At 48.6% G+C, this 72,089-nt stretch overlaps 3 protein-coding genes and 1 long non-coding RNA gene across 4 annotated transcripts; 1 reads left to right on the top strand and 3 right to left on the bottom strand.

The window, feature by feature from the left end:
* The first annotated feature begins 1,211 nt into the window (after positions 1–1,211).
* On the top strand, positions 1,212–2,318 carry LOC135371474 (uncharacterized). The gene has a single exon (XM_064605523.1). It carries the CDS (start codon positions 1,212–1,214, stop codon positions 2,316–2,318), a length of 1,107 nt encoding a protein of 368 aa, XP_064461593.1.
* A 20,228-nt stretch (positions 2,319–22,546) lies between these two features.
* On the bottom strand, positions 22,547–24,556 carry LOC135371429 (uncharacterized). The gene is made up of 3 exons (XR_010415612.1): positions 24,205–24,556; positions 23,566–23,642; positions 22,547–22,708 (listed from the first exon to the last, which is right to left on the bottom strand). It is a non-coding gene; the product is annotated as an uncharacterized LOC135371429 (long non-coding RNA).
* Positions 24,557–47,377: 22,821 nt separating this feature from the next.
* Positions 47,378–47,998, bottom strand: LOC135371472 (uncharacterized). The gene has a single exon (XM_064605521.1). It carries the CDS (start codon positions 47,996–47,998, stop codon positions 47,378–47,380), a length of 621 nt encoding a protein of 206 aa, XP_064461591.1.
* A 2,524-nt stretch (positions 47,999–50,522) lies between these two features.
* On the bottom strand, positions 50,523–51,149 carry LOC135371471 (uncharacterized). The gene has a single exon (XM_064605520.1). It carries the CDS (start codon positions 51,147–51,149, stop codon positions 50,523–50,525), a length of 627 nt encoding a protein of 208 aa, XP_064461590.1.
* Between the last annotated feature and the right edge of the window lie 20,940 nt (positions 51,150–72,089).

The raw sequence follows: 72,089 nt of genomic DNA, 5'->3' as shown, positions 1-72,089 counted from the left end.
TATGTCGAACTTGCCGATGGGTGTGAAAGTATGACGTGCGCCATGGAACTCTGCAAGTACCGGGTCACCAAAACCTGTGGGCGTGTGGTGAAGAAAGGCAAGCAGCAAAGTAGGAAGCCACAGTTTATTGGGGCAGCGCGATCAGTGGCTGCCAGAGGACTAAACTGACTGGCACAGAACGCCAGGGAAGCGCATGTCGCGCGGCGCGTAGCGGTGGCAACTTAGTCTTCGTCGGCAGCCACAGGGTGTTGAATATGTTATGTAAAAGACGACGAAGTTTTTTTCTAATTTTCGGATTTTCTAAGAACTGCGAGGCTTCAGCTTCATTTCTTCCACAGAGAGGGATCTTCGGATTCCTCAACATTTAATGGTGCCGAAACCCGGGAAGCTGACCTCACTGCAATTTTCATCCGGATTTCTGTTCAACAACAATGGAGCGGGTCAAGTACAAGAGAGCGGCCAGAAGGGCTCAGGTAACGGAGCTCTGCAACGAGGTTGTTGAGCTCCGAGCTGACCGAGCAGTGACGGACGTAACGCTGAAAGCACTCTTGAGCAACCTTCAAACTGCCGACGTAGCACTTCGAGCGTTGAACGACGGAATCGAGCCTCTGTTTGGAGTAGAGGAGCTTGAAGAGGAGTATCAAGGCGCAATCAGCTACGAAGAAAAGACCGTAAAGGTCATAGTGGAGATCCAGTCACGTTTGGATGAGTTGAGACTGGACCCTGTGCAGTCACAGAGCGGAGTCAACCCTGGGCAGACGCAGAGCGGAGTCAAACTCCCGAAGTTGCAACTCCAAACCTTCTCAGGCGAGTTGACAAACTGGATATCGTTTTGGGCGCAGTATCGTACGGCAGTTGATGAGAACGCAAGGTTGACGAACAGTGAGAAATTTCAATACTTGAGGACCTTGGTTGAAAGGAGATGCAGCATCAGCTATTCGAGGTCTACAGGCAACATCGGCATGCTATGACGATGCTATAGACATACTGAAGCAGCGTTTCGGGAATACAACCCGGATATAACGTGAGCACCTGTCAAGGTTGCGAAAACTCCCACCAGTGAAGTCGACGGAAGATGTCGTGGGGCTTCGAACACTTTACGATCATGTCCAGGCTCACATGAGAGGACTTCGAGCGTTAGGCGATACCAGTCGGGACAATATTCGAAAGTGCAAAGTTGTCGAAGTTCGGCTAAGAAGTCAGTTCGCACCATGGAATATGTGGTTCGCGCAACCACCATTGACTTCATTTGTAAGGACCTCGAAGAAACTCCTGCCAGTAACGAATGCGTGTCTTCTGTGCGTGTCCACGGCAACTTCATCGCCGGTGACCTCTTATTCCTTAGTGTACGGAGTGAAGGCGAAATAGGACTACTCATCGGATGCGACGAGCTGTGGAAGTTGGTCTCAGGAGAAGTAAAGAGATGCCAGAGTGACGGAAGACTGGTTGCAGTAGAATCCGTTTTTGGATTGACCTTTCAGGGGCCAACCACGGTGACCAGCTACAGTACTACAGACAGTTCAACTACAGCTGTGTGCATATTGAAGGTTGGTGTGGTCACTTCTGGGGACGACATTCTGAAACGTTTCTGGGAACTGGACAATCTAGGAATATCCCAGGAACCTAACAGTAAACAGGAACACAACGCAGAGGTTCTGGAGGACTTCATACATAACTTGGAAAGGAGGAACGGTCGTTATGAGGTTGCGCTGCAATGGAAGATGGGCCTGAGTGCGCTAGAAGATAACTATGAAGTTGCTAAAGACCGATTGCAGAGGTTAATGAAACGACTGCAGCGAGACAACACCGTAGTGGAGTATGATGAAGTTATCCGAAGTTACATAAAAAATGGTCATGCCGAAGAAGTCAAGGAGGACAACGGATCCAGTTTAGTTTATTACATGCCACACCGAGCTGTCATCCGGAACAACTCGAGTACAACAAGGGTACGAGTTGTATTTGACGCCTCGTCACATGCAGCATGGGCGTTGTCTCTAAATGATCATTTGGAAAAAGGGCCAAAGCTTAACACCGACTTAGTTGGAGTACTGCTATGTTTCCGGCTACACAAAGTGGCATTGACAGCCGATATCGAGAAAGCCTTTCTGCAAGCGCGAGTCCGGAGTCAAGACAGAGACGCGTTGAGGTTCCTGTGGTTTTCGGAGGTTCCGACTGCAGACCATCAGGATCCACAGTTACAGTGCTGGAGAATGAAGAGGGTGCCATTTGGGACGACAGCGAGCCTTTTTCTCTTAACCGCTACCCTGCAGCTTCACTTCAAGTCGTTTCTGGACGTCGATGAAAGGTTGGCTGAGTAGTTGCTCAATTCCGTTTACGTGGACGACCTGCTCACCCGAGCTCCAACCGTGGACGACGCCCTGGATATAGCATACTGAGCGCAAGAAATATTACTTGAGGCTGGTATGAACTTAACAAAATGGGCTTCAAACGCTGCCGGGATACAACAGGCATTGTCACCACAAGATGTCAGCTGTGGTGTGAAGAGCAAATCATTTAACGAGCCCGCCCAGGGCAAGGTGCTCGGTGTTGTCTGGAATCGAGAACTTGACACGTTCGCATTCTCTGGAGAACATCTGTTGAGCATCATTAGAGACACACAAGTAAACAAGCGGTCAGTGCTACAGGCCGCAGCTAGGATATTTGATCCGCTCGGCTTTATTTCACCCTACACGATCCGGGTCAAGATAATTTTCCAAGAACTATGGAAGGCTGGACTACAGAGGGACGCTCCCCTACCGGCAGATTTAGCGACCCTGTGGCGATCCTCGTGTTCAGAGCTACGAGAGCTGTGCAGTATATCCCTGGAGAGATGTTTGTTACCAGTCAACGGGACAGAATACGTCTACGAGCTGCAGGTATTCACAGATGCATCACGACAAGCTTACGGGGCCTGCGCCTTTCTGCGAACGAGAAATGAGTGTGAAGAAAAGAAAGTGCGACTGGTCTTCGCCAAAACACTTGTCGCGCCGATCAAGACGCTCACGCGCCCACGGTTAGAACTAATGGGAGCAGTGATAGGAGTACGAATTGCCAATTTCGTCAGATCATCGCTGGCGGCGGTAGTAAAAAGTGTGACATTCTGGGACAGACCCTACAATTGCTTGGAGTTGGATCAAGGGTGATGCTACGCGGTGGAGACCGTTTGTCCGGAGCAGAGTCGTGGAGATCCAAGTACACAGCGAAGCGAAGCAGTGGAGGCACTGCCCAGGGAGTGAGAACTCGGCCGACGCACTGACAAGAGGACTTACCGTCGAGAAGCTAATCGACGACAGGCAATGGTTCGAAGGTCCCTGCTGGCTAGCACAGAACGAGGAATTCTGGCCAGATCTAACGTCTAAAAGTCCAAGCTGTCTCGACTCCGTTGAAGACCAACGAAGAACAGACACCGTGACCATGACTCACACTGAAGAGAGTCCCATTCCTGCATTATTTGATCTGAGTAGACATAGTAACCACCAGCGCGTGCTGCGCATTACAGATTGGATCACGTGGTTTATTCGGAACTGTCGTTCAACATCAAAAATCGGTGGTTCACTCAGTGCTACTGAAATTGGAGAGGCGGAAGATTTCTGTACCAGACATGTACAGACAGAAGCTTTTCCAGAAGAAGTGACTGCGTTAAAAGAGAAGGGCGCTATCTCCAATACGTCGAAGATAGCACAGTGGCGGCCCTTCTTGGACGACAACGGAGTCCTACGTTTGACAGGACGACTGCAGCACTCCAACCATACGGAAGGGGTAAAGCACCCAATACTACTGCCCAAACAACATGCGTTCGTGGCGCTCCTGGCTGACAGTGCTCATCGGCGAATGCTCCATGGCGGGGTGCAGTCCTCACTAACAGCTTTGAGAGAGCGTTGGCGGATTATCAAAGCGAGACAGTTGGTAAAGTCCATCGTGCACCGATGTGAGGTCTGCGCAAAATTTCGTGTACCGAGAGGAGCAGCACCAACTGCGCCTTTACCGACAGAGTGTTTGACACCCACACACCCCTTTGACACTACCGGCATAGACTTCGCTGGACCCCTGTACATCAAGGAGGCTTCGGGATCGTCTACCAAGTCATATATTACATTGTTTACGTGTGCGACTTCGAGGGCCGTACACTTAGAACTTGTTATGGACTTAACCACGAAGTCATTCATCAGGGCGTTCCGGCGCTTCATTTCAAGGAGGGGTACTCCGTCGACTATTTTTAGCGACAATGCACTGACCTTTAAGAAAGAAGCCAAGGATATAGGGTAGCTTTGGAGCGTCATACGGAGCCAAGAAGCGCAGGATTTCGTCGCCACAAACAGAATCAGTTGGAAGCTTATTGTAGGGAGGGCGGCCTGGTGGGGCGGAATGTGGGAGATGATGGTGCGCACCGTTAAAGCTTCATTGAGGAAGGTGCTCGGACGTCAATGCCTTACGTACGAAGAAATTGTGACGTTGCTGCACGAAGTAGAGGCAGTGGTGAATTCTAGACCACTCACTTTCTTGCATTCCAACCCAGATGAGCCCAGCGCTCTCACTCCCGGCCATCTACTTATAGGGAAAAATCTAACAGCACTTCCAGATACAAAGGTTGCATCATCAGTTCCCTGTACGAAGACTGACACCACCAACAGAGGATGGATGTATAGACAAAGACTTGTGGACCTTTTCTGGAAGAGGTGGAGACAGGAATATCTGCTCGAACTACGATCTGCCCATCAATCCAACCAGGTTCCCAAGTCGCGCACAGTGTCAAGAGGTGACGTTGTCATCGTCCATCAAGATAAAGTTCCAAAACATCTGTGGACACTAGGTCGAGTCACGGAAGTCTATAAGGGAAGAGACGGAAACATCCGGTCGTGCGAGTTAAGGCTTCCAAGCGGCCACACTACGCGCCGACCAGTACAATTGGTGTATCCCCTGGAGTTTCAAGACCGCGAGTGTTGATGACTCACTCTTGCGCGGGGAGCGTGTTGAATATGTTATGTAAAAGACGACGAAGTTTGTGGTTTTTCGGGTGATGCTTCTTCTTTTTTTGGTCTTCGGACCCGTTGCACGTTCTGTATGTTCGATTCGGTAAGGACGAAGTGGACGGATTAAAAGGTTAATGGATTTTCCACGAGCTGTGAGGCTTCAGCTTCATTTCTTCCACAGAGAGGGATCTTCGGATTCCTCAACAAGGTGTTGGCAGCCCACACTCCGGCAGGTGTTGGGTAATTGCTCCATTAGCTCCCACGAAGGGTTGTCAGGCTGCACCACGAGAAGGTTGGAGTTGGCCACTTCCTCATGAGAGGCTGTCTACTGCGCATCATGACGGCTTGTAGTAGCAACCACCGACCACACTGACCCGCGGGTTCGATCTCCCGACCCCCAACTAGGCTAGGTTACAGGCGCGAGCGACGGCGCCCGGTCACAGGGAGATCGTCCCGTTGGCAGCGGCGAGCCGGTGACCGAACTAGTTCCATAGGATCCAGCCCAAAAGCAGATTATGAAAGCAGATTATTGTTACTCCCGCCTATCACTCGTCTTTGAATGGATTGTATTTCAAAAACATGGTGGGTATTCGTCCATTGTGAATATAGCTGGGAACTACTTATTTCACCTCGAAGGGCACGGTGTAACCCAAAAATATAAGAGCGTAAATTGCACAACTCAACAAAAAGGCCCCTAGGGGCGCTGCCTAACTTTCACAAATAGCCGCCAGCATAAGACCCACAAGGGGTGGCTGGGGGCGCTGCCTAGGATTCACAAATAGCCGCCAGCCTACGTACCACAAGGGGCGGCTGGGGGCCCTCGCTGGGTGCTACGGTTGAATACGCGCCATATTTATCTCGACCCTTCCAGGGCTCTTACTGCCATGACTGTGAGGTCCCTCTTCTTAAAGCCCAACCTGAGAAGGCCTTCCGCTGACGACCGGCTCCAGACCCCTCTGCATTTCAGGGTTACAGAACAAAGCAGTGGGGGCGCGGACCGCATACCTTGGGCATAGGCCAGGACCTCTGGCTTGCGGTAGTATGTTAGCTTGTCCTGATGCGCACGCTCTAGGTTACGGACTACGCCCACCACCTGGATGTCGATGATGAGGGACTGGTCCCCTCTGCAGGCTACGATGTCTGCCTTTCGGTTGCCCTCAATTGTCCGGGTGATGGGCTCTCGGACGGCGTCCCAACCACATTGGCGCAGGCGACCGCAGGCGTAGGCCAGGATGTTATCGTGCCTGTTAATCCGCAGGCCAAGAGTCCGGTGACAGCGTTGGAGGACGTGCGGCAGAGATTCCAAAGCCGGGGACCTGGAGTCCTGGAGAAGGCAGCCAGCCCTACACTGCCGCTCACGGTGTTGGCCTCTTGCACAGCGGGATCGGGTTGGCAAGGCATTGACTCGAATCTGGGCGGCATTCACATAGGCCGTACGCCTCATGAGGCGCGATCCGTCGTCTACACATGTATGAGCTGCCGGAACCCCACAGGCCTCTCTCAAGGCGCCCCCATCGTATGATGCGTGCAGTGCCTCAGCCCAGTAGCGCCGGGAGTACGCCGCAGACTGCATCGTCCTCCCCTGGTGGACCATTATTCTAAGGACCCGGCGTCTCTCCTCCTCCTGGGAAGGCGTGTGAGTCGCCTCGGTGAAGGCCAGGACCCCAAAGGAGCGCATCCTGTCCAGGCGCAGGAACTTAATCTAGGTATAGCGTGCTCCAAGGAGGGGATGCCGAGACCTCCGTCACGGATCGCCGCGTAGAAAAACCACATTGGTACACCATGAGGAAGACGCTGCCAGGCCCTCACTGCCGCGCGATCCCGAGAGTGCAGGTCCGGCAGGATACCACGAGATTGTCGTCCGAAGGTTGCGGGTGCTGAAACCTGGGCAGAAGGTGCTTCTTCAGGAGAAAAAGCCGCTGTTGTGGCTTAAGAGAGCCGCTGCGCCGTCAGGAGGAGCTTCCACCCCAACAGCGCCGAAGCCGACGTCAAGGTGCCGCCACACCCCATCCCAGTCCATGGAAGGGATGCCTCGCTCACCGAGATGGAATCCGATGGCTTCTGGAAGATCTGCTAGGAAGCCGTCCACCACAAGATTGAAGAGGTATGGAGATAGTGGGTCCCCTTGGCAAACCCCTCTGGACGGGACCACGGTCGTTGAACGGCTTCCAGATGACACGATGACCTCCCCCTCGTAGATGTCATGGAGATAGGTACGCATGGGCAGCGGGACTCCCCCAGATTGAAGCGCACATTCCGGGGCCGACAGGGATACTGTGTCGAAGGCCTTGCGTAGGTCTAGAACGGCCATGTGCAGGGGCTTGACCTGTCTCCGTGGCTCCCTAAGCAGGGAGTGAAGCAAGGTGATGTTCTCGGCACATCCATCTGAGGCAATGAAGCCAGGTTGGCTGTGATCTAGTCGTAGAGCTCTCGCCAGGCGCCGTCCCAGGACACGATGGAAGAGCCTCAGTAGCACCGGGGCAATGGCGATTGTTCGATAGTCACCATGAGATTTCGGATGAAGCGTTTTCGGAATGAAGGACACTCGGGCTCGTCGGAGGTACATGGGAGGACGTCCAGTCTTCATGATTAAATTACCTATAACCGCCAAGACCACAGGATTGTAGCGGCGGAGACGAGAAACAGTGTAGTTGTCGGGCCCTGGGGCTCACCTTCCATCGTGCAAAGCTGCCCTGATATCCTCGCCTGTGACCGAGACCCAAGCTCGGGGGGCTCAGAGCCCAGCTCCGGGGACTCAAGTGGCGGTGGGGAAGGAGCAGTCAAGATGGATACCCAGTAGCGCAAGAACGCTGCGTCATCCCTAGGTGGTACCTCCGGTCTCCCATCCAATATCTGATATGCGAAGGCCCTCCTATTCCTATGGTACAGGATCTGCACTCTTGCGTATCCCATACGCCGTCGCGCCCTCCGGCCTCGAACTTGCGGGCAGTGGTGACGTGAACCGCCTCCAGCAGCAGTGCGGCGAGAAGGCACCTCTAAGAACCGTCGCAGGAAATCTTCCAGGAGGTCATCGAAGGATTCCTCGGCAAAGGCAAAGGCCAGGATAGTCCGCAGCACAGGGGTCTTCGCCTCATGGTCTGCCGGCAGTTGGTCAGCCAGTTCGTGCAGGGCAGCAAGAAAGGGGTGGTCGCAGTGGTCACTTCCAGTGCCTCCAGCGCTGTCCGTTCGCTCGGGCTGGGCAGCCTCCGAATCACCCGAGACCGGGTGGTTGTCTTGCTCCAGAGTGGACGCGCCCCCAGCCTTCAAGGTCAAGTAGCGTCGCTCCACCTCGTGGACGAGTTGTCGATGCTCCGGACAGCGTCGTCGCCCCTTTACTGCACCCAGTGTCCTCGATACGCCCCCGGCTCGCAGGACATTCCAGATGGCCTGATTGATTCTTGCCGAAGAAGCCCCATTCCGAAGAAGAGCGACCTCCGTCTCCGCCAGGAGCCTACGTTCCTCGGGAGACCACCTTGCCTTTCGTCTATCCACATCCAATGCCGGATTGTAGGCCTCTGGCCTCTGCGCCCTACGACGGTGCTGGCCCAGGCCCTTGGCCGTTGAGAAGACTCTGAAGCAGCCATCCACTGTACATGGGTGGCCAGAAGCAGCAGCGGCCGGGATCTCTGAAGGAGCGTCCCGGACCGGGACCCCCAAGCTGGTACCAGGAAGGGAACGCAGGCCTCTCACAGGCCAGGAGTAGTTGAAGTAGGAGGAGCATCACCCGAAGTTGAAGGCCCCACACTCTCAGCATCCGCAGACAGGATACCCGTGGCGTTTTAGCTCTGTAGGGTAGCGGGAGGGTCCCAAGATTCCTCCTGGCGTCGAATACGGCACCTACCAGCTCCCGTGGCGTAGTGGTTAGAGTGATCGCTTTCCACGCCGAGACTGGGAGGTGACACGGGTTCGAATCCTGTCACCGGCTGTGCTGTCTGAGGTTTTCCCTGGGTTTTCCGAAGACTTTCTAGACGAATGTCGGCACAGTTCCCCTTGAAGTCGGCCCAGGACGCATACTAACACCCCTGTCCCCCACTCCTTCCTGCTGTCCTCTCTCCATCTGTCCACGTCTATACGCCGCTCATAGCCACAGTTGCTTCGCGGCGCTAACACGGAATTAAAAAAAAAAAAAAGAATACGGCACCAGCGATGATGTTGAGCAAGAGTTCTTCTTGAGGGGAACAGGCGGCCGCAGCCGCACACAACACAGCCCTCACTCGCTCACAACACAGGCCCTGAAAAGGGCCGTGAGCATCCGATCCATCAGCATTAGCCGTATCAGCAGCAGAAGCAGCTAAAGAGCCAGGCAAAAACGCTCGTGGACAGCCGCGACCCCAACAGCAGCGGATGCAGGGTCAACACTCTCATGTTTCTTTGATTTGTCGTGCCAACTGTATGACGGGCGCTGGGGTAGGCTGGCAGCACCCCGGGGTAGGCCAGAGCTCCGTCAGTTCCCTAGGCTGCAAGCAACTGTAGGGGGAACGGGAACGAGAAGGTGGAGTTGACCATTTATGTGCGAGATGCTGTGTATTGCGCATCGCGACAGCTTGCAGCAACGAGAATAGTATGGCTACAAGCCATCGACACCTGCCGCCAGCGCCCGATTAACTGGGTGACAGACCGCCGCAACACGGTCCCGCTAATGGCGACAGGCACCTCCGGCCCTTTCCTCATCCCTACACCCCAGCTTCCAAGCTGCTGGATAACAGGGGAAAGCCACTTACCCCCAGCTTCACGAGGAAGGTCGTCACCTCCCCTCCCCAGGTCCTCAATTTGCTGGGTTACAGGGAAACGCCACTAGCCCCCAGCCTATAGAGGGTGGTTACGGAAAGAGAGTCATAGTTACTCCCGCCGTTTACCCAAGATTTCGCCGAAAGCAGATTATTCTTACTCCCGCCTATCACTCGTCTTTGAATGGATTGTATTTAACAAACATGGTGGGTGTTCGTCCTTTGTGATATATAGCTACCGAAAGCAGATTATTCTTACTGCTGCGTATCACTCGTCTTTGAATGGATTGTATTTCAAAAACATGGTGGGTATTCGTCCTTTGGGACACATAGCTATGATGTACTATACTCCACTCTTATTATAACACTCATACAGGGAAGAGGAACCCCAAAAATCCAGTTAGAGCACCCCTAACTGCATCACCCGGAGCAGTGCTCACACAACATAAGCGCCTGCACAACGGCGCTTACACATCATACAAAACACAGAAGAACAGCATATACTCAGCACCCACTGCGCAGTGGTAAAACATAAGACACAACAACCAAACCAACCATCAAACAACCCGGAACATGTGGAATCAAACACAATACAAATTTCGGTGATCTCTGCGGAAACGGGTCACAGACGTTGTTCTGTTGAAAATCCGAAAACATCGAACACCACCTTGAAGGCACCTTACAGATAACTGTTTAAGATCCTGCTTGGTAACGCCCAGGTCCAAAAGACTCACCGCACGAGTCTTGGACCATATGGCACAAAAGTTCACAGTCAGTGAGGTCACAGTAGGTGTTTCCGCGCGGACACTCTTCACAATCTGAAGCAATTCGGGCACACAGTAGTCGCGCACTTTACTTGCGTGGGCGAGCTCTACGGACAGTCCACAGCCCACCACTTGTGCATCAATCATGACAGTGGCCTGATCTTTGTAGGCCACAATATAGGGGACGTAGACTTGCCCGTTGGGGATCCGAAGATGAGGCTCCACCCTGACGTGCCATTGGAGTTGCAGCAGACGCTGAGAGACGTAACGGACCAAGTTGTTATGCCTCCTCATCCTGACCTGGTGTGTTCGGTGACACTGCTGGAGGACATGTGACAGGGTTTCGTTTTTGTCACACCCTGCCCTACACAAGGTCGACGAGTCCCTTCCCCTTTTGGTTCTCGCAAGAGTGGGAAGAGCGTTGATACGGAGCGTGTTGATGTCCAAGAACTCCCTGCCAGGAAGTAGTTTGGTTCCCTCGGCCATAAAGCGCTGAGCGGCCGGCACCATGGCGGAGTCTTTCAATGGACGTCCATCATTTGATGTATGCAAAGCCACCTCCCAATACGATAGGGCCCTCTTTTTAGTGGTAAGCGCATGGTCCTTGAAGTTAGCGCATCGCAAGGCACGGGACGTTGCGTTGGTTATCAAAGTACAAGAAGCCGCCTTCTTCATGATATCCGACGAAGAGAAGGATAATCGCGCAAGCCTCTCGTGGTGGTGGTGGTGGTGGTGATAGCCTCTCGTGCGTGGGGTAAGGGACAGAGGTTGGCCAATCGCCCTGTGTGGCTGGTGGCCACTGTTCGTAGTGGTGGAAGAAGAAGGTTCTCAAACAAGCCTCCTTCGGCGACGGGGGCATAAAAGTAGCACATAGGTGTATCATGGGGTAGCCTCAGGTATCGTCTTACAGAGGACCTAACAGTGGTGTCAATTCTGCATAACGTGCCGATATTCCAGGGGCCTAAGACCAATCTGTAGTAATGTCGTGGTAGTAGGTAAGGCCGCAGGGCAACGAGACGCTTTTGCGGCTTGAGAGGGGCTTTAAGTACCCGCTCCAGTAGGATACAAACGTCCTGCAACAGGGACAGCGCTTTTTCTCGACCTTCCGGGGCAAAGCGCACGCCAAGGTAACGCCAGACGTCTGCAGATCTAGTCGTCGGCAGGGCCACCTCATTTACGTAAAAGGGGAGATCCACACACTTGACTTTCCCATCCCACTCAGGGGGCACCATTGATAACGTGAACGACTTGGCCGCATTAATTTCCAGTCCCTTCTTAGAGAAGAAGGCATAGGCTTCATCTAAACGGTCCTGCAATCTCGCCGATGTTGAGGCGAAGAGGAGGAGATCATCGGCGAAGGCAAGTGCATCTGTCTCCAGATCGCCACTCCTGAAGGCGATATCCCCTTTTCCGGCGTTGAGTAAACCATCCACCACCAACGTAAAAAGGATGGGGGAAAGGGAATCACCTTGACGCACACCTCTCGCCGGTCTTCCAAGTACTTTCCCCTCCTGCAGGACATGACTGCAGTGCTGTTCAGGTACGGGTATTCAAGGTAGCTTATAACGTCTTCCGTGAGGCCTCGTCTCCGGCCTGCGTCCAAGATGCCTTGAAGGGACACACTATCGAAAGCACGCCTCAAGTCCACACTCGCCATGTATAGTGGACGGCATTTAGTCTTCGTCTCATGGAGTATCGTCGAGAGGAGTAGAACATTCTCCCCACATCCGTCAAGTGTCTGGAAGGCCCTTTGACGAATGTCAAAGTCAATAAGATTGGACAGGCCACGAGACAGTACGTTGTGAAAGAATCTCAGCAAGACGGGTCCCACAGTAATGGGACGGAAGTCTTTGGCCACGGACGCTCGGGAGCACTTCGGTATGAAGATTGTCCTGGCACCCAACAGGCACGGGGGCGGCTTCCCACTTAGCATGAACAGGTCCAGAATAGTCTGCAGTATCACAACTGGAGTCCTCATTAAATCTTGGGACGTCAACCCATCGGGGCCTGGCCCACTCCGTGCCTTGAAACGAGCTAGATGCATTTCTCGCACCGACACAGGACCAAATGGGTCAATGGCTCGGGGAGCCAATCGGCAGTCAACAGAAACCACTCGGGGGACAGTTTCTTCCATAACAGTCTTCCAATTTTCCAGGAGGGCCCGCGGCTCAGACAGATCGGCCTCGTTAGGGCCATCCAGAATACGTCCGATACATTCAGATTGACGGCTTTTGTATAACTCCTGCGCAGCCGCATACTCATGGCGCTTCTGCTTCCTGCGGCTTAGGTGCAGACGCCGATTCTGAGGTGGCGGTCTTACATTTCGTTGTGTGGGGCAGGTGTCCCTAAAGAAGACCTCCCGTATGTAATCATTCAGAGGTGTGTCGAAGGAATGCCCCTCCACCGCCAACCTCGCAATATCCCATAATCTGAAGCCTTGGGAGCTTTCTGGTGGAGATCTTTCAAGTCGTTCCCGCAGGGTCATAACAATTGCCTCACGAGTGGTCACCCTGACATCGGAGCCCTCTACCAAGTGGGTTGGCCGATCAGGATTGGCATCCACAGCTCCGGAGTCTTCAGCTGCACTAATGTCATGTGGAGGGCATGAGTGTCCCTGGGCTGGTTCAACCGAAAGTTCCTGCAGTAGAGCCCTGTAAGCAGCTTGCTTCCTGTGACATTTGATACTCTCTAAGGAGCGTTCCGGGAAAAGCCTGACGCGTTCTCGGTTAATAAATCTCACGCCTTCTTTCCGAACTTGCATTGCCGCAACTCCTGCCTTGCTAAGCGTCTAGACTCCTCCGGGGTACATCTCGTTCTGACACGTTCTGTCCTTATTTCGGCGTTCCACTGCTCGGGATGGGCGGCCCTCTTGTGCAGACCCAATCCGATTACAGAGGTAAAACTTCGCCCACAATGAGGACACATATGAGGCAACACTTCTTCCTCCTGACTTGCTGGAGGTGTGCGACGTTCATCATCACCATCCGGGGCTGGCGTATGACCCGCATAGGTCATATGTATGCTGCGGCCACACTTGGTCGTGAGGTCTCTCCAGGAGTACTTGAACTCCCTCTCAGGAGTACTTGAACATTGTAATTGCGATTGCACCGCAACAGGTGGGTTCAGGTCGAGAGATCCAGCACCTCTGCGGATACACGAGGGGTAGGAATGCGGACAGAACAAACTGACAGCTCGACTAGCCCCAGGGGCGAAAAGGAATTCTTACTCCCGCCTATCACTCGCCTATCACTCACTTAAATATCACACTGCCCCCTTTTCAAGACAACCGAGTTCATTAAAGGTTACCGGTTCATGAAGAATGGTTTCGCAATCGGTTAGGTCTTTAATTCTTCGGTCGAAGTATTCTGTCTGAAAGCAGATTATTCTTACTCCCGCCTATCACTCGTCTTTGAATCGATTGTATTTAAGAAACATGGTGGGCATTCGTCCTTTGTGATGTATAGCTATTATTTATTTATTGCAAACTTAGGTACAATAAATCATTCTCTGTTATATTAGGAAATTGATTAAAAGCTTAATTACAACGGTCAGTTGCACGGAAGAATACACGAAAACACTGTATAGAACCTAAGCACACAAAAAGACTTCATAAGGCAATATTCCGTGCTGTTAGACCAAAGTCTTTTAATGTTGCACTTGCCTGTTTCTCTATGCACCCCCGCTCCGAAAATGTAATAGGTACATGATAGATGCAGGCAGTCTCTGTCATCTGCAGAATACTATTGTTGATGCCAGGAGTGAAGTACTTACGAATTTTGTCTTTAGCAAGGACTGAGAGGGGCTTGTATTCCCCCCGGATCTGGACATCCATTACAGAAGGAACCCCATCCTTGCATACTATGAGGTCGGGTTTGTGTACTTCATCTCCATCGTAAATGCTGTCCTCTCTAAATACCGTTGCACCTTTCTGTTGGAGCCAGGTTTGCAGCTTAAGAACCACATTGTTATGCCGCTTCACCCTGGCCCCATGTGTTTTAGGAAACCCCTGAATAACATGTGCAATGGTTTCCGAGCGGAAGCATCCCGCAGTACAGCGCGTGATCTTAAAACGTCCTCTGGCACATCTCACCCTTGTAGGTAGTGCGTGAATACGGTGTTTTACCAAATCAACCCATTCATTGCAGGAGAGGAATGATGGAGGATCCCTTATCCAGACGGGTGATGGAGCAGCTCTCATTTCCTGTAGTCCCAGACCGTCTGTAGTGGAGTAGAGTCGCTTACTCCAATACTCCAACTGACCAGTCTTGGTTGTGAGGTCATGGCTACCCATTTGGAGCCGATATCTCAGTTTGGAGCGCTCACTCGCATATCTTGGGGACGACGCCAATGCCACCGGGTACTTCAGCCTTGGTGCTCACTGCTTCAAGACGTGCTAGGCGCAGTCGTTGTAGGCTGAATTCTAGACAAGGGATTCCTAGACCGCCGTCGGAGAGCTTGGTATATAAAAAGGCGTTAGGGATGTCATGAGGAAGATGTCAAAATTCCTTAACAATTTTCCGTACCTGCCTGTCGTGCTTTTGCAACCTAGGAAGATGGATGTCCGCCACAGACCATTCGTACGTCAGTCGAGGCAGTAGGTAATAAAGGAAAATTACCCGTTTCTGGTGGGGCTTCAGGGGGCTACAACGCAGAGAGGTCAACTCCGTGGAAGCGTCCTCTGTTGCCGCATGGATACTTCCAAACGAGTCCACCAGCAGACCCAGGTACTTCAATCTGTCGGCGACCCCAAGAGCTGGAATGTGCCTGTTACCTACGAGTTATTGATGCGGAACCACTTTGACAAGCTTCTGCCTCCCAGACGGCACCATGGTGAATGAGGCACACTTGGCCACGTTGATTTCGAGTCCATTACCTCCCATGAATAGGGTGAAATGGTCCAGGAGTTTCTGGAGCCCTTCAGCCGATTCCCCCAGCAAGATGAAGTCATCGGCGAATGCCAGCGCGTTAATGCGCTGGCCGTGGATGTCTGGTCCGATGTATTCTGGAATGGAGCTGATGAACTTATTCATGATCAAGTTGAAAAGTAAGGGGGAGAGGGGGTCCCCCTGCCGCACTCCTCTTGTCGGTTTGAGGGTCTTAGAGATGCCTCCATGCTCAAACGTGACAGTTCAGTTCGTAGAAAGATCTTAGGTATTGTATCAACAAGGGATCGATACCACGTTTTTCAAGGCACCGGAAAACAATTTAGTAGGGCACGGAGTCGAATGCACGACGTAGGTCCATGGACAACACCGCCAATCCGCGGCAACCCTTTCTAGATTCGCGCAGAATGGTTCGAAGCAACAGAATATTCTCGAACGTACCGTCCGTGGGACGAAATGCCCGCTGAATGGGGTGGAGCATGATGGCATGACGAAGCTGGTGGTCCAAAACCTTGTGGAATATCCGGAGGATCACAGGAGCTATGGTAATAGGCCGGAAGTCGCCAGGGGCGCTAGTGATGTCCTTCTTCGGCAGGTAGATGGTTCTGGAATTAGTCAAGGAAGGGGGCAGTCGTCCAAGAAGGAGGAAAATATTACAAATGGCTGCCAGATCCTCTGCCGGGATCCGCCTGGCTTGTCTACAAGTCATTCTATCAGGGCCAGGGGCGGACTTCATACCATCTAACGCTGTCTTGATATCTTCCGGCCTCACTGGTTCGAGTTGTATTAAATGAGGATGGTGGTGGATGTTATCCGATAGAAGAGCCTCTGGTAGGGTGGTGAACACCTTTTCCCAAAAAGCCAAGATTTCTTCGGTTCTCCCCCTGTCCGTCTTACAACCATCGAAGATCCGAGCCGCGAGCTTCCTCTTGTTGACTTGAAAAAGCCTTTGATACTCCGCATAGACCCGACGCCGCAGTGAGCGGGCCGAGGGCTCGCACCGGGGAACACCCTGACGGGGTCGTTTGTTACTTCTTCTGGTCCGCGGCTGGGATCGCTCTTGCCTCTGATTGGTATCCACCGCTGCAGTTAGGAGCTAGCGGTCGAGATCTGCATAGGAAGTGTCACCCCTCATGATCCTAACAATGATCCTCTGCAGACTTGAGTGCCTGTAAGACTCGGGTACAGCGCAGTACTGTAAAAACGCCTCTCGGAGCTTGCTTTCTGTAGACTGTGTTACCGGTGATACAGGCCGCTGTGGCTCCCTTTCCTCCACGTGTGGCTGTATAAGGTCTGTTAGGGCGAGGTCCTCCTCGTCTAGTAGACTTGCAGGATCCGAAGGACAACTCTCCCTACGCAGGGACTCTCCTAGTTCCTTATAATCGCGCTGTTTCCGCCGATTTTTAATCTGCTCAGTGGTGCGGTTGGGTACGTGTTTTGACAACTCGATGTTGATCCATCTAGCATTAGCTAATTCAAAATCTTTAGCCACCATCATAGCTAATCCCTCCCGTGTCCAAACTACATTGCGACGTTCCACGCTAATGCGATTGTTATACCGATCCGAGTCACATACCCTCAAATGAATACCTAGGCCCCTTTTTTTATAATGCCTTCCACATGTGGGACAACTGACCGTCCCCTCGGGGCCCGTCTCCTGACGGGCGGCCATAAGACTACTGACAACAGAGTCCCCGAGGATGGTTATCACTAACAAAAAGACCAAAACCCTTGGCATGCTAAGAAGCCCTAAGGCCCCATGGCCAATTAAACAAAGCCTAAAAATAGTACAGTACTGGCACTTCACTGGTAAAAAAAGAGGTTAAAAAGACCTAGTGAAGGTAGCATAGACGTGGCACAACTATTACTCAGGAAAGCTCTTACTCATAGGAAAACTTTTACTCATAGGAAAGCAGATTACTCTTACTCCCGCTTATCACTTGTCTTCGAATGGATTGTATTTCAAAAATACGGTGGGTATTCGTCCTTTGTGATATATAGCTAGGAACCTTTTTATTGTACAAGTACAGCAAAAATATTAATCTCTTTGAAATGAGAGAGTGAAGATTAGAGGTGGTGGCTAGTCGCTCGTTGGAAAGTCCTGAAGCACCTCAGGAAACCTAAGAATACTAATAAACACAAGTATGATATCTGGCGTTTTACTAATCCTAAAGATCTCAAAAAGTTCGCTGCGTTTGAGTCCATGCACCCACGTTCACTGAATGCTAATGGTTCGTGCATCACCAAATCACAATCTGTGTAGTTCTTGACGCATTGTTCTATTGGCCGATACTTCCTGATCTTGTCTTCAGCAAACGAAGCCAGTGGCCGATAATCAACTCGAATTTGCACATCACTAATCGTGGTGATTCCCTGGCTGTAGATGAGAAGGTCGGGGCGGTAGACATCGCTGTCCACCTGAAGATGTGGTTCCCGCCGGACCTGGAGTCCCACTCGTTGTACAGCTCGTTGGATGTAGGAGACAGCTTGGTCATGGCGATGAACCCTTGCTCCGTGCGTCCGAGGGCAGGACTGTATTACATGGTTGATTGTCTCTGCTGATAGACAGCCTGCCGAACATTGTGTCCTCTTTTGGCAACCCCTGCCGCACCGTACTCTGGTAGGCAGTGCGTGAGCCCGATGACGAATAAGGTCCACCCAGTCAGCGGTGCTGAGGAAGCGGGGTGGACTTTGTATCCAATATGGTGGAGGACTACCCAGGGCCACACGAAGACCCCTGCCGTCAGTCGAGGCCAAGCAACCGATGCCGTCAGTGGCTGGACTGTGCTTCTTTAGTGGTGAGGTCAGATCCTCCATGTTGTAGAGCCCCGGTTTGGCGACGCAGTTCCCTGCCGTAGGATGTAGTGGCTGCCAATGATTTGAGGTAGGCGTCGTCACTCCGGTGCTGAAAGCGCTGTAAGCGCTCCAACATCATGCGTGCTATTGCAAGGGTGAAGGAGGGCACACCGAGGCCCCCTCCTTCACTGCAGTGTAAAAAAAAAAAAGCGTTGGGTACATCATGGGGCGGCGGAGTAATGCTCGTATGCAACTCCTCACTTGCCGGTCGCACCGTTCAAATATTGGAATGTCCAGTTCAGCCAGCGTCCAAGAGTGTACTACTCGGGGTAATAAGTAATAAATCAACATTACAAATTTCTGATGTGGTTTGAGGGGACAACGCCGTAAGACAGTAAACTGATCTGCTACAGACTGTACATTTGCTTTAACTCCGCCAAAGGCATCCAATAACACTTCTAAGTACAGTAAATAGTCACTGATGGATAGGGCAGGCCGGGGGTCATGCCCCACGAAATACTTGCAAGGTACCACTTTTACCAATTTCTGGCGCCCAGACGGCAACCATGTCCACGTATCACATTTAGCTGCATTAATGTGCAATCCGTGAGAACAAGCAAAAATTATTAGACAAAGCAGATTATTCTTACTCCCGCCTATCACTCGTCTTTGAATGGACTGTATTTCAAAAACATAGTGGGTATTGGCCCTTTGTGACATATATCTATGTCTGTCAGGGGCGGAGCGCCCCCACTCGCAGTATAGGACCACCGGGGTACACCCCTTGCCTTCGTTCGCACACTTGATGACTCGGCAGTGCTCGCCGTACATAGCCGAGGCTCCCCAACAGAGATAGACCCTGAGAGAGGCCCCAGCTGGCCGAGATACGTGCCTGGCTCCGGCCAACCACTGCCTTACGCCCTCGCACCACACCACTCGACGGATAGCGCAGGGGGTTGCCAAAGCCCCCCGCACACCTTTGCTTCCAGGCTGGTCTACAGGAGGACGCCACCCCTCCAAACCTCCCTGAGGGCTCCTGTGGAACGGGGAAGGGGACGGAAAGTTTCCCCTCACCACAAAGCGGTCCCGGTGAACTTAAGCCCCGCAAATGTGAATACAGGGTTTTACTCCTACGGCTGCTGCTATAAGAGGCCGCCACTCCTCCCGGCATTCGTGTCTTGCAGGCTAGGTTCCGGCCCTCAGGAAGCTGGGTTACAACCACACGCCACGGGAGTTAGCCACAGGAGCGTTGCCCGAACACCGGGTACCGCCGGGGAGAGCCGCCGCTGGCGACGTGAAAGGACACCCGTGATGAACACCAAAAGAAGCCATCACGTTTCCTGTCTCCATGGAAAGCAGATTACTCTTACTCCCGCCTATCACTCGTCTTTGAATGGATTGTATTTCAAAAACATTGTGGGTATTCGTCCTTTGTGGTATATACATTGTGGTGTGGTAGGGAGAGGGGGTCTCCCTGTCTGACCCCTTTGGCAGGTCTTACAGTCCTACTGCAGTTCGCAACCTCCAGCGTCATCGAACCATCTTGATAAAAGTTTGAAAGTTTGTATGTATAGAACACCTCATCTATTCCGCGCCGATGTAGGGCATCAAATATTGCATGTACAGGTATGCTGTCAAAGGTCATCTTAAGATCTAGAGATGCAAGGGCGAGCCCCTTGCAATGGCGTCTTGCTGATTTGATAAGGTAACGCTACAGATAAATATTTTCGAACGTACCGTCCGTAGGGCGGAAAGCTCGTTCCAGATAATGCAAAGTTAGATTCGTTCTTAAAGGGACGGTGTCGTACCCTCTGCCCCTCTCATAAAGTGTACCATTCGATTGCCCTTTGTTGAAAATGGAATACTGCGAATTTACCCGACAAAACACGTCACAGTTATTAAATAACCGAATTAAATTGATAACGATTGCAGAGCATGCCGTGATCTGTGTTGGCAACAATAAGAACAGCCACATCGCCCTGCGGGAAAGTCCGTGATAGGACACAGAAATCGTCTGCTTTTGCGCGCGCTAGTGCAGCGGCGTGAGCAGACGACTTTCAGATGTTTTACTGGGCACCGCTGCAACTCTCGTACATTTTCTTTCAGTTCTCATGTGACCAATGCATATTCTAAGAAGTGGTAAGCATGGCGGTTTAGAACAACTATGTTAATCCTCAGAGACAAGTTAAAAGTCGCAGAACAACCGCATCCACAATCACATCGCTGGCCATCGGCGCGCGCGGTCGCATTATAGCTCCGACCAAAAATATATTACGCGCGCTTCCATTACACTCCCCGTTGCACACTGATCATGCTTCGAAATGAAGTGTCGCTGACGACGTAAATGGAGACGGAGTACGTGTTTATTTAAAAACCGCACTAAATACTCGTGGAAAGAAAACACGTGACTTAGCTTCCACCTATCCGATTATGCGCCACATTATCCGAGACACCACAGTCAATGCTCGGACTACATTCTCCGCTCGCGGAGGTATATGCCTCAGTGTCCCCATTTCGAGAGCAAAGGGGCGACTCAACCCAAGGTGCTTCTGCAAGTTGCAATTACCATGACAACGACGACGTACCTGCAGGCCGACGTCATACGTGACCTATGCATGAGAGAAGCGCACGTTTCGTCGTCTGCTATTACGGCACGTTTCGACAAATTCCTCGAAAACGACTTGGTTATTCCGAATGGAACTTTGACGGTTGTATGTGTACAGTACTCGTGAAGCTAGCTTTGGCTAAGTTTCAGAATCGCCCCGGCTGTACGAGACCGTCTCTTTAACTGCAGATCAAGGATTTTATGAAAAACCCTGACAATCATAGACGCGATCGTGATTGGTTTATATATATTGGTATATTGGTTTATATTATATCGGAATGGTTTATATTCAGCAGGAGATTTGCTTACTGTTTTTTTTTTCGGGAGGAATATGGTCATAGCCATTAACAGACTTAGAGGTAGCCGTCAAATAAATACCCAGTTGAAAAGAAAAAAAAAGAACACCAGACCGGTCTGGTGTTTCCTGGTGTATACACCAGACCTGTGTGGTGTGTCCTGGTGTATACACCAGACCGGTGTGGTGTGTCCTCGTATATACACCAGACCCTGTATATACACCGTATATGCACCAGGTGTGGTGTGTCCTGGTGTACACACTAGGCCTAGGCTGGTGTGGTGTGTCCTGGTGTATACACCACACCAGGCTGGTGTGGTGTGTCCTGGTGTATACACCAGGCTGGTGTGGTGTGCCCTGGTGTACACACCAGACTGTTCTGATGCTTCCTGGTGTACACACCAGGCTGGAGTGGTGTCTTCTGGGGTACACTCTAGGCTGCTGCTGTGTAAATGCCAGGAAAAATACCTTTAGATATATTCGTTTTCGCACAAGTTCGCCAGTGCATTTCGCAGACAGCAAAGTTTACGTCAGTATATGTATAGCACGTGCACTCAAAGGCTCCCAGCAGAAGTTTCATTCAAGCAGGCCTCTTCGTTGCAGGTGAGGGTACAAAATCCTCACATATTTGTGGTCTCACTAACATTTTTCATACAAGAGAACTGCTGAGAACTCATTGGACAACTAAACAAGTTTAATATAAAAAATAACACAATACATGTATATGCATCATGCAAGGAGCAGGCCCAGCTAGGTAGCAGGAGATGGTACAAAATGCTGGCATATTGTTTGTCTCACTAACCTGTTTTTAACCTTGTAAATAATTTGTAATTTAACCTTGTAAGTGCAAGATTATTGTGGGGAACTCACTGGACAGGTAAACAACCATAATATCCCTATCAAAAATTCCAGCAGGCCAGTAGGCTGCTGGACCAGCAGCCCGTAATTTGGGACCGACTCCAGCAGAAAATCTTGCTGGACTGCTGGACCAGCAGAAAACCTTGCTGGTCTGCTGGACCAGCAGAAAACCTTGCTGGACTGCTGGACCAGCAGAAAACCTTGCTGGACTACTGGACCAGCAGAAACCTTGCACGGCTGCTGGACCAGCAGAAAACCTTGCACGCTGCTGGACCAGCACAGTAGAGTGATGACCAGAGTGATGACCATGCATATTGTGAAAGTCGAAACAAAACATAGGCAGCAAATCACAGACACGAGAATCAAGGTTTAATTCACTTTTTCGACATTCTTCATTTTCTGCAATCTACGCAGATCAGAGATCTTCTGTGAGACATAGTGCCGCACCCTTTTCTCTCTGGCCCTCTTTTCTTTCTCCTCTTTGGGGTCCATGTCCTCACAGACTGCCCCCAGCCTGTGGTTGTAAAGAGCTGCAATGAAGGCCTCATTGAAAAATCGTCCCTATAATGTCATGAATTAATACTCACAATACAAGGCATTTATCTTCTGTGGAGTGAGGGGAGGCTTGACTTCCGTGTTGCCCTCGGATATCGCACGGTTCGACAGCGTACCAGAAACTGTCCTTTCGATGAGGACTGATGCTGGCCATATGGCCAAGGCAGCCTGTTTGATGAACATAGAATCCTCTTTGTAGAGGAAAACTTTGTCCCAGACTGCCTTGGCCAACCTTATGTCGTTTCCGGCATGGAGCTGCAAAAAGAATGATGTTATTACCGAGAACGCTTAAAAACTTCCATTTGTGTGCTTGCAAACAGCATCAAAAAGGAATTCCAGAGAAAGTGAAGTCTACAAGCACAGGCAGGGCTGCAGAGCTGCCACGCCAGAGCGTTGGGCGTGTCTCTAGTACTCTCTGTAAGCAGTTTCTCCTATGCGTGGGCGTCTCTCTCGCACTTTCTGTGAGCAGTTTCCCCTATGTTTTCGTATCATTTCCGTGAAATTTGGGAGGGGAGAAATTTGAAGCAGGTGCATAATCAAAGACGGAAAATAAAAATGGGTTGCCTACAATTCTGCTATTTGTTTTCCCAGAAAAGCCCTGATCGAAAACAGTGCTTCATTGTAATAATCATGCAAATTAGAGTCACGCAATACCTTGCACAAAATGTCTGCCATGCTGTAAAACCTCTTAGTGAAAACCACATCCAGGTAGCTCTTACAGCTTTTCAATAATTAAAAAAACAAAAAACAAAAAAAAACATCCTGTACATTGAACAATGAGAGGGAAGTGAACGCAAAAGGAAGCAGGTTAAGGTTATAATTTCACCCTTCAACAAGAAGCAGTCTGACATGGACAGTGTTCCTCGAAGGAGGAATGTTCCCGGACTGTTTCTTGGTGAGAGGTGAAATTATGGGCCTGTGCTGTTTTGCCTGGTGTTCACTTCCTCCTCCCAACTTTTGTAGCCATCTGCTTAGATACGTTGCTTCAGAAGTATGAGCACAAGCAGCTTGGGGTAATTTTTTTTTTTTTTTTGCTTGTACGTGGCTGTCATTTTGGTTTGAACTGCTCTGGTAAAATATGCCTTCGAAGAAAATGTCGTTCAAGCTCCTACCATTGAATTTCTTTCGACTCCAATGGACGGGAGAGCTTCCTCTGTCTGGTGAGGCTCAATCCCTGCTGAATCATGTTCTGTAATAAGAATGAGAGGGTGTTTTGTGGGAGATATCTGTGGCGAACTTGTAGACGTTACCAAGTACACTGGAATATACATATGTGAATTATGACAGGGAGCACAAAACGAACGGCAGAAAACCTTGTACCGGCCTCCCTGACAAGCACAATGGCAATGTGTAGGTGCAAACAGACTGGGTGGTGTCTTATATTACTGCCAGTCACAATATTTTATGACAAAGCCTGTGCTTGTATCACGTTAATTGTTCTCTATACTCTTCCATCTATGTTAGCATGCACATTTTTTGTTAATTTGCTCCCCTAACACTAGTCGTTGCACCAAATCGTTAAGCCAAGAAAAGATAAACATGACTTCGAAAGCATGCGGTCATGATGAATGCATTTTACGGATTAAGCACAGTCGCTCCTAGCCTTCCAAATGTAGTGCCTAGGGTCCACACTCCACACCCCATTTTCTGATTCGGGGCATGATTGCATAGGTGTTTTTGTCCCCACAACAAGATGACACTGCATTTGGCCTGTACAGTACGCTTCAATGCAATACATAAACAATAATTACCCATGTCACAGAACAGTGGTGGTCACCGAGGAGACAATTCAGCGCTGGCCAGCTGCGACAGGGGAACATCAGTCAGTGCAGTGTGGGTCTGGAACAGATTGCTGCATGGTGGTGCAGTTGCAGTTGGGACCATCTGTGTGTATGGCTTTTCGGAAGGAGTCAGCAGCGTGTCAAATGATGTGTCGCGGTGTGCATCAGAAGGCTGGACAGGGGTTTGATGACACAGATGGTCCGTGCTCCAGGCCAGAATCTCTCGCTAGGAGAAAGTGGTATGATTTCACATCGGAAAGTGCAATCACAGATGGGATAACAAAAGGAATACAGCACACTTTAAATATACACCCATGTTGCAACTACTTACACCACGTTAATCTGAAATTGACAATCGTAGGCGTAGAGTAAACACTAATATCAGTGCACAAGAGCCTGGGATAAATATGTATATGGTAATGCATACATTATAAACATGGCATGAGTGGAGAGAAGGAGTGGCTTACCTTTCTCAAATATTTTGGAGCACAGAGCTGCCTGCAAATCCAAGTTCAGCTGCCTGAGTCGTGCATTTTCTTTTTTCACTTTATCATGCCTTTGCTGCAAGTCCTTAAGGTCTTTCTTCAATATTAATTCCTCGTCATCGGAATCTCCAATGGCCTGCAACATATGTTGCTCCTGCAAATTTTGCACGAGCTTCCTTTTCTTCTTCTGTGAAACATTCCTCTCACTCTCCTGCAGAAAAGAAAAATAAAAAATCCCAAGGCAAGGTTAGCTGCACGACACCATACAAAACTGCTGAAAAGCACAGGGACACTGAGCAGGAAGCATTACAAAATTTAGGGTGAAGGCATTGTGACTGCACGTGCCTCATAACAACCTAAGAGACATCTTACGTATACTGGGTGAGTAATGCCGGCACAAAAAAAGTACTGTGCTCTTAAATACTACTATTGAGTACATTTCTGGGTACTTGGACCTTACTTGAAGTACATTTCATGTCATGCACTTTGTACTGTACTTGGAGTACAACTCATCACAGGTTGTTGGTACTTTACTGCTAGTACAATTTGGTGGTACTTTGCTCATCATTGGCTGCACAGACTTCTCTCTGGAGGCATAAAAAGGCTAACTTAACTAGGAAATGCCGGAGGCTGTTGCGTCGTAACAACCGTGCAGCAAACCCACAAAATATTTCTTGAAATAAAGCGAAAAGAAACTAACGCAGACAGCCTCGTTATTTTAAGGAATCAGTCAAAAACCACTGTACCTTCTTTCACATCAAAAATGTGCGAGTCAGCTACAAAACGTACTGCGTGGCTTCCTTACCTTTTTCTTCTTTTGAGGTTTGCTGCGCCGTGTCGCAAAAACGCTGTGACGCCTCTCCATATAGGCATCCATATCGCACTTCGTTTCTGCAAAGTCGAATATTCGTGGAATTTAGTAAAAAAGCACGGGCGCAAATACGAACAATCAGTTTTAAAGTTACTCTAAATCAGAGAGTAACGCGATGGATGGATGGATGTATAGTATTCCCGTTTTGTTGGGTGAAACATGCCGCTCAGCGCAAACATGTCACACGAGACGAACTCAGTTTTAAGCCATAGAGATGGCACGTCACAATGCAGCAAGAAAGTGCTGCGTATCCTTACCGGTAATGCGGAGTATTTTAGCTTCATAGTATCCGCCAGCCGTCTCTTCGTCCCCAGGCCAATACACGGAAGGCGGTCTCTCCTGGTCGAATGCGAACTCCACGTACACAAAATACATTTCAACAATAGGTAGAAATATGCGCTCAGACGAAAAACGATGCAGAGACAAAGAAACACGCTGTACGAAAGACCTCACACGAGAGCGAGGCTTGACACGGCAAAGTGAAATCACGGGCGTGGCCCACACATAGGCGGCTCTGTAAGACAGCAAACGTTGGCGGAAATCGAAAACGTTAAGGAAGCATCAGGTGTACTTTTTTATCATGTTTTGCAGGGAATTAACTGTAATGTTTTCACTGTAACGTATTTATTACATCCAAAACCACAAGATTTTTTAAGCGGGCGGGAAGGGCAGGAACGACAGGATTTCTTTGGCTTTTCGTTCTCCATTGCAATCCAAGCCAAGAGAGACTGCGACCGTGATAATGCGCGGTAACTACGCCGGTTTCTCTCTTTCTATCTGTGCATATTCGTAAAGTGATATCACAAGTGCCAAGAAGTACGAAGAATAATGGATCCGAAACCGGCGAAGAAGTCTCGGGGCCCATATCGCGTTTGGATGGAACCGACAGCCGAAACAAATGCAACTCCAAAACAGACTCGGCACAATGACAAAATCCGTTAGTCAAAAGTGAGTATTAACTTGTTTTCATCGTTTTACATCCTTGGAGCTGTTGATCTAACGTCTACCGTAGCAGCGATGCTTGTTAACGTTATGTGTTGAGCATAGCTTAGCATGTGAAACGGACACGCTGTCTTGAGGTAAGTACACCGACGTATTCGGACGCGCTTGCACAGAAATACGTCACAGCGACGTACTGAGCAGAAATCGCGCACAGAACACGCCTTCACGATGGCGGTTTCGCCTTAGTGATGTACTGGGACACATTTAAACAGTTGTAAAAATTATAATATTGTGGAAGAATCCATGAAGGCGTGCTTCCGCATTTAAAATCAGCGTAAGCATGTCTCGCGCAGCTCCAAGCATATCAGAGTTAACCACGTCCTATGTAGGTCTCATGTACCCACCACATACATAAGGTCTTCATTCTTTAAACAAAGTTCGCAGAGTGAGCCGATTAAACATCAATTCTGTTGAAGCATAATCTCCTACAGCACAAAATCTTGTCCGAAGTTGTAGCGGATTTTGTTTACAAACTAAAACCATTTAAGAGACACTCCTTCACGATGGCTGCCTGGTGACTTGCTATGCCATCCACTAAATGCATTCGAACATGTCGACTTCGAACATTGTACAAAACACCTTCCTTGTATGAATAAAAAATGAACGATTTTGCAGCGTCTAATAAATGCTGATACGTGGACCTCAATGTACCTGTTCTAGGTGCAGTTTGAATACTTCGGTCAAACGTATCCCTGTGCGAGCGAATATATCGGACTGGTGCACCTTTAGTCGTAGGAAAACGTGCAAGCCCAGTTGTTTGTTCCGTGTTCATGCGCTGTTTCTTCATGGTATATAGCCGCAGCCTTAGACAAATTTCTCTTACCGCAGGACTCACAAACAGGCGTGTCCAACGCTGTTTGCGATCAACCGGTCCAGTCATCTGCCTGTTTGCAATCATCCAGTGACCGTGATCACAGTGAAGTTGATATCTTCGCTTCATCTGAGGTCGCCGAGGAAGAGTGGAGAACTGCGTCTGATGAACGTCTTGAATGTAGTAATGATGCAGCAGAAGAGGGGGTCAGTCTTTTCCGAGGAGGAAGATATGTGTGAGGACCCTGAAGACGAAGATTGTGACGACTTCGAAGAATTTTTAAGCAGTTGCAACAGGGAAACACTGCCACAACAAAACACGACAAAGAGTCAGGCCATTTTGTTGGTCCTCATGTACATTGTGACGGCAGGTCTGACATGGTCGCAGGTGGACGGGCTACTGACTCTAATCAACACTCTATTTGGAGAAGATGTCTTGCCAAGGACAAAGTATGTGTTCAGAAAAATTTGGAAGAATCGCAAAGAACATTTGATGCGGCTACAATTCTTCTGTCCAACATGTCTCACACACTTAGGTGAACGTGCACATTCCTCAAGTGGTGCCACATTCAACTGTGAGATTTGTAATGAAACACTACGACAGCAGAAGCTTGTGTCATCTGGAAGTTTCTTTGTCGTGTTCAACTTGAAGAAGCAGTTGCAATTCTTGTTAAAACACTTTGGAGAAGTTTTCTACAGGCGACTCAGAATGCTTGCTGAAAGGCATCGTGGCAATGGCTTCTATGCTGACATCCCGGATGGACAACTGTACAAGTCAATGCGGGAGAAACTACACCTTAGGTGGAGTGATTTCACAGTAACCTTTAAAGCTCAGCTACGCCGATTTTCGAGTGTTACAGAATGGAATGGTACTTACACGATGTGTTCATAAGGGAACACTGATTATGTATGCAAAATAGTTATCCCAAACTCCTCGCGGTTTTCTGAAAAAGTGAATTTTTAGTTTCACTGACATCCCGTCTTGTGTCCCGCAAACCCTGTGTCGACGACACATTCGAGGTCTGCCCGCGCTCCGGCTTGGCATGACTTTTGGCTTGGTTTCTTCCGCCAAGCCGGCCAGTTTCTTCTGCCGAGCCGTCTGCTGCGCAGATTCACATTGGGGAAGTGATAAACAGTTCGCTATTAGGGAGCCAGTATATTTCTGGACTTCACTAAACCCATGAGGAACGTGAGTTTTGCTTCCTTCGACTGCAAAGCATTTGCTAGGCCAGTACAGACTTCCTGGTGTGATTCGTGTTCTGTGCTGCGTGCCGAGAATGCGTGAGCGTTTTGCTCCCGTCTGCAAGAACACTTCAGCATGCAGATCCAATGTTTCAAACCACAATTTTCCGAAAGGCGAAAGAGAAATCGATTGACTGCAACAATCGGTTACAACTCCGACTGGGTGCCACCTTCGAAAGCAGTGATTTGATCTGTTCATCTGGCTCATACGAATGTTACGGAAGCAATGCGCAACTTGTTTCACAAGAAGCCGAAGATGTCTCGTCCGGGATGCTGTGCCAACCTTATCTGCAGCAGGAGATTGCAGGGGCAGGACTGAAGGCTTCAAGCTGAAGGCTGTCACCAGTGCCAACCAGACGCCCCTTCAAAGTTCATCTGTTTTTCTTGACGGAACAGTGACACCTGGTACTGAGACATTTCATTTTCTGATTAATCAAGTGCATTCTATCACTTGTGCTCGACTTCTTGTGTTCGTATACCCTTGCTGTTGCTCGCTAGCTTAGAACAACCATGCCTGAGGTGCCAGCGCTTTCAGAGTACATTTAAGCAGTATCATATGCACGGCAGCACATCTTGTGTATTTTGAGTAAAGTATAAATTCAATGTTGGCTCAGCTGTTGTATTTTGGTCACAAATAAGGTGTTCTTCCAGAGCGCTCAAGGGCAGTTCAAGCAGTTTCACGTGTGCAACAGCACATACTTTTTCTCAGTTTTGACTAAGGTAAATCGAAATCTTCCAGTTGATGTCTTCCGGTCATAAATTATGTTTTTCGAGGCATTAAAACGGCATCATGTGTGCAACAGTACATACTTTTTCTCAGGTGAAGTAAGGTAAATCTGTCCGCCGTGGTGTTCTGGCAGTGCAGCAGAAGCTTGTGTTGCATTCAGGTGGTATTATGTATACAAAAACTTGTTTTATGCCTTTCTGTAGCTGCTGTACTAATATTGTGAGTACAGAGACATTCCTGCATAACATATCGGAGCATCTTGTGTGCTGTTGTTGGTATGATCTGCAGCAGTATATTGATAATGTTAATTATTCAATGACTTCAGCTAACATTTACATTCTTACTTCCAGGTAAACCTGTCACGCAGATGCCCTACCCCTTGGTATGCATAGTTCAAGATTGTACGGAAACAATCCACCTGGAGTATTATTCTTCAATTGGCAGTGGCATTACTATCACAACACACCACATACTGCATGTCTATGGTGTGTGTACAATGCATCAAACCTATTCTCAGGTACAGGCCAGCTGGTACGCAATTATAACATGAAACAACTGACACAGAGACCGTAAAGTCATGCCTTTTCCTCCGTGCCTCGGGTTTCATGTTATTATCCTCACATGCAGCTCAATTCGCCTGTGCTGTGCAGCATGAGCAAAAGCATATATTGTTTGTGGTAACATGACACGGAACATAAATACAGTGAAACCTTCCTATGTTGGACACCCGCGGTGCAGCCGAAGTGTCTCCTACTTATAGAGGTGTCCGAGTTACAGAATATGACGGGAACAAAAAATGGAAGAGATCACAGCTGTGAGAAATGTCCCCCTTCTTCAATTTAAGGTCCTTAGTGGTACCTGGTGGTGGTGCCTGGTAGTGGTACCTCTACCCACTCTTCACTGATAATTATTACTGATTTTAGTATATTCAATTCCGTTCATATTCTACTCAATGGCATTACCTCTGGAGCTTTTCGAGCAGCAAGGACTTGTCTCTGAAGCGTCAGCTTACTTCTCATAGCTTTGGTGCAGTGCTCGTTCAAAGGCTCTAGACAAACTGAAGACAAGTGCTCACATAAAGAATTACAATGTAGACTGACAGCACTTGTTTTTCGACTCTAAAAACTAAAGCAACAAAATGCTGAGACCAGTATAGGGGAAAAAAGGGGCAAAAGTCAAGGCCACTGGCTCATTTTGGGTCTTTTTGGTGCAAAGATAAGCCGATATTGAGGTAATTTGGCCAGGGTTTTGTCAGACTTTGCAGGGAAAACCCTATGCTACTTCCAAGATAGGGAGGTGTCCGACATAGAGAATTTCGTCCCCATGTAGTTTCAATGGGAGCCTGCCCGTGCAATGAAATCATGGGGAGTTGTCCGAGGTAGGGAGGTGTCCGACTTTGGAGGTTTTACTGTACTATACAGCATTCTACATCATGTAATCTAACAGTTGTTCACGTTTGGATATTTTAACCATGGAATTTACCCTGCATGCACCATACCATGTCCAAACACTAACAACTGCTAGAGAGCAGCATGTACTGTTTCCGTATAGCACTTATGGCTTGCTTCCTGTGATCGGAAACAGTGGTCTCTTTTTTCTGCTACAACCAGTAAACTACAGTAAAGATTTAGAAATACTGTGTCATACCATAAAGCACTATGGGAAATGGCAGTTTGAAAAACTGGAGAAGACTGTCATTAGAATGAGGGATATGTTCTACGGTGAAATTTTTTGCAGTGTGTGCTGTACCATGTAATGCACTGCAGGCCTACCACAGTATGGTAACGGTCTGAATACTGATTTGCTCAAAAAAGGAATATGTGCGTTTCTTGTACTAACTTCCCCTTATGCAAAGTAGTAGAAAAATGTTTTCAGCCAATGGGGAGGGAGAGGACATCATTCTGGAGTCTCGTTGACCTACAATGTGTCGTGTGTGAAGGTCATTTTGAAGGGTGTAGGTGGTACAAGACGGTGTTCCCACATTCTTGGCAGTGTTGACTAATAACCATAATAAAGTAGAGGGTACATTTGTTGCTTCATATATTTGTGTCATGGCAAAGTATGTAGAGATACATCTGTCTCAACATGCAGGTGACAAAACTGCTTTTTATGCTTAAACTATGACAAATAGTTGTCTCTTCAGCACCACTAACCATGTGCCGGCCTCCATGACATGTCTGTGACATTCTAAAGTGATTAACATGTCCCATAGATGTGTGCAATGCTGAAGATGACTGTGTACCTTCTATGGATTCTTGATTCAAGAAAAGTACTGTGTGATTTGCTAACAGCGCCTGGCTGTACCTCCACAATTCTACATAAAAATATGTAAAGTTTGCCAAAGGAAACATCATGAAGGTCCATAGCGAAAAACCCTGAGACGAGGGATAGGAAGGGACATACACAATGTCTCAACATAGCGTGTTTATGTCCCTTCTTGTATCTCCTCTTCAGATCTCGCCATCATGGACACTATCACCAGCTCGCTTGCTGTTGAACCGTTCTTTCAACGATAAGGGTCACTTTCATGGACTGGATGGCAGCCAACATGCTGTCAATAAAAAGAATAATGGAAGAAGCTCAATATGATCCTTAGGCTGTGCATGGTCATTGCTTTCTGACAAATGGTGACTTAGAATTTCAGGACAGTGCCTGCAGTGGTAGTATTCTTGTGTTCTCACCCTTGACGCCCATTGTGTGTCATCAGTCATATGCACATAGCTAAAACAATGTATATTTGTATTTCTTTGAATACAGTTGGTACAGCACATTGTTTTTTTACATGTTCTTTGGAAAGTATAAATAAAAAAATTCTCTACTCTGCAAGTCTCCTGTCAGCTCTACAGAGCAGCTTCGAATTTCACTAGAAGCCACGTGTGAAACCTAGACCGAACTAGTGGTGAAGGTCCATATGGGTCATAGATAGATACTATTATTATTATTAGATCATAGGTCAGGCTTAGGTCCTGGTTGGTAGCAACGCATTTGAATCTTATTAAAAATTGGTGCAGGAGGTGACCAACGTAACTAAATCCACCAACTGACTCTCACAAATTTTGTGGTGTTATACTTTTGAAACAACATTAATATACCGCAGTGGTCTTTTCTCCTTTGTTCCTTTTAACCTAGAAATATTAGGTCTTCGGCATCACCAGCCTTAGTTGCTGAGCATGCAGTTATTTACACTGAGCACTGCAGTTTCATATTTGTTTCTCTGGACAAGCAAGCCCGCTTCCCCATTTTGATAAGAGTCTTTCAGCTTTGACAGGGCATTTGTGGACAAGGAAGACATTTGGACTATTGTGTATTTTGCTATGAAGTGCACAGTACGAGGCAGAGGACACCATCAACCATTTCCACTAAGCTTATTAAATTTGTGATAAAGTACATATACCTTTTGTCACTGACTAATTTGGTGGCAAAGTTACTTGAGTGGCAGTTGTGCAATTTTAAGCACATGTTTAAAAAAAATAGGATATGGGAAGTGCTGACTGGTTGAACATGTGGAGTACCCAGTATAATAATTGGGGGTATACGTCGCGAGACAACTGAGTGTGGAATACACAGCACAGTGTAATGTTCCTTATTCTGGCAATGTTAGCATGGTTCAAGTGGGAAATGTTGCACTACCCTTAATAACATCTGTTGGGCCCAGCAAACAGAGTGCACATACCCTGATCTGAAGACACTATGCCGAACTCAAAAGCAATATGAGATCGACCCGTACGTGTTTATCTGCGAAACTATTATGAATGAAATATGGCCTGTGTGGTATAGAACAATGCGCACACTCAAGTAAACATGCAAAAAATACGTATAAGGGCTCTCGACCTACATGCCGCGATGCGCTCTACGAGATCAACAACACACTACAAAACTACATCCCACACTTTTTGTTCGGGGCAACTCTAATGAGCACTTTCATATAACCGACGAATGGTTCAACGAATGCAGTTCGAGTGGTCACGATACATTCCTACGTCGTTCATTGCAGTCGCGCTATGATGCTGCACAATATATGTATCTCGTGTAACAAGCCTGGCAATCGCACGATGTGCATGGGCAGAAATACGGCCTTCTTTCTTTGAAGACCAGTCCTCTGCCGGTATATGCTCAAACGATCACCAAGTCTCACGTTGTTGCTCAATCGCTCCCATTCCTGCACTTGTAGTAAAAGCAGCAAACGGGTTGACGTGAATGGCAGCTGAACGGTTGAACTGCGAAGTTCTCGAGCACATAATCACAATTTCACGCCGAAAATGATGTTGAGATGAGTTCGCGGTTGTTGTTTCCATCGTTCAATAGTTCTCGGGATTACCTCGGACGAAACACTCATCGTAGCCGGCGGCCATAACTGGATTTCCTCGCAAACGGGAGAAGACGCCAGGGAAGTCAGAGAAAGCCTCAGCTTTCATCCAATCAGACGCACGATTCTCTATCTACGTAGATGGAGCAGGTTTATCCCATCTACGTCACAAAAATGGCTGCGCCCATGGCTTGTTTTGGTTTCTTTGATGAATTAATTTTCGTAATAGGAAGACAAAATTGAGAAACGAAGGTGCGTTTCGGGGGCAGTTGGATGTGCTCGTTCTGAATATCACAACCGTTTCAACACATCGGGAAATCGGCGTAGCTGACCTTTAACAGCGACGGATCTCCAGTGTTTGAGTCTAGCAAAGCTTCGGTGTGGCCCATCCAGGTGATGGTAAATGAGCTGCCTGTCTGCACCCGGTGGAGCAACATACTTGTTTCTGGATTGTGGTTTTCCAAGATGCACCCTCCAGTCCGCCTCTTCATGAAGACATTTGTTGACGTCTTTAACAATATTGGTGAAATTGTGTGGACAGCTCAAGGTACCACAGTCAAGTCCAAAGTCTACGTGCTGTGCTGTGTTGTGGACTCCCCTGCCAGAGCTTCAATATTAAACAGGAAGTTGTTCAATGGTTACTATGGTTGCCCCTGGTGCCTGCAGAAGGGAGAACTGGTTGATGGTAAGATAGATATCTGATATCTTCATTGATGCGTCATAATACAGTGCAGGGTTACAAAGAATGCAGTGTTGGTTCACATTATGCATCAAAAGCCTTAATCACATAAGTTGTACATTTGAGTTGTCTTCAGTGTCAACTGAGCAGGCATAGAAGTGCACTGAACTTCATTTGGATGACAAGTCGTCTCTGCTGTTTTGGAGTGTGTACACCTAAGGCACGTGTCTGATGCAGTAGATTACATGTGGATTTCATTTGTATTTTTTTTTTCTTTTCAGGAACACTGAAGTATGCAGGATGTGCAGGGGAGACCGTCATATAGAGGACACACCAGAGTGTATTAAAAGCCATGAAACTGGCCGTACTTCGTGGAAAAGATGTCGACGGCATAAAAGGACTGAGCCCCATGGCACAGCTACCTGGACTTGATCTTGTGTGGGGAGTGACCCCGGATTATATGCACTGCATTTTGCTAGGTGTTGCTAAATTTATCACCGAACTTTGGATGAGTTCAGTGGGTGAACCGTTCTACATAGGCAGGAAGCTTGCAATTGTAAACAAGCGCTTGTGTGCCATCACACCTCCGGCATCACATAGAAGACTCACGAGGTCACTCCAAGAGTCTTCATTCTGGAAGGCCACGGAATGGCGAAACTGGGCTTTATACTATATGTTGCCCACACTGCATGGAGTACTACCGAGAGAGTTTCTGACTCATGCGTCATTGTTAACGGATGGTCTTTTCCTACTTCTGAGAAGTGTGGTTACGGAGTCGGCCATTGCAAGAGCGGACAAGCTCTTCAGACTGTTTACGTGCAGTATGACAGAATTGTACCGTGAATCATCTGTTCGATTTAATATTCATCAGCTACTGCATGTAGCTAAAAGTGTTCGGATGCTTGGGCCGTTATGGGGTACATCAATGTTTCCCTTCGAAGGGGGGAATGGCACAGTGTTAAAGCTTGTATCTGCAGCTAAAGGGGTTCCCCTCCAAATCGCAGAACGATTAGTTATGAAAGATACACTGAGCGACATGACGAAAGGCATTGCGCTTTCAGGAAACCTAAAGGTTTGTGCAGAGAAGCTTACGAAAACAAACTACGACAAGACAACTACGCGTGGTCTTGGTGCTGTGAGATACACACACATTTCAGATCAGGCTTCCCATTTGCTTTTTGATAGGCTGGGAAAAACTGTCACAGTTGAGCGCTATCTTCGTGCACGTCTTGGTCATATTGTAATACATGCAGCTGAATACAAACGTGCCCAACCGACGTGTTCCTCGTACATAAAGATGGCTGACGGCAGCTACTGTCAAGTGCAGGAGATATTTCTCTTTCATGACCCACTGGAACGAGCAGCAATGCTATGTAAGCGTTTTCTTGTCACAGGGTCGCCATTGGGTCATGCATCCCACATTTACTTGTGTGATCAGCCCCCTGGTTTTGAGGGGCTGTGCACATATTTTGGTGATGAGGTAGAGAGCCAACTTGTGTATGTCAGGATTGAAGGCTCACTCTACGTATGTGAACAACCAAACACACTTCAAACTGACTGAAATCGCACCAGGACTGTGTGAAGTCCTCCAGCTGGAGAACTAAGTGCAGAATGAGAACCGGTGTAGATATTTGAGTATACTTGGCATTTTTGCAGGGTTGTTCATTTACTGTGTTACACTTAACTTTGTGCTCTGTATATCATTGTATCTTTGTATATATATCCATTTTTGTATGTTGATAAACATATCTGTATGCATCTCATATTCTAGCAGTTATTTTTGTGCATGTATAATTGTTTATCTACCTTTGTGTATGTATCCACTTTTGCACACATTTTATATTTATTTGTGTACATATGCATGCTATATGTGCCTGCAGTCGGATGTGCTTATGGCATAGTGCACACACATGAAATAAAATGAATACAAATTGCCTTCACAAGTTCATGCACACGTACATATGAGCAGGTTCTTTTTTCTGTTTAGAATGTAGCAAAACTTATAAGCTGAAGGTGGGTTATAAATCGCTGGACCTCAAGGGCACTTTAGTGGTGCTAAACTTTTCTGCTAGACCACTGGGTGTTTGTGGCGAAGTACTTGATGCCTCTGCTGGGTCATTAAACATTTTTGGTGGACCAGTATGCAGATCTGCTGGATAACTAGGTACCTCTGACGGACCAGTAGACAGCTTCTGCTGGTCCACTAGACACCTCTGCTGGACCATTAGGCAGCTTCTGCTGGACCACTAGATACCTTTGATGGACCACTAGATGCCTCAGCTGGACCAGTAGGTAGCTTCTGCTGGACCACTAGATGTTTCTACTGGACCAGTAGGCTAGTATGCTGGACCAGCAGCCACCTTTGCTGGACCAGTAAAAATTCCGAATGGACCAGCAGAGAATTCTGCTGGAATTTTCAATAGGGATGAGAAAGAACAATGAATATATAAACTACCAAAGCAAACAGAACAGCAATCGTGCAGCAATTATTTGGACATTTAGTATGGCCTGTTATCAAATAAATCGAGGAAATAACACTCATTCAGTGCCACCAGCTAGAATTACTGGTATTGGTGATCACCCAAAGTGTCATTTTGTGACTAACGTGGTCAACGATCTTGCTACTCTTCAGAATTTCGCATAGAATTATAACTGAGGTGCTGCTTATGGAGATGCGATTTTATGTGCAAATAACTACCTACCTTGACATATACTAATCTCTTTCGTAAAGATTAGGAATTTTTGCAACGTATGATTTGCCGTGCACAGACACATACACACATGGAGAAAGAAGATCAACATCATGAAGCAAGCACAGGGCAACATTCGCAGGTGGATGGTCAACATCGTAAAGGAAAGGCAATAAACACTCCACAAGAATTAATTCCTGGCCCACAAGGAGAATAGTGTCCTCTGCCGCAAGAATGCACATGATCCTGCACAGTCTGCCATCACTGGCTTCGATGTATTCAGTGCATGACTTTTCTGTCCTCTGATATTTGGCACTATGGATGGTGACCCCCTTGATCGTGGCCCTGAGGTATTCACTTATTGACTCCACGTGTCCTACTGTATTTACAACCAAGTCTCGGATGCATCTTTCCAAATTAGATACAGGTAGCGGGGTTCCTAACACGCCTGACTGATGGTTCTTGGTTTTCCTCTCAGAGATTAACTGAAGCTGGTGTTTTAGAAAGGGTGACAAATCCACAATGCGTGTCCTTGCATGATGCACCTCTCTGCTATCTGCTGTGGCACACCTTTTGCTGCAGTGACAAGCTTTAAGATGTCGCCATTTCCATCCTCGAAAGGAGAGGTTGACGTTCCCCACAGTGGTCCGGTCATCGGCACAGATTTTGCCAGGTGAACAAGCTGATGAACATTAAATGTAAAACTACCCTTGCCGTACAGAACAGGCATTTGCTGAACAAACTGCATTAGCAATTTGCCCGCAAGTACAATGTCGCACTCCATGACTGTTGTTTTCAGTAGCAGGAACACGCTGTGTGAGCGCAAGGTAAAATGAGTTAGGTATCTGTGCGGCAGAATCCCTTGTAGGCAGGGCACACCATAGTAGAGAAGCCAAAATTTCCATTCTGTTACTTTCCAAAATGCCCCCTCTGTAAGGGGCCGAGGAGTCCTTGTGAAAATGATTGGCGGCTGAATCGTCACAATGCGCTGGTTGAGCTCCTTGATCCGGTTCCCAATATACCACACACTTCCAGTGGAACATAACCAGAGCTCTGTTAGCTGGGAAGCCACACCCTCCAGAACACAGTGTAGGTAATCTGGGGGAAATCCCCACACCAAGTCTAAGGAACATAATTTGGCTACAGCTGACGGACCCTTGATGCCATCCACAGGGTAACCCCTTACAGCTGCGGCAGCCATTGCACTCACAACCATGTCAGAAGTCCTCTCGATCATGTCGTGGCCTTCAAATATGTACTTCACTGTTCCTGGAAAGATGTGCAATGAGCAAATTTTAGACAACTGAGAGCAAAGAAACCAGGACTAAGACTGATATAATTAGCAGTATTCTCACCATCAACAAGTGTGCCTTTCTGAAGACACCAGGAGCACCCATGGTATCCATTGAACTGTTTTGCGTTCAAAGGGGCAGCACGTGCAGGTGAGTCAACACAGCAGGACACTATCCTAAATGCAGACTGCACAGTTTGGCCGGAAAAGGACCATGCCAGCGTTCCAACCATGTTAAATTTCTCAACAAATGTCTTGAGGTACAGGTGCGCAGGCGGGTGCTCCTTAGCAAACCAAACGGCTGCAACCAAGATGTTCTTCCATCGGTATGGCACGGGCAGTTCATTTAGTGACACCTGTATTGGCCAAACAGATCCCTTGCTTGATTTGAACACAGGAGATCCATCGGTGTTCATGGTCAATGTCAGGTCGCACCATGACATATTATTTTCACTTCGAACTTTTCTGTACAGCAAGCCATCGGTAATGTCTCTGGATGCTCCTTCATGAGGCACTGTCGCAATGTCCTCTAAATTCTTGCCTACTAGTTCACCCATGGCCTTTAACAGCTTCAGCAGTTGTAGTTCCAAGTCCAGTGTGATGAAAAAGCTTCCTTTTTTCACCTGTTCTGTAGGGGTCACTACATTTTCACAAATATCGCAAGGTTGAAATCCAAATCGACAGTCTCTAGTAAGCATCTGACATGTAGGGCAGTAGCCATGGACTTCCAGAACCTTTGATCGCTGTAGATTTCACAGTTTCCGCAATCCATACTTGGAAGGGAAAACCTGTTGCCCCAAGATCGCATTTAGAAGTCGCAAAAGTCCATCGACCTGTGTGCATGGGATGCCTGCAGCCACAATAAATGCACGGACAAGCAGCATCGCCTGCAGACGAGTGGTAGCTTGGTTGGGCAGTTTTATTTCAGAGTTCACTCTGATGCATTCTGCAAGATCAGCAATCAGGATCAGGAAGCTCTGTACATTCGGTGGTGCTGTCTTCTTGTGGCGTCCCATCGTGGAGTGAGCTAATGCTTTCTTCATTGTCAAGAAGGCTATTTTCAGATGCAGAGTACTGAGGTTGAAGGTGTTTATGTTCTTCATGGTCTGCAACACGAGGAGTAGCTTCTTCATTCGCCCCAGCATCTTCACAGAGCTGTAAGAAAAAGCGAAAGATACCTTGGCAGTGAGTGACAGTGAGCGAGTTCGTGAACGTCACACGCTAATTCACACGACCATGTGTGATACTGACTGTGCGAAACGTGCATGAGCAGCGAGATTAATTTATAATGTACAGTCGTAGCGGCGGGTACAGACCGGTACAGCGGGTACAGTACTAGCGTACAGCGAGTACAGCGGGTAACAGTGGGTACAGTATTAGAAGCGCTAAAAGGATTAGGAAAACAGATACTTACTTGTATTCGCGAGGCTTCGAGAGCTGCTGACACTTCTTTCTGTCGTTGACTCCATACAGTTTGCCGAGGTACCTTCGCTGAAGACGTCCTTGGCTCTAAGTAGGCGAGGTATCGCATTTTCGAAGGCATGACGTACTTGTATCTGACAGTGAAACTGAATGTCCCGTCGTGAAGATAAATATTACGATTAGCGCGGTCTCTGCGCCTCTCAGACAACACAAACGAATCCGAAACACATCGCTGGGACGTCAATAGGAGGACGTTGGGGCATCCCTGGGACGTCCGAACGCAATCCCCCAGAAATCCCAAAAACGAGCAAATGCAACACCGAAGTGCATCACAGAGACGTTCAGCAGACGTACCTGCGGGATGCCGTTCGGATGTGTTTGAGCTCTCTATGGGATATATGCCGCGAAGCCCCTCCCCCTCTTTTTTTTCTTCATCCATTATAGCTCTAGAATGAACATACGGAAGCGCCATAGATGCACTTTGCATTTGTGTGTTACTTGGCCCTGCGCTGAACTGAGATATGTGGAGGTAGTAGTAGCCTGTTACAAAACAGATATCAGAACCGTAAGCAACCCTTTTGTGCCCAGTCTGCACTTTAGAAATTATGGAGCACAATTCTCCTTTGAGTATAATCTGCAACTTAGTGCACAACAAATCTAAGAATATATCTGAAGATTTATTCAATTCAAACATACATATATTTCAGATCCACCTGTAAAACAACGGCCTGTTGCTATACTGGTTAGTTTAATTTAAAAGCGAAGGCACGTTTCTGATAAAATGTGTACAATGAATGAGAATTATAGGAGCACTCCAAGACGAAGCTGACAATAAAGGAACAATAAGAACACTGAGTAAAGCTGGCATGTTCCACTTGCTTGGTTGTCATAATATGCATGGCAGCAAAAGGTGAAAGCTTATTGCATGCATCCATATAATAAGACGTCCAACAGCTAGAATATGACCCCAGGTCACAAATAAAAAGTAACAAATCAGGCTAATGAAAAGTGAATAGAAAAAGAATACGAATTGTAAATTATGACTAGAGGCCACAAAGAAAACAAAAAGTGTCAGGTTCATCAAAAGTGAATAGGACAGGCTTGAAATATGACTAGATGGCACAAACACATACCCAAGCACAAGAACGCTCAGGCTGGACAAACTTGGTTAGGAATTTTCTATAGAGTATATACACAACACATCACAAAATGCAGTTACACCAGTCAAATTATAATGCAGCATAAAGTACAGTAAAATAAAAGCGGAAGCAGCCTTCAACTGAAAAGCTGCACCTCGAACTTTGAGTACATTATGTTTTGTGCTTCAATGAGCACTGAAAACCACAAGGAAATAAATGAGTCAATGATTTCTCAAGATATGTCATTAGTGGCTGTCAACTGCATCACTCCTAAATCAGATAGTAGTAATGTATCACAGATAAAGTCGATATCACAGCAGATGTAGAATTGGTGTACGGGAGCAGGTCTGTGATCCGGGTGGATAATATTGGTCTAAGAGCAGATTATTGCCATATGTCAGGCAACTGAGAGGCAAATGTGAGCTAAGGTCCAGCGAGACTGGATTTCTCTGGCCACCATGTGTCGCTCAAGATGGCCAAGTGGGAAATCGTAATGACTTTCAAGTGTGAAGGATAGTTTGGCGGGTTAAGATAGATGAAAACAGCTTTGTGCATGTCCCCCGTACAAGCGGATGCGGCACCGTCTGGAGTGAGGGTTATGCACAAAACCCAACCAACTCCGAAAAAAACTAACTTGCTGTTAAACTGAAATCAGCCTAACTAACCCAAACAGTCAAAGGAACTCAACTGAGCCTGCGATTGCACTGTTCAAATCAACTTGTAAATCATGCTGATTGCGTTACCTTGCTGCTTGCTCATCCTGAACGCCACTCACTGGCCAGCGAAAACCAGTCTCACTCGTCATCTGCTGACACATTATCGCTGTCATTCGTCTGACTGACTGAGAATCTGCTCTTAAGCTGCCCGTTGTAGGTCGTATGAACGAACTGCTCCTCTGAACCCCGCAAAAAGCACAAAAACAAGTATTGATAGGCACTGTAGCCAGAGCAATGATGCACATCGTACTAAATACATACATTACCGAGCTCAAATCATAGTGCACTATAATTCTTACTGAGTTATGTTGTGGTTGAGAAGCCATACCTTTTAAACCCACAATGCCAAGTGACAGCCTTTTCCGTGCAATAATTTGGTTAAAAATGCCTCGCCACAGTTGCTCTTCATTCAGTTGTTGTTCTGCGCTGCTGTCTGTCATGTGCTTAGGGAGCATGGCGTAACCACGACATGGCCACGCCCTCAACCTCTTTGAGTGTACTTGCGTTGTGAGCATTTCCCGCTAGGCAACCTGAGTTTTAACGATGAAAGGAGGTCATCAATTACACTAAGAGTTATTGCATGGCAAAAATTGATCAATGTAGCAAGTAAGCAAGCATTGTGCTTGGTACTCGTTAATTTATTGATCAAGCTGCGTGCTGCATTATAAATAACAAAGACAAATGCCCACTGCTGCCCTCCTACATCTCCTACAGAAATGCATGAGGTCAGGAGATGGGGTCAGGTGAAGAGAGCAATGTGTTGCGACGTTTAGAAAAGCACTTAATATTTTATTATCACTCAATACTAGAGGAATTCCAAGTGTTCCTCAAAGATATCTCGCGACTCAGTTCTAGCGCTGGATCGAATTTAGAGGTTAATATGCAGCCCGTATTTTACTGCTTCATTGACAGGAAAGAACTACAGGTACGTATCGCATGACAATGTTGCACGACAAGCAAGCAACTGTAGTAATTATTAACTGTTTCTCAGTGGGCCAAACCATGAAATAAAAATATGTTTGATTTGTAGCAAGAGTCACTGCTGCTAGTATACACCTAAACATCATACATAAGTGCTGTCTTACTTGCAACAGAAAAAAAAGGACCTCGTGGTGCCTACAAGTGTGCTTAAATGTGTTGCATAGACAAGATAGTAGAGCCAGTTGAAATGCCCATGGCACAGATGTTCTCACGTATGAAGAAGAAGCGTGCTGCTTCCCTGTGTGCATAAAATGGGAGTGTTCGATGCACCAAACTTTCGAATACACCTGAATGCAGTAACAGAAAGCAATATATGAAATGACCAGTGTCAATGGGCTTTTCTTATTTACACACTTGCAGTTCTGTTTAAAGTTTAATGTTGCAATGTTGACTCTCATGCGATTTGAAAACACGGAAAACGTTCTACAGAAAATAAGGGCTTTTCAGGAGCTGCGCAAAACTCCAAGGTTTTCTTAACCTTGAAAGATTGCATGCTCAAATTGCAGGGTATTGAAGGATTTGAAGGACAAATGTGTACTAGGTAAATGTTTTATATACTTACTAGAGAGTATCTTCCAGGTTCTCAAGACGCAAAACTTCCGTTTTCCTTTCGCGCCATACAGACTGAATTCTTTTCCAACTGATACATCCAGAATACGTGACAGGATTCGAAATGTCTGTTCTCGTACGTTGTTTCCCCCAACGGCTCTCATGTACTGCATCTATATGATAGACACAACAGAAGTTACTTGTATTGTTCAGTCACCAAGGCGTTATTTCAGGTGTAATTCACCCCAGCTATGTTCGGCATAATTCAATACAAGCCGCTTTATACCAAGCGAGTTCTCCATCCGAGATTAGTGCCCGGTGGACAACATTCCATCCCGGTCTCCTTAACTAGCTGATGACAAGTCACCTACTTCGTCCTAGGCAGATAATAGCTGTGCGGAAAAGAAGCAGGCGAATTGTCGACTTATAAAGCTGCGGCTACATATACAGGGTGTCTAACGAAAGAATTAAATTAAACTGTCATAAGTATGCCATGAAGCTTAAGACTTAAAACCACCAGGAATACACCCATGGAGACTTTGGCATGTATAATTGTTATTAATGAAGCAAACTGGACACGCAGACAAACATGAAAAGTTCTCTTTTGAGAACGTTCGAGTTTGTCTGCGTGTCTTGTGACTCTCGGTTATTCGTCCTTTCACCATCATGCACCATTTAGTCTGCGCCCTCTCCGTTTTGTTGAGGGTATCAACAACCGGAAGTAAAAAAAAAGTGTGAGAGAGAGAGAGAAAAGAAAAACGGTGCAACCTGACGCAGTCACAGCTGAATACCGCGACAGCTGTATAGGTATGCACTGTGGGCAGTTTTAAGATGACTCTTTCTGTGTTTGAGGGTTGGTAACACTTCATGTGTACATATTTTGAAATTATCTCGTACATGTGTATTGCCACTCAAACACTGCTGAGATGTTTAATATCAGTACAGTGTCTTCTGAGCAAGTCCTTATTGGAAATAGACGTGATAGGGGGGTACAACAAACTGTTAGCCGTAACAACCTCCTCTACACCAAGAACCTTCCTCCATGGAGCCATATCATTGTGAAAGACTTGCGCTTTCTTCATTGTCGTTTCAATGCATTTCTTTGTGCTTTTTCATTTCTTGCTCACTGTGCTTTCAGCCCACTATCGGATCCTCAATTCCGCATACAGAGCTCCCTCTATAGAACTATATTCACACCTTCCTCGTCATCACGGTTGGAAATGCGGAGGTGAAACGAAAGCAAATGGTAGCTATTGGTTCGTTTTGTCAGGTACCGCGATACAAAGTAATTTTTTACCAGTTGTTCTCTTTTATCATCAGATTCCTCAAGCTCGTCTTCGAACTTTAAAAAGTCTGTAAGCGACCTGAAGGGTTCCACCACCAACGCACGACGTGCTTCTGTAGGTGCAGAGGCACTAATCCACTGAACGATAGCCTTTAGCTGTTCAGTATGTGTCTGCTGTGTGACCCTGAGCAGCTGGAGTAATCAGATGACTTCCTCTTTGAACTCTGCAAAAGTGATAGAGACTTTGGAAAACTAATAGCCAAGGATTACTCAGTTAAGTATCTTTCTCTGTACCCTTACCGGAACCCGAACGCTCAGTGGTATGCTGCGTTGTAGCTTGAGCTGGCACTCCAGAATGGGTTGCAGGGCTATGACCAGAAACCAAGACTGGGAGCGGATAACGGCACTTGGGCACAGCATCACTTCTCTGCAACCACCCCACTTCCAATGTCTTTTTTTTATAATAAATTCACTTATTAACTAGTCAATATGATGTAACCCACCTCTCACAGCAATGCTTTGGCCCTCATTTTGTCCTGCATGAGCTGTGCGTGATGATGATAGCACCTGCAGAGGAGAACTTGAGGCAGGTCCCCCTGAGGTAATTACACAGCATAGCGTTATCATTTCCTACATAAACAAGCGTGACACGATGTATTTGACATGGCACGAATGCTTCTGACATTCATCATTAATTTAGATACCAGATAGCAGAAGTGACTCAATAATGAGAGGATAGAGATGTAGCAAGCGAGCTGGTTGTATAGATCCATAACGTAAAAACCCGAGATTAGGGGTTAGAAAACTCGACTGTGTTGTCGTTTGTGTGTGTGTGTGTGTGTGTGTGGCCCCTAGCTCGGGTTTTTAAGTTATGACTCAATAATATTTTTGTGCATGAAATGTGCAAACTTTGTTCCCTTGAGATGTACAGTGAGAAATATTCCATATACTACAAACCAGAAGGCAGCTGGGTGAACAAATGAGGGGGTGCAAGAGGCCTGTATTCAGACACTCTCGTCATTTCAGTACGGGTGGGGGGACCAGCAAGATCATTGCGTTATGTACTTTGTGAATTACCCTCACATTGCTGAGAGCAGAGTGTCAAAACTGATGTGACTGGCAAAATGCAATGTTCTAACCTGCAATATGTAGTGCATCGTTGTATCCCTGCAGAAAAATATTGCCTTCCATCTCAAGAGACTGACTGTATGAAGTTTGATATGGTTCCTGGCTCCCTGGTATAGAAATGGTATCGCGGTTCACAAAATACCACAAGCACAGTAATGACAAAAGGGGAAACGAAAGTTCCTTTTGTCTAGTTAGACCCCAAAGCTGTGCATTACGCCTCCTACGTTTAGCAAAAGTATACCGCTTCTGAAGGATTGCAATATTCCTTTAGGGATCTCGCGTAACGGTATACACTTTATATAGCCTTACATTGCATGGGTGCGTTATCTGATGGGGATGTCACAAAGCTTGTATTTACTCCTTCCTGTCTGGCCGTCATTCTCCCGGCTGCATTATCAGGCACCCTGCGACCAGTTGGATCTGCAAGAAAAGTCCCTTTAATACGGTCCAATCAAACCGCACACGTAAGACTTCGGGCAAGAGGTGCCCTTAGTGACACTACACTATGTGTTGTTTGAAGAACGAACAGCATATCAGAAGTTGTTGTGTGCTTCTTTGTTCTTCAACAGGGGAAGGGCGTGATGGTTAAAGATAACCAGCAGCAATCACCGACGTATGTGTAATGGACACACTTTGGTGGCATGTTAGTGTTGCATAGGAAGGAGGTGTGGGTGGCCTCGGTGGAATGTACACGTCGTTGGGGCTCTCTACTGGGCTGCGTGTTGATGGCCTCGTGCTGCAACCCTCATCGATCCTTCATGTTGGGCGTTTCTTTCTTTTACCCGGTCCCATCTCGACATCACTGCTCAAGTCCGAGGTCTCCTCGGCTCTAACAAGTTTTACGCGGGCTTCCTCGTGCGTGGCTGTACATTCAAAACTATGATAATATGTTATCAAATTACGCAGACAGACACAGAAGCGAGATGGTGAAACTGGCCCAACTTACCAAACGCCCAAAGCATTTCAAAGTTGCAGACACGCCAAGATGGCTCCGATTGGGCTCCAGTTAAAATGAGTTGTTGAAGCCTTCCTGGATTTTTTTCACTTGGCCAAAGACAAATGCCATCCCTCACCCAATTCGCGTGCACAACCGCAACACTATCATCGTCTTCAGGAAATTTCCCACTTAAGAAGTTCTTCACACCTAGCAAAAAAGTCAGTAAAGCTGTTACACAAACATGAAGCTGTCGATGCATCCCACAGGTGCACATCACTTTCATTCACAATGAACCAACGGCATAATAGCAAATTGGTCACCAAAAGGCAGTCTCAAACACTTCTTAACGACACGAGATAGTGGCCAGACTTGTTCTGGCGAAAGTGTACGTGCAACCTGAATTCCCAAGAATGATGACCTTAGAGGACTCTGATAGAGATCACATGCTTGCAGAAACTTTCTTCCGACCACAACAAGGTTTCCAGATGCAGGGCTGAATGCGAAATTTTCTATCCGTACGATTGCCCCACAATTAAGCAAGCACGTATTGTCCCGTTTATGCGTACGTAATGTAAATTTCCTGGTGACGACCTTCTTGTATTGTGGCCCTACACAGCCCGAGGGTAGAGGGCCAGAAAAGTGACTCATCAAACATTGAACTTCACTTGGCTGTCGATTTGTGTGAGGAATAGCAAGATGCTGTTGCTCCACATACCGATTGTGCAGTTGCTCTAGTGGCCTCTCTGGCTTCCGCAGCAGCCCTGTGGAGCGAAGTAAACAAGGTGTTCACACCACAATTTGCGGGAAAGAACTGAGGGTTTATTCCAGTGGCGGTTGCCACCAAAAACGAAAGTGGAAAAACGTGCAGCGTGCAGGCCGCGGCTTAACGATGGCGATGTGGGCTGCTACACTGCCTCCCCCCCAGACTCCGAGAGGAGCGGTCAGCCCAAGTGACATGTCTGGTGGCGCTCAGAGAAGGCTGAGTGGGGAAGGGAGGCGGGAGGGCTACTGGTGGCTCGGGTGGCTCCACAAAGGCTGGCTTGAGTCTGTCCAGGCTCACGGTTTCTGTTTTGCCATCAACCGAGATGGTAAAAAACTTGTCCGAACGCCGGAGAACGGGGTGAGGGCCGGTGTAAGGTTGCTCAAGCGGGCGGCGGATCCTGTCACGGCGCATGAAGACATGCGAGGCAGAAGACAGCTGCTGGGGGACAAAGGAGGATCTGGGCGAGGGAACACGAGGTGAGGCAGGACGGACGTTTGCGAAAGCGCGACGAAGCGTGTCGACGTAAGTTCCGGGGGGAGTGGAGACCTCTGTTACGTCAAAGAGGTCAGCCGGGAGCCTGAGGGTAGTGCCGTACACCAGTTCGGCCGCGCTGCAGCCGAGGTCGGCCTTGACGGATGCGCGGATGCCGAGGAGGACGACGGGCAAGACAGATGACCAGTGGGCGGTGTCCTCGTGGGCCATGATGGCACCCTTTAACTGGCGATGCAGGCGTTCTACCATACCGTTAGAGGCCGGATGGTAGGATGTGGTGCGAATCCGTCGCGTGCCCAGGAGTTAAAGGAAAGCGGCAAAAAGCCTCGCTTCAAACTGGGCGCCACGGTCCGTGGTGACGACAGCTGGGGCTCCGAAACGGGCAACCCAGGTCGAAAGGAAGGTCGAGGCGACAGTGGCGGCGGTGGCGTCGGACATGGGGGCCGCTTCTGGCCATCTGGTAAAACGATCGACGGCAGTTAGGAGGTATCGATGTCCAGCAGAGATGGGGAGGGGTCCGACTATATCAATGTGGACATGTTCGAAGCGGGAGTCCGGGGGCAGGAAACGTCCCAGTGGTGCAGACGTGTGCCGCGTGATCTTTGACCTTTGACACGCGGAACAGGCGGCTGCCCAAGATCGGATATCTGCGCGCATCTTCGGGCATAGAAAGCGGGTAGCAATCAGTCGCTGTGTTGGGCGCGCTCCTGGGTGCGATAGGCCATGTAGTGAGTCGAAAACTGCGCGGCGGAGGTCGGGTGGCACGTAAGGACGAGGTGGAGTGGTGCTGGTGTCACAGGAGAGTAGAAGGTCTGTGCCGGGAACGGGAAAGTCGTCAAGACGCAGAGATGTTGTCGAGCTACGCAGGGCCTCAAGCTCGGGGTCATTGTGCTGGGCGCGGGCTAGAGCTTCTGACGATAGCGTCTGGACGGTGGCTACGCGACTCAGGGCGTCTGCTGGACCATTTTCCGATCCGGAGACGTGCTCAATGCGAGAGGTAAATTCGGCTAGAAAAGCGAGGTGGCGCGTCTCACGAGGAAAATAGCGGCTGCTGGCCGATCGCAGGGCGTATGTCAACGGCTTATGATCAGTTGGTGTCAGATGATGGTGAAATCCCGGCCTTCCAGGAAGTACCGGAAGTGCTTGACTGCGAGGTAAGCGGCTAAGAGCTCCCTGCCGACAGTGCTATACCGCGTCTCCGCGGGCTTCAGGGCCTTTGAGAAGAAAGCAAGAGGTCGCCAGCCTGTTCCGACGTGCTGCTGCAGCACGGCGCCGACAGCTGTTGCGGAGGCGTCGACCATAAGTGCGGTGGCTGCATCGGGCGTGGGATGGGCCAGAAGGGTTACCGATGACAGCAGCGACTTGATGGACATGAAGGCGTCAGAAGCAGCGTCGGTCCAAGAGAGCGGAAAGGAAGTGTCCCGGGACTTCCGCTTGCGGCTCTTGCGACCGCGGGAAACGTGGTCTTGGGACAGCATTTCTTCGAGGGGGCGCAGCGTGTGGGCACAGTGTGGGACGAATCGCCGATAAAAGTTGACGAGTCCTAAAAAACGCCGGAGCTGGCGCACGGACTGAGGTTGAGGAAAATCGAGGATGGCGGCGATCTTCTGCGGAAGCGGAGATATGCCCTCGGCAGAGACAGTGTGACCGAGGAACTCTAGAGATGGTACTCCGAACTCGCACTTCGCGACGTTGACGATGATCCCGTGTGCAGCAAGCCGTGAGAAAAGGAGCCGGAGGTGTTCGATGTGCTCGGCAGGGTCTCGACTGGCAACAAGGATATCGTCTATGTACGCGAAGACGAATGGCAGGCCTCTGGTAACGGTGTCTATGAACCTTTGAAATGTTTGGGCGGCGTTCCGAAGGCCGAACGGCATGCGGACGAATTCGAAGAGGCCGAACGGGGTGGTAATGGCCGCTTTCGGCACGTCTTCGGCGGCGACGGGTATCTGATGGTAGGCCCTCGTAAGGTCAATTTTCGAAAAGGTTCTCATGCCGTGGAGGCTGCCGGTGAAGTCTTGAAGACGTGGGAGGGGATAGCGGTCAGGAATGGTAACTAGGTTTAGGGCGCGATAGTCACCACAAGGCCTCCAGTCCCCGGTCTTTTTGGGGACCATATGGAGAGCCGAGGACCAGTTGGCGGAAGAAGGGCGAGCGATGCCGATCTCCAGCATGTGCTGAAACTCGGCCCTGGCAATCTTCATTTTCTCAGGTGCCAAGGGGCGTGGTCGAGAGAACACTGGTGGGCCGTTCGTCACTATGTGGTGCACAACCTCGTGGCTCACGGGCTTCGTCCAGTCCGGAGACTGCGTGAGCGATCGGTACTCGCGGAGAAGTGCAGCATAGGGAGCAGGAACGGCTGGAAGGGATGTTCCGCAGAGGTCGCGACAAGGTTGTGCGGCAGATATGGCGTGGACGTGAAGGTGGGTGTTGTCATCGACGAGAAGGCGGCGGGAAACGTTCACAGAAAGGCCGAAGTGATGAAGAAAATCCGCGCCGAGTATCGGCTGTGAGACGCTAGCGACGAAAAACACCCAGGGGAAGACTCTTCGTAAACCGAGGTTAACGTTGAGGAGCTGTTCTTTGTAGACAGGTATGGTAGTGTTATTAACGGCCATCAAGTGAAACAGCGGCTCACGACGCCGCTCATTAAGGGATGCGGGCAAGACGCTAACAGCGGCCCCGGTGTCGACAAGGAACCTAGTTTTGGTGGAACGGTCGACAACGAAGAATAGGCGACTTGCAGCTTGAGGAGGGGAAACGCCGGCCGCCATCAACGGTTCCCGGGTGAGTTTCCCGGCCAGCCGCAAGGGCGCGTACATCGCTGAGCGGCGTCGCCGAAGCCCCCATGGTACCAACAAGGTGGTGGGTTGGAGTCGTCGAACGGAGACTGGCTTCGGCCGTCTTGTCTTCGCGGAGAGTGGCGGAAACGACGGGAGCGGCTGGATCTTCTGGGAGACCGGCGACGGCTATCGGGGTAGCGCAGGGCAGCGACAGTCTCGGAGAGGCGTTGGATATCCGCTCTCACGGCAGCCATGTCGCTCGTACTCGCAAAGGCGGCAGGTAAAAGCGGCGGCACCGTGCCCTGCTGCAGAAGGCCTGAAGAGGAAGTAGGGTGGTTATGGCCGACGGCGCTTATGCTTGCTGCAGGGGAAGCAACCTCCATGACCTTGTCGGCAAGGCCGGCCAAGTCACAAAGTGGCAAGCTGGCGGCTGTAGTGAGAACCATCTGTACGGTTCGGGGTAGCCGTTGCAAAAATAGCTCGCGAAGCAGTGCTTCGTCGAAAGAGGCTGAGCGATCCGCCAGGAGAGCCTGCATGGCGCGAAGTAGCTGCGAAGGTCGTCGGTCACCGAGTTCTTCGGCATTCAAGAGCTGCTGCAGGCGCTTCCGCTCTGACATCATAGTCCGCTGGAGAACAGCAGTGCGCAACTGGTCGTAGGGCGCCTGAGGTGGAGGGCTTGCTATTAAAGGGACTATGAAATTTCCCGAACCCCCATACTTTTTTTCGATGGAAACTGTTCTTCCCGCAGAGAAACTAATATGCCACAAATTTTTCCGGACGAAATCGCTCCACTCTGCGAGGAGCGCGCGCTGGAAATGTCTCTTCCGCGTTCCTCCTCTCTCGCGCATATTTCCCTGCCGATGGTGTAACTGTACGGACCGCACTTCGGTTCCCCGTTACGTCACCGGTGTTGCACAATGGCGAGTAATGCCGCGAGCTCGCGCTGTGGCTGCCGCCACTGCCGAAATCTGCCCATCGCGCGAAAGCTGCTGTCATGGAGATTTCCACTCCCGATGAACGCATACGCGGGACCCTACGGCGCATGCTCCTGGCTGGATTCCTCGGCTCGGCAACACGTCACGATGACGTGTTGCTGAGCCGGCCGTGGTCGCGTCAAGTTACCCGTTGTGTCTCCGCTCGGCAGCTCCCCACGGCGCGGCGCCAGCTGTCCTCCCTTCGCCGCTCCGTTTAAATTCGCTCCCGAGAAGTCCGCTCGCGCGACGAAAGTAAAATTTCGGTTCTAGACTCAGAAAAATGTCTTCTTTCGAACGAAACGAAGAAAAAAGTCGTTTCATAGTCCCTTTAAGTCGGCAACGTCCATGGCTATCTCTGGTGGTAGGGAAGAGACGATGTGCCGGTACTTGGTGAGTTGGGAAGTAATTCCAGCGAGCAGGAACTGGGCTTCGACCTGCTGGAACCAGACGTGGGGTCCTCGATGCCAAAATGGCGGCAGTCGAACAGCGACGTGGGACATGGGAGGCATCGCAGCAGCAGCGGGGGCGGTTGCGCCAGGCGGAGGGTGTTGCTGGTCGCCAGCAGGGTTCATAGCAGTGGTGTTCTTCTCCGGGTCACCCGAAATAACGAGGTGTTCACACCACAATTTGCGGGAAAGAACTGAGGGTTTATTCCAGTGGCGGTTGCCACCAAAAACGAAAGTGGAAAAACGTGCAGCGTGCAGGCCGCGGCTTAACGATGGCGATGCGGGCTGCTACACTGAGAAATTGTGGAGCGAAGTAACGGGGTGTTCACACCACAATTTGCGGGAAGAACTGAGGGTTTATTCCAGTGGCGGTTGCCACCAAAAACGAAAGTGGAAAAACGTGCAGCGTGCAGGCCGCGGCTTAACGATGGCGCTTAACGATGGCACAGGTGAATATCAACAGGTAACACCTGCCGGCTTCATCTCCCTCGGGTGATCGGAAATGCAGAGGGCCGGCATAGTCGGTGCCCACTGTCTCGAACGGTGGCGAAGGAAGCACCCGATCCCTCGGAAGTGGTGCAGTAGGTTCCGAGCAGGCTCGTGCCCTCTCTCGTCGGCAAACAAGACAGCGGTGCAGGACCTTCCTCACAACTTGGCGGACTTACGTGAGCGTTATTGGGTAATACGTGGCCGCCAGGTTGTGAGGAAGGTCCTGAAGGGGAGATAAGGGCAGTGACGTTGACACTCCAGAACTATGGGACGAAGCAATATCGGGATCTACGGACACAGGACGCGGATCACCTTGAGAAGGTAGACTGGGGGTGAAATCGTGTGGAGAACTTGATGGCGAGTTAATTCGAGATAGGCTTTGTTGAACTGCCTGCTTTACTTGACGGTGAACTGTCTGCCTACACCTCTTCATGGCAGTATAGCAGCTTCTATCGCGCGGGTGGTGTGCGTCTCAGCCTAGACCAAGGAAAAACGCGTCCCAATCGGTTCACTTGAAGTATACAGTGTTAAACAATACAACAGTGTACAATGTACGATATAACAAAGATGTCGATACATACACTTACCGCTTTTTTAATCGAGTCAACTTGTGAGGATCACCTCATAGGCGTTGTACGGCCGCCATTTTTGAAGAAGCAGGGTCAACTGACAAAGGAAGATGCACAGCGAACCAGAAAAATTGCTGCTGCACGAGTCCACGTAGAGCGCGCAATTCAACGCATGAAGGTGTACAAAATTTTGAAGAGCAAGCTGCCATGGCATATGGTTCACCTGGCAAATGACATTATTCTCATAACTGCGGCGTTGACAAATCTTTCAAAGCCTATTCTAGCAGACAAGAGATTTTCCGAGCCTTAACTTCTCCACTTCTAGCAGTGTTCATCATCACATCATCTGTACATCATGCAGCAGTGCAATAGAATAATGTGCATGTGTAATACATACCCTTCCTTAGAGCACATTTTAACAGCTTTGTATATGTTTTATTTTGTACACAGCATGTACTTTGGAATTGTACAGTATGTACATTGATATGTTATAACGAGTGGCACAGTGTTTTATATAGGAAGGGAGTTGCCTCAGGACAGAAGCCGCCGATATTTCGAACAGAGACTGTTCTTCTTCTGGGCACCGTCCTCATCATTGGCATGGTATTTAAAGGGTTAGGTGTGACGTGTTTAAAGGTTCATGCGAATTGTGGGTCAACAGCCCGGAGGGAAGAAAGGGTCCGTACGGGTTTTTACGGCCGGAGTGAATGGCTGCTTTGTTAGAGTGTGGGGGGGATTATGTGAACGTAGTGATCTAGGCTACAGACCGGTTACAGAAAAATGGAAGGTTCACGAACACGTGGACGAAACGGGACAACAGGCAAGAATTCGCAAGCATAGCGAAAGATAAGGAGGTTAGTGGTTACGTGGGGGAAATTCCAGAACGAGCATTTTTTTTTTTTTTTTTTAATATATATTTGTAATACAAAGTTGTGGCATGCAATAAAGAGAGCAGAAAGTAGTGGCCATGCAGAACATAACAGATGATAATGGAGGTAGATGGGAAAAGCATATTTTATTTGTGAAGTGTTTCTAGGGTGCCTTGTGATTTGTTGATACCGGACGGGTGAAGAGCGTTGAACTTGTATATGAGATAAGACTCCCTATCACGTCTGTCACGTGTGGATCTAAACCCGGTTTCTAGAATATATAGTTTAATGTTGTCAAAATTGTGACCAGGAACGTTAAAGTGTTCGGCGACTGCTTTGGGGAGTTTGTTGGACGTGTCGGTTCTGTGTCCGGTAAGGCGGTTGTTCATTTGTTGGCCGGTTTCACCAATGTATTGCATAGAGCAGTCGCCGCATTCAATGCAGTATATAACATTGGAGCTTGTGCATGTGAATGCGTGGTTAACGGGGTGGGTGTAATTGCTCGCAGTGCTTTTGATGGAGTTAGCGTGTTGAACGTGCTTGCATGTTTTGCAGCGCGGGAGGTTGCAGGGTCGTGTTCCCGTGTACGGGGCGCTCGTTTTGCTGATTTTGGCATTGACCAAGGAGTCTGCCAGGTTTCTTGCGCGTCGGTATGTCACCTGTATGGGATTTGTGAATATGTTGTTAAGTCGGTCACTGCTTTGGAGGAGGGGCTCGTGCTTCTGTAGAATGGCTTTGATGTTTGGAAGTGCGTTGGAATATCTTGTGATGAAGCTTATTTGGCACGCGTCGGGATTTTTTCGGTTTTCCAGAACCTCGTTTCGATCGAGTGTGAGTGCCTTGCGACGGAATTCGGTTAGGAGGGAGTCTGGATAGTCCCTTTGGGCAAGTGTACTGCAGAGTTCGTCAAGCTTCTCAGCGTAATCTGTGTCGTTTGAACAAATTCTGCGTAGTCTTACACTCTGCCCATTAGGAATTCCAACCTTACAGTGACGCGGGTGGTGACTCTTGAAGTGAAGGTATTGTTGTTTGTCAGTTGGCTTTTTGTACAGGGTTGTGACGAGGTTGCCGTTGTCTAGTGATATCACTAGTGATATCACTAGTGATATCACTAGACAACGGCAACCTCGTCACAACCCTGTACAAAAAGCCAACTGACAAACAACAATACCTTCACTTCAAGAGTCACCACCCGCGTCACTGTAAGGTTGGAATTCCTAATGGGCAGAGTGTAAGACTACGCAGAATTTGTTCAAACGACACAGATTACGCTGAGAAGCTTGACGAACTCTGCAGTACACTTGCCCAAAGGGACTATCCAGACTCCCTCCTAACCGAATTCCGTCGCAAGGCACTCACACTCGATCGAAACGAGGTTCTGGAAAACCGAAAAAATCCCGACGCGTGCCAAATAAGCTTCATCACAAGATATTCCAACGCACTTCCAAACATCAAAGCCATTCTACAGAAGCACGAGCCCCTCCTCCAAAGCAGTGACCGACTTAACAACATATTCACAAATCCCATACAGGTGACATACCGACGCGCAAGAAACCTGGCAGACTCCTTGGTCAATGCCAAAATCAGCAAAACGAGCGCCCCGTACACGGGAACACGACCCTGCAACCTCCCGCGCTGCAAAACATGCAAGCACGTTCAACACGCTAACTCCATCAAAAGCACTGCGAGCAATTACACCCACCCCGTTAACCACGCATTCACATGCACAAGCTCCAATGTTATATACTGCATTGAATGCGGCGACTGCTCTATGCAATACATTGGTGAAACCGGCCAACAAATGAACAACCGCCTTACCGGACACAGAACCGACACGTCCAACAAACTCCCCAAAGCAGTCGCCGAACACTTTAACGTTCCTGGTCACAATTTTGACAACATTAAACTATATATTCTAGAAACCGGGTTTAGATCCACACGTGACAGACGTGATAGGGAGTCTTATCTCATATACAAGTTCAACGCTCTTCACCCGTCCGGTATCAACAAATCACAAGGCACCCTAGAAACACTTCACAAATAAAATATGCTTTTCCCATCTACCTCCATTATCATCTGTTATGTTCTGCATGGCCACTACTTTCTGCTCTCTTTATTGCATGCCACAACTTTGTATTACAAATATATATTAAAAAAAAAAAAAAAATGCTCGTTCTGGAATTTCCCCCACGTAACCACTAACCTCCTTATCTTTCGCTATGCTTGCGAATTCTTGCCTGTTGTCCCGTTTCGTCCACGTGTTCGTGAACCTTCCATTTTTCTGTAACCGGTCTGTAGCCTAGATCACTACGTTCACATAATCCCCCCCACACTCTAACAAAGCAGCCATTCACTCCGGCCGTAAAAACCCGTACGGACCCTTTCTTCCCTCCGGGCTGTTGACCCACAATTCGCATGAACCTTTAAACACGTCACACCTAACCCTTTAAATACCATGCCAATGATGAGGACGGTGCCCAGAAGAAGAACAGTCTCTGTTCGAAATATCGGCGGCTTCTGTCCTGAGGCAACTCCCTTCCTACATCTCTACCGGTTCGCTGGATTTCTACCCATCTACAGTGTTTTATATGTTTGTTTCGAATGACACTGAAATGAACTTTTCAATAAACTTTTATTTGTTAAGTAATTTGTTACATGTACAGTCCTTACAAGCTTTTATTGTGGACACTTCAGAGGATGTGAACTGTAATGGAAGCTAGGCAAATCGTATTAAGACTGCTGTGAGCTCCTGCTAAGAATTGGCAGAATATGCTTGAAGTACACCCCCTTCAGGTGAGTCAACATTCCCCATGTAAAGTCGTGATCATACGGCACTTTGATATTGAGAAAGGAGTTATCTGAACTACAAAATACTACAAAATCACACTCCGTAACATTGAGGATTGCCATACCGAGTTGTACTTGTCCAAAATAAGTGTGTTTTTTCTTTAGCTTGTAGCCGCCTCCATTTTCATCTTTCACAATAAACTTACATGACTCCGCAACACAACTTGCACTTTCTTTCTTCCCTTTGACAGGACATTTAATCTCAAGTAGTGTTGTAGGCACTCCATCCTTCAGCACTACTCCATCTGGGGTGCAAGCAACCCATGGGCATTCAACAGGGATGACCAGTCCTGGGATGATTACTTCATTTTGAACACGGGTTTGGTAGTGAGCCCTTGCGATAGCTTCAGTTTCTTGTCCATATTTCGTATTCTCATTGCCCTTGAAGCTTGAATGAAGTGTTGAGGCCACCTTTTGTTCCCACTGATGTCTTCGGTATGTGTACAGTGGGTAGCAAGTAGTACCTGGATGCACAATAGCGAAACTTAACACACCGGTCATGACATGATACAACAGTGGTCACTGATTTTGTGCAAACAAAGTATGGGGAGGGCAGGCGAGTTAGTGTGAAATCGGTGAAAGCAGCATCTTTGAATACAAGGGAGGAAGGGACATAGCAAACACAAACGAAAAAAAATATGAGTAGTGTCGTTTCATTTGTGTTTCCCGTGTCCCTTCATCCCTCAGAGTCAAAGATGGTGCGCTCGTGTTGTTTTTTGTTTGTTTGTCTTTGTTTTTCTGTGCACCTTTGTGTTCCACAAAAGAGGGCTCATAACAGAGAACCTGTGATTCGGATCCTCCTTTCTTGCATCCACAAGAGCTTATTCATCTTTGTGTTTGCTGCAAGGCAGGAAGCACTGTCACGTGTGACTTGAATGAATTTGACATAAAAGTCAGCTGAGTCTACGCCGAGTTCCCCACGGGGCCATGCTGCAAGGTCATGCATAACAACACTCTGAAAAGCGTTGTCCATTACAGCAGTCAGATCGTGTACATCCGGTGTAGGCCTCTTACAACTGGAGGGAAAGAAGTGATCATTGAGAGTTGTTTGAGTGCTTCTGCTAATTGTGTTCAGTATGAATGTCAGAAAGAAACACTGCAATTGTCAGGTTGCCTACATGTCTCATTTGTGAAATTGGCGCTCACCTGCTGTTTTGAACCGGGGGAATCTCTCTGAGCCAGCGGCATTCACTAAAATGGAAAATACAAATGGAAAAATATTAATAGGTTACATAATGCATCTCCTTGTTTTGACAACAATAGCATGACAATTAACATATATGTGGTGTATCAACGCCACTTGTAACTTCAGCATCTTCATTCACGTCTATGAACGTCTCACGTCGGTGAAATGATACACTTCGATTTTAATTACAAATTTAAATGCAGAACCAAGAAGCCCAGTTTTTAACCCTGTTTAAATGATAGGGAATGTGTGAAATAAGAAAGGTATAAGTGTGAAACATGAAAGAAAAGATGGATGAAAGATATGCACCGTGGATAGCTATTAGAGTTAAAATTATTGATTTATGTTATGCTATGCATTATTTTGCATGGACACCGGCGTTTCCTACCTGTGCCTCGCTAACACTGCGTACGGACATAACCCCATTAAGTCCTTCCTCAACGACAGAGCCTCTGCCTCATCAAGGGTAAATGGCCTGGGTACAGTCTCCACATGACAAAATTGATCAAGTGGCCCTGTCTCCCCATAAACCTTGGTGCCAGGCTTGCTTTTCCAGGTGCACTCAAGCTCAGTTTGGCTCAGCATGTTCAAGCTGTCCAAGCCCGTCCTAAAAAAAATCACGAGCACAGGTATTAAAAAGAAAGTACTACTGCAATCTCAAAGCACCTGCAAAAAATCTTGCATTTGAAGCTGAATACACAGTATGGAACTGATTACGGATGCCTGAAGTTTCTGAAAAGCTGTGGCCGCGCTTCACAAACACCAGTGAATATGTAAACCGAGATTAATGGGATCCCAAATAATATTAACTCGTCATTCTGCTTCTCTGAGGCAGGTTAATGGCAAAAGGGCCAGGGCGAGCTTCTACTTCATGAGAGTTGGCTCAGATTAAGATCCCTTTCTCCAGTTGATATTTTCTGAATGTGAAATTTGCTTACCGGAGTTTGTGGTGCAAAACTCAGGTTTAACTTCATGATTATATACCCATTTTGGTTTGAAATATTAACGGTAAAACCCGCCAGTGTCTTCCAACAGGAAGTAAGACTTACCTGTTCACTTGAAGAAGTAGTGCCACAACATGCTTGCAAGCTTGAGATAGTCCCGCTTTGCATGAGCAGTTTGCCTTAGCTATTTTGCATGTACTTCCCACACTTATTTCGATGTTTATGGTGTGGGGTTCCCCTTTCACGGAGCTGGTACTCAAACAGATGCCGTGCACATTAATACGGTTACTAGTACAATCTTTTTTGCCGAATGCAATCAAGTGCCCCGCCAGCAGCACCTCCTCGCCTTCACGAAAGTTCCGTGTACATTTTGTGGCGTCAACGAATGACAGAACTTCTGTTAGAAACAGCTGCGGATGCGCCGGCGACACAAACACGTCACCCATTTCGTCCGCCATCTTGGATGCGCTCGTAGCGGCCCCTGTAGCCCGTCGAAGGTGCGAATAGCTCACCGGTTCAAACGACTGGCGTCTGCGTTGCACATATTCGCACAGCTCCACATAGACGGCGCTTCCGGCTCTTCCCGCTTACACACCCCCTCCTCCGACGGCGTTCTCGTACTCCCGTTCAAGTACAGGGTGTATGCTATAAAAAGTCAGTCACATTTTCGCGCGTGGCGCGATACCTACTTGACAGACAGACTTCCGCTGCCGCGGAGTGAAGAAGTTATGCGAGGAAACCCTACAAAAAAATCGTCGATATCAGGCACTGCGTTACAAAATAAATACGGCCACGCAAACTTTCGTCGTCATGCATTTCCTATGCGCTATACCGACGTCAACACGCCAGTCTGCCGATAGTTGCTTGTTGCTTGGGGCGCTAGTGACGTTGAATCCGAAACAAACTCGTAACTCGTAACAACTCGAAACAAATACGTACCCGTGGTACCCATTGAGATTTACTTTTAATGAAGCTTGATATGATTTGGTTTAGATATTTTCTACGCATGTTGCGGTTTGTAAGGCGCTTCCTAGCGAAACATTTCTGCTCCTTCTCTTAGCAGACGACAGTCTGTTTGCCATTGCTTTGTTGCGAGAACGACACTTTTAACCGCCCTTCTAACGTTATTATTTCATTCATTTTGTGCCTCTATACAGTTTCATTGAACTCTATTATTCCTGTTATTATATTCGTTCGTGTTCAATTTATTTCTGCCGTATTTTGTATCGTTTGTGCTCTGCTATGCGCCAGTTGACGGTTCAAGAGCGTACACAGGTGGTACTTTGGTACACAGAACTCCGAAGCCTCAAGCAAGTGCGCATCAAATTTCGTCAACGATTTCGTCGCCGTCCGCCAACTGACAGGACAATTTTAAGATGGGCACGCCGCTTTGTGGGATGTGGTGCTGTAGCGAATAAAAAGCACGACCGCACAAACGTGGTAGTTACTGAGGAAATTGAACAGGCCATCATAGGGTCGTACGAGGCTTCTCCTCGGATGTCCATCAGGAGGACAGCAAGGCTGTTCACCGTTTCCGTGTCAACGGTTCAAAAGATCCTGAGGCGTCATGCGTTCCGCGCATACAAAATGCAGGTGGTGCACGCCCTAACAGAAGACGATTACACTCGCAGAGTTCGATTCTGCAAAGGTGAGCTTTCCAGGATACGAGAAAGTCCGGCGCACCTGCAGTTCCTGTTGTTTAGCGACGAGGCAACCTTCCACACTAGCGGCCACGTTAATAGGCACAACTGCCGATACTGGTCGTCAGTAAACCCTCATTGGCTAGTGGAGCAGCCAGTGCAGTCGCCAAAGACGACCGTATGGTGTGGCCTGTGGCGCGAAGGTGTCGTCGGGCCCTTTTTCGTTGATGACACCGTAACGGGAAAGAATTACTTGAGGATGCTAAAGAGGGAGTTTCTACCGGAGTTGGAATCTTTACATATGCAAAAAGAGGTGTGCGTTTTCATGCAAGACGGTGCACCTCCTCACTTCGCCACAATAGTCAAAAAGTGGCTCTCAGAAACGTTCCCAGGACGATGGATGGGGCGAGGCTCACCCACAATGACATGGCCTGCCGGGTCGCCGGACCTCACGCCGTGTGACTTTTTCCTGTCGGGATACCTTAAGGCGAAGGTGTACACAGGCCGCATATCAACGGTACAGGAATTAAAGGACAGAATAGAGAGCGCTGTCCGCGCACTTGACCCAGAAGTGCTGGAGAGGGTGTTTGCGGCATACCCGAAGCGCTTGCAACAGTGCATCGCATCCAGAGGACGGCACATCGAATGTTGGGGGCCACGTGCCTAGACGACCAAATCAGCGTCACAACGGCCCTTTTCAGGGCCACCCAAAAGCATACGCAGAGGCAGCGTCATGGAAAAACCCTTAATCAACTTTTGTAAATTGCAACGTCTTGTTGCCTCAAAATGTTGAAAAGAACAACGCGAAGAAAATAATTATCATTTATTTGGCGCAACTTAATGCTTATAATGCCTTCCAAATACCGACGAAAACCTCAATCCTCAAATAAAACTCCAAAGAACGCCGAGGTCACGTATCGTGCATAACAGAAATACGCGCCCACATGAGTTTGTTTCGGATTCAACGTCACTAGCGCCCCATGCGGAAGCTACAAGCAACTATCGGCAGACTGGCGTGTTGACGTCTGTATTGCGCATAGGAAATGCATGAAGACGAAAGTTTGCGTGGCCGTATTTATTTTGTAACGCAGTGCCTGATATCGACGATTTTTTTTGTAGGGTTTCCTGGCGTAACTTCTTCACTCCGCGGCAGCGGAAGTCTGTCTGTCAAGTAGGTATCGCGCCACGCGCGAAAATGTGACTGACTTTTTATAGCATACACCCTGTATATGCGGGGCTGCGTGTAGGACGTCATGTGAACATACGTCCGAATGATGCGCTTTGAATGTCCCCAGTGGAACGAAGGACGTAGGGACGTTTTGGGGACGTCCCTGCAACGATACGCGTTGTCTGAGTTTTTTTCCAGTTTGTTGACACGCAGGACCGTCCCCTCTCTGTATAGCCCCGACAAAATGATAGATTCTCGGTTGTCGTGCCCGCAAAAGAAAGCTGAACAGAACAGACACCCAAAAGCACCCCATGAAATGTATTAAACTACTTAAAAGAGATACCACATATTGTTGCGTAAAAAGTTTTAACCCGTACGCGTGCCATGTTATGAAACAGCGTACCAAATATGTTTTTTTTTAACTGGAGTGCAGCGCCACTTGAGCGCAGTGGCCTGCTCGATGCCACGCCTGTGTGCCCAGATTGCACATGTGCTTCTACCTCGTGGTTTCCGTACGTTAGACGTTCCGTGATGCCGTATTTTGTTTACGTAAAGTTCTTGTACGACGAGGTTAAAAAGGTTACCACATCGAAGAACGTCAAAGCATTCAACCCGAGCCACGTTGATGACTTCGAACCAGGTTGTACGTATAGTGTGTACTGGGACGGAGACGACAAAACACGAGGAGGGTACTATGACGCTGAACTATTACACATGACAGGTAAGCCTATATTCCTTTCTAACGCTGACTATGATAACATACACGACCGTGAATAATAGTTCGATCTAGCGTATTGAGTGAATCAACATAAGTTTGCGTGCTCACAAACGCTAAAAATGTTTTGTCTGGTGTAGTTGCGGTGCTGGTTACAGCTGCTTTGAATGCGCACGAACAACTACAGCTGATAAGAGTAGTTAGAGAGTGACATATGCTCACGTCGAAGGTAGGAGGGCGCTTATTAGAATGTATCCATGGGTGCTGGCGGCGGTTGCGCACGAACAACTTAGTTGATTGATTTGTTTCATTCGTCAACTCGGTAAGATTAGTTAGAGAGTTCATATGCTCGTGCTGTAGGTAGCAGGACGCTTTTTAGGATGCATCCGTCAGTGCTGTCGCGAGAATTTCTCGTTAATAGGCGCCGTTAAACAGTCGTATTCGTTGACAGGCGTTTTCATCCCCTGTGGGAGTACCGACGGAACTAGGGGCTTATCATGAGGTTGTACACGACCGAACGATCAAAATACTTGTCGGGTGGTGGACGCACGTCAGGCAGCTACAGATCGCGTGCAGTGCTAGTGGTGTAGCCAAGCATCTTGATTCACAGTGTGCCACGTTCCGGCAACTCTCTTTTCTTTTCTTTTTTTTTGCTTCCCTTATTTATTGCGGATGCTTAATATTTTTAGAGAAATACAAGTGTGATATTTTGTGATTTCTGCAGAGAGTAAGGACGACATGGATGATTTCATTGCTCACCAACGTCACCGGCTTGCATCCAAAAAGAAAGAACAGCAGCAACACGTAAGTTGTAACATGATCTCCTAACTGAGTGGCTTTCGCCCTTAGGCTTTTTCAGAGCCGTTGAAAAAGAAATCGAACCATCACGGACCTCCCGCCGTAATCTGGACGGGAGGTCCAACGTCTCTATGACACTTACCACAGGTCAACAGGTCCCCGTCAGCCCTGCCAAACGCCAACGGGTAGGGAGCCCTTCTTCTGGTGATCCCAACATTCCACAGATCGTGAATGTTCCCGATAACACCATGGACACTTCGGCACCGCCAGCTCCTCAGCAGACAGATGCGATGAACGATAGCAACCTTGCCACTTCACTTCATGACCCGTTCACCACTGTCACCTACAAGAAGAACCGAGCCGGCGGTATTCCCATACTGTTTCGACCAGCAACTACTGACTACTCCTTCTGGAAGGTGAATCCTAATGCGGTCGCTAGTGAGATACGCCTGCTAACCCAACAACAGGTTATGCACCACCGTTTCCACCGAGATGGTTCTCTCTTCGTCTCCGTACGGTCCGAAGCAGCCGCCCGCAACCTTTTGTCTGCTAAGTGCTTAGCTGGCATTCCGGTGATACCATCCATACCCCAATCGTACGCCAGAAATATGGGCAAGATATATGATGTTCCAAGAGAGTATTCGAACGACGACCTCGTGCTCTATCTTAAAGACGCAGGGGTTTTATCAGCACGGCGACAGGTTCGGCATTCCCTAGCAGAAGATGGCAGTGATGTGTTCACCCCGTTACGGAGCGTTATCCTGACTTTTGAACCTACAATCCGTCTTCCTCCCCGAATTGCCCTTGGGTTTCAGACCTTCACAGTCCAAGAGTATATAGAAGGCCCCATACAGTGTTATAACTGCCAACGATTTGGCCATATTGCACGAAATTGCCGAGGTTCTACACGGTGTGGCATCTGCGCCGGACCTCACCGGAGATCAGACTGCAACAATAAAAGAGAGCCAAAGTGTGCTAACTGCAAATCCAGCCATCCCGCATCATTTTCTTTATGTCCTGTCAAGACCGCCGCCACCAAGAGGCACCAAGACCGAACTCTACGACTTCCGTCTGATGCTCCTAGGGATGCTAGTGCCACACTCCCGTCTCGTACAAATGCACAAGAATTTCCTGCACTACCCCCTCGATCTGCACCAGGTAAACGAGGGTCGCTGAACACAGTCGCGGCTACGCCTCTCACAAGCGCACCGCCTCCTCGTCCATCAAGACAGATTACAAACACTTACGCCAGTGTGACGGAACCAGCACCCTCATCAGCCCCCCAATATATGCCTCCTCTGGGACTCTTCTCAGCGGTACTCGCTGCCCTTAAGGCCATTGTCTCTGCTTTTCCTGGTGCGTCGCAACTGCCCGAGGTTCAAGCGCTTCTGGCACTGGAGGCATTATCTTCGCATCAGCATGACGGAATTGTATAAAAAAGCCCTGGCCATGCAGTGGAATCCTCGAAGCCTGCGTAACAAGCTCCCAGATTTTAAATTACATCTCCAACAGTACAAGTTCCCTTTCGTAGCTATATGCGAACACGGCATGGATTGTACACATCGTGTTAGTGGATACACAATCTATCGCTCTCATCATTCCCCTGAGAGTAGAGCAGCGCTATACGTTCGCAATGACCTCGTTGCTGCACCCATCGGCTCAGTTTGTCATCGCTCTTATGATTACGTCACATGCAGGATCCGCCTTGGCCCCATGCTGTTAACGGTCGTCAGTATCTATATCCGTCCCGCGGTACAGGTCCCGTGGAGTGACCTTGAACGCTTACTTGGTTCTCTGGAAGCCCCGGCGCTTGTGCTAGGGGACTTCAATGCACATCACTCGGCCTGGGGAAGCCGAAGGACGGACAGTAGGGGAAGGAGGTTGTTAGAGGCAATGGAGAATAATAACATGTGCCTGCTGAACAACCGCGAGCCCACTTACATGCGATCCCCACTGTCACTTGATGTATTGGACCTCTCGTGGTCCTCAACCGACATGATTCGCCACTTGTCGTGCGCTACGGACGTCGACACTAGAGGCAGCGATCATTTTCCTCTATATATTTCGCACGACAGACTGCCCCTCTCAGCCACTGCTGGACTGATTTCTTTCACAAACTGGAGACGTTTTCGTGAGGGCCTCAGAACATCTGTGCACACCGGTATGTCCCCAGAGGCTCTCTCTCAAGCAATTACCCGCGGTATTCAGGACGCGGTGGTCACGTCTAAAAGGGTAACAGGCCATATCGGCCATTCCCCCGCTATTAATCACCTTAGAGCATTACGTCGCCGAGCAGAAAGAACGGCTCGTCGGACAGGGCAACTTACGGACATTGTGGAATACCGCCGGATGAAAGCTAAAGTAACACGAGAGCTTAAAAACGAGGACAGGAAGCGTTGGCGTAAGTTTTGCCACCACCTTTCACCGTTCGATCCGGCCACGAAGATCTGGCGGACAATCCGTTCTCTGAAGGAGGCGCCCCCTCAAAAGAATCCTCTCGCGGCCTTGGCTCTCGTTCAGCGTGTAGACGAGAACACGCTTGCGACTGACTTCTGTGTGGTACTAACGACTCCGGCGGCTGCCTCGACCACGCCCCTACACCGCAGTTTTGTCCACAGTTTGACGGCTGAACTTCACCACGACTGGCCCCGTCCCCCGGAAGTTATGGACCGCGACTTCACACTAATCGAGCTAAAGGCAGCGTTGAAGCTTGTGAACGCCAGCTCGTCCCCTGGGCCCGATAAAATCACCTATGCCGCCCTACGAAACCTTGACGAGCGGTCACTCCAAGCTCTCCTTCATGTCTATAACACGTCTTGGCAACAAGGATCTTTACCACATACATGGAAGGAGGCCTTGGTTGTTCCCATCCTGAAACCAGGCAAGCCCCCAAATGCCCTATCCTCCTTTCGCCTGACAAGCTGTATGGGGAAACTGATGGAGAGAATGGTTCTGCATCGCCTCGACTGGTGGCTCGAAAAACGACGTGCGTTCCCTCACGAAATGGCTGGATTTCGTCGCCACCGAAGCTCCATGGATTCAGTTCTCGACCTCGTCTCTACAGTTCAACATGCTCGAGCCCATCGACGGATCGTCCGATCGGTCTTCCTCGACATCAAGCGCGCCTATGATACCGTCTCGCACATTTGTGTGCTGCATGCCTTGCGCTCGTTTGGAGTATCCGGTCGGCTCTTCATCTGGCTCCAAGACTTTCTTACGGACCGAACTGTCGCTGTCCGTACGTCCCAAGGCCAAAGCCCTCAGCATCCTGTTCCCCAAGGAGTCCCCCAAGGAAGCATTCTCAGCCCGACACTGTTTAACGTGGTGATGGCCGGCCTACAATCAGTAATTCCTCGCAAAGTGTCGTTCTCCGTGTATGCAGATGACGTCGCCCTTTGGACAGTAGGAAAATCACGCCCGGCTCTCCAGCGCCGCCTGCAGCTCGCTTTAAACAATATCCATACGTACCTGACGCACCTCGGGATGGACCTTTCACCCGAAAAGTGTATCGAGCTCCCTTTCACGCGTAAAGCTATGGCCAATTTCCCACTTTGGCTTGGCTCAAAGAAGCTAGAACCAGTACGCTCTCACCGCTTCCTTGGCGTGGTAATCGACTCGGACTTGCGCTGGGCTCGGCACATTAAACACCTTGAAACTAAAGTGCAGCGATGGCTCCCCGCAATCCAACATCTTTCTGGCCCAGGATGGGGCTGTGATCAGCGTTCCCTGCTCGCGGTTCACGCGGCATTGGTGAGGGCAACTGTGCTTTACAGCCTTCCTATTCTGCACAGGATATCAACAACTTCATTAAATACGCTTCGGTCCCTGTTTGCTCGAAGCCTTCGTCGATGCCTCGGAGTTCCACGCATGGCTGAAACACGACAAGTACTGGCTGAAGCTGGTGAGCTCCCGCTTGAAGTTCTCCGTGAACGGGAAACGGCTCGGCACTACCTCCGTTTGCGTGCTCACATTCCCCGCCACCCGCTACTCAGGAAAATTCGATACCGCCCTGGAAGCGACTTCTATCGAGTAGCGCAGAGGACACGCCAGACTCTCACTGGCTTCATAACTAAGGACACTATACCGCCGGAAGCCCCCTGGTCTCTCCCGGTACCGCCCACGTTTGTACGCCTCCCAAACCTTCTGCAACGAAGAGATCAGGTCCCCCCTCAAGTCCTCCGAGCCCATTTTCATGCTCTGGTAGACGAGAAGTTTTCTACGTTTACGGCAGCATATACTGATGGCGCATCCCGAAACAACAAGTCCGCCTCAGCCTTCGTCATTCCATCCGAAGGCGTCGTGCACGGAAGACGCCTTTCACATCCAACCTCCTCCACAGCTGCGGAACTCTATGCCATCCTTTTCTTTCTACAACACATCGCTGATTTTCCACCCCGGGAATGGGCAGTCTTTACAGACTCCAAATCTGCACTTCAAGCAATTGAAACTTCCGGCATACGAGGCCCATCCGCACCCCTAGTCACCGACGTGTTAATGGCTTACCACCCTATCTACGCCGCAGGCCACAGGCTCGTTCTCCAGTGGGTTCCAGCCCATTGTGGTGTCGTGGGGAACGAGCAGGCCGACAGCGCCGCAGAAGCAGCACTCTCGTCTCGGAACCGGACCCGTATTGTTCTGCTCAGAGGAGACCGCCGTTCAATTCTGCGACGTCTAGTGACACCCCTGGCTTCCCGCCAACGGACAACCGACATTCTTCCCCCCTCTATGTTGAACAGAGTTGATCCCATGCTCGCTTTCCGCATGCCACGAAACACATCTCGTCAGGATGCTGCATTAATCCACCGCATGCGCCTCGATGTGGCCTTTACAGCTCAGTGGCGTTACCGCTTGAGACAAATTGATTCTCCCACCTGTTGCCACTGTGATGCTCTTGAGGATCTGGAGCACATTCTTCTTCATTGCCCTCACTACGAACCTTCCCGAATCACACTCTCCGAGTCTCTTCGTGAGCTGGACTCTCGCCCTTTCTCCCTACCGAAATTGCTTGGTCCCTGGCCCAATCCGGCCCAGCAACGCTCTGCGCTCAAAGCTCTTCTGACATTTCTGGACACCATCGGACTTCGATCGTTATTGTAAAGGGGCTCGTTATTTTATTCCCCCCATTCCACCAAGCACTGGGGTAGAGTATCGCCTGTTGCGATGAAACTCCCCACTCTCCTAGGCCGAAAATAAAGTTGTTGTTGTTGTTCCTAACTGAGTGGATAAGTTTCTCTGCCACGTATAATTGGACAACAATCAGTCACGAAGAGCTGTACCTGTATATCCATTTCCCACTAAGGCGTTCAAAAAAGTGAAAAAGGCCCGTGCAGCAGCAAAAAGTGCTGTCATGGAAAATCTCCTAGATGATCTCTCAGGGGGCATGGACAAGCAACTTCGAGAGGAGGTAGTGGAGCTAAAAATTGAAAATGCCAGACTTCGGAAGCTAAACATGCGGCTATGCGGCTACAAGAGGAAGCGGCTCCCCCCCCCCCCCCAAGAGGAGCTGCTTCATTACATCTCCAAACGACGTGATTCCTATGGTATGCAGTTTGTACCTACTCAGACTTTATTGAACAATTATGTGCTTATGCTTGTGTGCCTGATTGCACATAACGTGCCACAACTACTGGTGTAGTAGCACACGAAGCAGTGCAATGTTAGCAAAATAATGTAGCGTTGTACTAGTAGACAGAAAGGCAAAGCAGAGAGGGTATCGATGCAGGGATATTACCTAGTTAATTCTATTGTCTATGCATGGTCTCGACAGATGGGAAGACACAGAACAGCGGTAGCAAGAGAACAGCAGCATTTGAACCACATGTTGACAAGAAACAACGTAAGCAGCCACCAGGTACATGTACTTTTCGGGACAAATGTGTTTATGCCTGTGTGTCTTACTGCACACAGTGTGCCATAGCTACTGCTCTAAAAGTGCACAAAGCAGTGCAGTCAGAGCAAAATAATGTAGCATTATAATAGTACACACAAGGACAAAGCAGAGAGAATACTGTAGATATTATCTGGTTAATTCCAAAGACTGCGCTTGGTCTTGACAGATGGGGAAGCACCAGATAGCTGCGGCAAAAGGACACCAGCATCTGAACCACACTTCGACAAGAAGCAACATGAGCAGCCACCACGTACGTGTGCTCCTGCTGAACTGACAGAGGACCACTGGGACCAGGACTATTCTGCATCAGTGGGTAACCTCCAAGGATTGTGTAAGTACAGTGAATTCTTCACTCCTTTAGCTTTGCCAGAAACTGCAGTTCCCATTGTGTGTAATATGTTAAAAATCTCATTGGACACTGGTGAATGTTGCCCTTATATTTTACCACGGTCCCTTGATAGCTTCATGGTCACGCACCTCCTCCGTAACTCTATGGGGAATCTTTGACCAGAGACTGGAGCGCCCGCGTGGTGGCGCAGCCATCGGAACCCCGGAGGGGAATGCCTGCATCTGCCAGTGCAGTACACGTTTTCAATTGTTGTCGCGTGATATCTTCTTGCTAGCTTGGAGCTAGCTAGTTTGAAGATAGGAGAGTCACGGCAAAGCATCCGTGGCACTCGAAGTGATCAACAGCAGCCTTGCGCATGAAATAAGGCCGAACAGAGAACGATTATTCGTATTATAGCTGCTGCAACGTAGCAGGAACCCATCGCAGCAAAAATCTTTTAGGTAGGATGTTTGGAAAAGCAGTATAGCAACACTGGATCTGCCGTTCCGATGAGCGGCCCGGTCGGGAGATTCTACCGGGTTCCGATCGCAGCCCCACCACGTGGCTCCCGTTGTCCCTTGCCCAACTTTTTGACGTTGCTGCATGACCAGAAAGCTGTGAAGGGACCGTAATTTTACTTACATAATTGCTAAGAAGCACTGGGTGGTCGGTTCACAAACTAATAAATCATTTAATCTGAGACTGTTTCCGAAACATTTTTTATGTGCATTTCAGTTCTTGAGCTGTTATCTTTGCAGCCCCTGGCCCTCTCGAGAAACCTGCCCTTCCTGAGTGTGCAACTCGACCTCCACTGCACATTGACGGACAGGAGACAGTAGCAGCTGGCACCGCTGCCCTCCTCAATGACAATGGATGCAGCAGCACTGGACCTGCGTCTGCACCGTGCCAGGAAGGTGGCATATATCCTACGTTCTCCTACACGGAGGATTGTAAGGTGATAGCAGGCACAAGCTGAATAACGTCAGAATGCGGTCATTAGCTGGTCATGTCTCCTAAATCGTAACCTAATTACCAGCTCCTTTAACATAAATTTTGTTCTAATTCACAGATGCACCTTACAAATGGAGTATTCATTAGCAAAGGTGCCTATGAGACCCTAATGGGAATCACCAGAGACTCCCACTTTGTGAAATGAGCCGCCTCCGCTATATGGTCGGTGGAGGTTTTGGCTCAGAGGAGTTTCACGGGGACCCTATCGAATAGGTTCCTGGCTGAAGGAGGAGAGAAGGCCCTCCAGAAACCACTGACTCCTCATAAAGTGGCAACGCTAAGAGGTAAGTGCACCATATTACTACCTGTAGGTTCCATTATTGTACAGTGTTTCTCATAGCTAAGGCATATCCAGGGGCAGTCTGTGTCCAGAACACATAGGCAGAAATGTAAACGCATAGTGAAGCTTTCAACTGTGCTATAAAACACGAGCATTCATGCAGTGGTCAGGTGTAAAGAAAAGTATGACATCACAAACAGTATATATGAACCTGTCGCCCCCCATGAGCCCTGTTGGAGAGGGTGGGTGCCCAGTCAATGCACATGTAAACAAATATAAAGATATGGGGAAGACATGCTGGTAGAAGACACTTTGCAATGAGGACCGCTCAATGAAAAATGGTAGAAAAGGAGGTCGGTGGCAGTACTGCGCACAGGGCATCCTACGAGGTAACTGGGGAGTACACGAGTCTCGTCTCGAGGAAGGCTCCATCTGTACGCGGCAAACAGGCAAAAATATGAAAGCTTTTGTATGTTTCTCACTGTGTACCCAAGCGTCTTCTGTGGGAAGGTCTTTCCGATGCCTTTTCTTTTTTTCACATGCTGCTCCCCTACACTGTCCCACAGCGCTCATGTGGGGTGATACGTTTTGTGTGTCATGTCATACTTTTCTTTGCACCTGATGAAATGCAGCCATGACGAAACCTTGATGTGTTCGCAGTTGAAAGCTTCACCGTGTGTTTACATTTGTGGCTGAGGGTTTCCGAAACCAAGAAGTAACCCATACACATGCTTTTACAGCCTTCTTCAATCATTATGCATCAAGAAGGGGATACACAGAGGAAGAGATCGCTACAGCAAGCAAGAAGATCAGGCTTTGGCTTTCGCAGAAGACATCCGAGCTTAGACGCGGCAGCGCCAAGCCGGCCGTGGTGCGGTCACTGGGACCCACTCTGACTGACACCACTGGAGGTCCCAAATAAAGAGAGCCAAGTTTAAACATCTAACAGGTGTTCTCTTATTGTCATTTGGTGCACGTTCCAGTGCAAGTTACACATACGAACAGCATAAAATACGCTCTATTGCATGCAAAAGCAAGCGTGTGAAAATAGCCTGCATTCACACATTTCATTTGAGCACCATACGTCAGTACACGCCACCTATACCAACACATCAGGATACGCCAGGCACGGCAGCACATCAGAGCACACCAGACCCGTGTCTGATTTCCCGCTCTGATGTGAAAGCAAGAAACACACCAGACCGGTTGTGGTGTTTTTTTCGACTGGGTAAGAAGACATTAAAAACGGCGGCTAAAGCCTCAGGGGGTATTTTACGGAGGTCGTCAGCTAAAATACCGTCAGGACTGGGAGATGACTTTTGATCTTTTAAAGGTCCTTTTAAATCGCAAGGAGATATAGGAGGGAGAAATACAATGGAAGGTGTTTGTTCCACTACGGTAGC

The sequence above is a fragment of the Ornithodoros turicata genome, unplaced genomic scaffold (genome assembly GCF_037126465.1).
Source record: "Ornithodoros turicata isolate Travis unplaced genomic scaffold, ASM3712646v1 Chromosome11, whole genome shotgun sequence".
Lineage (NCBI taxonomy): Eukaryota > Metazoa > Arthropoda > Arachnida > Ixodida > Argasidae > Ornithodoros > Ornithodoros turicata.
The sequence above is the reverse complement of the archived record's forward strand: the minus strand, read 5'-3'. Positions and strand labels throughout refer to the sequence as shown.

What these genes read in the sequence shown, in the direction of transcription:
- LOC135371474 (XM_064605523.1), top strand. Translation starts at nt 1,212, where the DNA reads ATGGAATATGTGGTTCGCGCAACCACCATTGACTTCATTTGTAAGGAC.
- LOC135371472 (XM_064605521.1), bottom strand. Translation starts at nt 47,998, where the DNA reads ATGGTAGAACGCCTGCATCGCCAGTTAAAGGGTGCCATCATGGCCCAC.
- LOC135371471 (XM_064605520.1), bottom strand. Translation starts at nt 51,149, where the DNA reads ATGTCAGAGCGGAAGCGCCTGCAGCAGCTCTTGAATGCCGAAGAACTC.